Raw genomic sequence first — 55,479 nt, 5'->3', positions numbered from 1 at the left:
GTGCACATTGTATAATTACAGCCATAGGCAGCATATTGACATATGAAAGAACTACATTTTGCATGTAATTTGTGTAGAATTTCAATATATAAAATATCTCTGCCAATGTAACGCCAGGGTGCTGTAATAAAAAATATCAGTACTTTAAAATTACTACAGTCAATTAAACATTTTTTGCATCCCATGCCAATCTTAACAACATCACATATATTAAGTTTGCCAAGGAATTAAAATAAATTAATATTATTGAATTTACCTGAGTAATATGTATTAGCACATATATCTATATCTACATGTATATATATATGTGCCTGGAAAAAATAATGTTTTAGTTCAGGAATACAAAACTCACTTGTTAGCAGAAAGTTTTCCAAGACGACCAGGAAATCTATTTGCATTAAAGTAGAACAGCAAGAAAGAAAGAAGTTACAGATTACTACAGTCTAGGCAGCAAACACTCCTACATTTCAAGAAATATACCTCCAGAGGTGCCTTCTCACATATTACAGAATTTAGGTGACGTTTATTGACCTAAAATATTACTCATGAAATAATTTTCATGTCATGAAAACTGTTTTGAAATGAAATTAAAATGTTCGTTCATACAAAAGTGTGATCTAAAACTTAATTAATTGCTTCCATCTGACTACAGACTTCTCCCTCACCTAATCTCTCTGTTGCTAACTGGTTGTGTTTAAAACAAAATAGAAAAAGAAAACCAAAATACATTTGGATGTAGGTATAACCAATTATAAGCAATTATTATCAAGAACTTAGTTAAAACAGGAGATATTAATATTTTCTGTATGAAAAAAAGGAGATTCTGTAAATATGGATATAAGGTTGCTTATTTTTTATACAAAGAACACATATGTAAAAAATGTTCTTGTGTTTATTATTCCTAGGAATATTAGACGCCTAACTTTTATGAAGGTACCTAAATGTTAAAGCACAGCTACTAGACTACCAAATCAGCTTCAGTTATCTCACTTCCTCTTATACTAAAGAGATGCAGAAATCAGTTTCTAAGCTTTTCACTGCCTATTGTATGGTTTTGTTCTGCAGCCTTATGCGACTGCTATGTATATTGACTCTTTTTTGTTCCTTTAGGTTTCCAAAGAAACTAGGCTCAAAAACTGAGTTGATCTTACTAGGAGTGTCTTACCCAGTCCAAAGCACTTACAGTCCAATCATGTATGTTGAACTATTGATTTAAATATCCCAAATAAAATATTGTGTAGTACTACAGCATAGAACACTAATATTTCAATGCATATTGATTTTTTTCCTTTCCTGATGATGCTGATTAACTTATGCTTGAAAATCACTAAAATGTTCTTTATGTACTTGTGTATTTTTTCGTTACATAAATATTCATAAAACATTCAAAATAATTTTTACTATTAGAGAAATTGAGATAACAAGTGATTACTCACTTGTTTTTTAAACTATGACTCAGTGTTCAGTTCTAAAGAAATTCTCACAATACAGAAGAGTCATTTCAGGCAAAAACCTGTTATCTGAGAGATGGCTGATGTTTCTCAAGGTCTTTTAGTCTATCCTCAAAAACCAGAAAAAACTAATGTTTCTGAGTCATGAATACAAGCCAGAATGAGAGATGAGAGAAGACTATTTCTTTCCATCTCTTGGTCTTAAATTCAGGAAGTGTGTAAGTGGTACCAATACTAAGAAGAGGCTACAGAATGTTTGAGTGATTAGATGGGCTGCAAGTAACAGATGCTGAAGCAATAAAGGCAAAAAAAAAAAAAAAAAAAAAAAAAAAAAAAAAAAAAAAAAAAAAATGGAAAATCCTGTAATGAAAGGACAATGAAAGAACCAGTATTGATAGAAAACAATTTAGCCAAATACAAATTTCACTGCTTGACTGTGTCCTGACTTCTATCTTTATTAAAACTATTGATTGGTGGTATTGACAAACCACTATCTCTCCCATATAACCTGGTATATTCATTGTTCAGAGGCTTGGTAACAACAGTACTGAGAATGGAGCTCATAATAAAAAATGTTTGTACTCTATGAAAAAAACTTTTTTCACTTCTAAAATAATTGTTTCTCTCTATATAACCATAGTTAACCTGAACACCAGTATTCACAATAAATGTACATATGCAAGCACTGGATTCCAAATTGCTTTTTTCTAGCCTATAAGAAACATAGAGAAAATACAACATTAGCTACTATCTTAACTTTGTGAATACAGTTGGAGTTATAGAACTTGTTCTATTCAATATAGGAACAATTCTTTTTTATCAGGAGGACAGACTGTTCATTCTGCTCAGTGTTGGCTATAGAATTCTTCAGTATCACTAGCTCCCAGAAAATAATTGCTGTAGGCATCTGTAGGTATTAACTGTTATTTCAGTGGCCAATCAACTTCTATTAATTACTGTAGCCTTTAATTTGAATTAGGCTGTATATATTTTGCTAGATCTATGGCAACTTTGGTTTTAATAATTCTGAAATGCTATCTTCAAAGCACTATGCTAAAGATACGCTCAGCTTAAAGCTGAACAAATTGATTAAAATGAGGTAAAAAGAGCAAGAGCTAGAAATGCCCACAAGCAAGCATAAGTTACGTCTTAGAAAGCAAAATAGCAATCTGCAGCACAGTGACAATTTGTTAACAATACTCTATCTGTAAAGATTTTTCAAGCTTTTCCTTCTGCTGAACAAATTCTTCCAAAAGTACAGAAATAGGATTTATCTTCTCCTTTGCTCCTCAAGTCTCTTCATTATAGATTAGGACAAGAAAAAATCTGTTACCAAAAAAAACCCAAAAAACCAAAAAACATAAAACCCAAAACCAAACACAAAAAACCAAACCAACGAACAAAAAAATAAAGACCCAATAAAAAACCACCACCAACAACAAAAAACCACAAAATAAACAAACAAACAAACAAAAAACCTAAAAAACCCAAGAAAACCAAAACAAAACAGGTAGTCTTGAACTGTAGTCCATGCTAATTCTTTTCTAAGTGCTTGTACTTTGATTTAGCAGCGAGCAAGCTCTCATGTACTACGGATTTATACTGAAGGGCTCTATGTGAGTATCTTGTGAACACTGAAAGCAGAAACTTTCCTGGAGCTGAGGGTCTGCTACAAGCAACTTATCTGTTTAGTATGAAACTAAGCAAGCCTCCTGCAGCCCTGATTTTGCTGTGGTTCTTGTTCCCGCGCTTGGAAATAGATTTTGAAGTACGCAAGAAGAAAGTTTATTCTAATCACTCTTTTCCCTTTTCTAAACATACACACACCCTCCCACAGGAATTTGGAAAATCATGATTATAGAGTGTAATCCTAGTTTTCACATTTTATTTAGATGAATTTAAAGTAATTATGAACAATTGGATATGCTTTCTTACATTTAACAATATACAATCTGCAACCCAGCATGAGGTTCAAAGTAGCCAAATAGAACAAGTCAATGGCTGGCACTCATAAGCTTGAAAAAGAAAGGCTAAGTGGATTAGTATGCAGAGCATTAGGGCATAGAAGTAATTTTCAAAATTAACTCCCTACAAGGAGAGTTGTGGGATTTTTTTAATCAGAATTTAAATCAGAATTTTATTTTTTAAAAAAGGTATTTTTTTTAATGCAGAAAAGAACCAAAGAAGAAACTGAGGCAATTTTATGTAAGAGGAAGATAACTAAGACTCTTCATAAATCAGTGACAAAGTGAAAAGTGTAGTGTAAGTCTGCATGCATTTTCAGATGGAGAAGGGATGGATGCAATGTACTGGTTTTCCTCCCCACCATCTGAGTGATGACTCATTGCACTGTTTCTATGCCTGCTTTTGAGGGACATGGAACTCTGGCAAATAAATTTTGCAATTAAATTCAATAAATGACACAGGTATATTGTCTGCCTTCACACTTTTCTGTATATGTATTAACTTAAGTTTGCTCTCTTGCTGCAGAAAGGAATCTGAGATGCACCTGCCAAAGACCACCTTTACTGTCATTGAAAGAGAAAAATACATGCATGTGAGAGAGGGAAAAATAGACCCTGTTCCCCTGTTCCCTTTTGGCATGCTGCTTTATCTCTTCCTTAACATATCGATAAAGCTGAATTAAATCTTTCAGAATGCAAATTTCCAGCTTTATGTCAACAAATAAATTCTTTAAAAATCTGCAAACTTTATAGTAAAGCTCACACCATTAACCTGACTGCAACTCTTTGGTCTCTAATCTTAATATTTTCTGTAAAAGCATAGTTTCAAAAAGCCTTTTAACATATGCATGGAAACCACTAATTCTTTTTCACTCATGTTTTTTAAAAAAATAAAATACTTCTCAACCTTTATTATCCATAATTGAGTATGATTATCTATTTTTTCTCTTTCTTATATTTTATTTTCATTTTTAAAAGGAGGCTCTTTTGCTTTCTTTCAGTGTGATCTCCTGAGTAAATGAGGCTAAAGCTGACAAGATCTGTGTGTGTAGTTAAGACAGGTCTTATCTAAATTTGCAGTATATGGAAGTATCTGGACTAGTCATTAGGACTAGGGTCCCTAAACAGTCATTAAAGACTGAGGCATTTTAGGAGGCAGGTTGTCAGGCCTGTTCCAAAACAAACTCTTGGATGAGAGGAATTACACTGTAGCCTCTGCAAATATACCATTCCTGACAACTAAAAGAGTCTTGAGAGATTGCCTTTGCTGCAGACATCTGTACTATTAATTACATTTTGCCAGTATATTCCTCCCTGTCCCTGCATGAATTCCCTCACTCCTTTCACCCCAGTAAGTTATTGACAATTTTACCACTTCTAAATATATCTGACAGAATAGCAAAAATATCCAAGATTCCTGAAAATTTTATGCAAAACAAGCACTAGAAAAAGCATTCTACTAGTACCTACATGCAGGAAAGCTGCAGACATAGGACTCAGCTACAGACACATATTCTATTAAATATGAATCCAAAGAAAAGATCCAAAGCCACTGTACACAAACATCTTCATTGCATCTGATACTTATTTAACTAATAAAGGCTTTCCAATATTTTTATATTCATGAAAAAGAATTCACTGGTTGTGAGGCGATATAACAGGATGTTGACCACTAGAATGCAATGAAGCAATACCTAATAAAATGCATCTGTAGAAGGAGCAATTCATGATTTCAGGGAAAAAAAAATGTCCATTTGCTAGTTGAGAACCAGATCTCATATGATTTGTTCAAAGAAAAATACAAATTTAACAGCGTAGAAGGTTTGGGAAGTGAAAACCACAGTAATTCAAGCCCAGAAGTTAGAAACTATGTATGAAAATAATTTTATCTTATTAATGACAATAAATGCTGACATCATCATCAAGAAGATAGAAATAAAGTATTAACTCTGTCTTCTAGCAGGTTGTGTTTTGTTTTGTTTTGTTTTAGTTTTTTTTTTTTTTTTTTTGCTACTTGAGCTACACTGTATTAAAGATTATAAAACTAGATATGTTGCAATCACCTCCTTGCTACACCATTTTACTTCTGCTGCCCTCTGCTGCATGGAACAGTTTCCACGTGTCTTCATTTCATACTAAGCTGGCCAATGACTAGTTTTAGAGGTAGATGTAAGCTGGTGAATGACCAGTTTTACAGGTAGATGTTTAACTGCATATGCCACATTGCTTTTGTTTATTCCTCTAACTTGCAATGAAGTTTATTTGGCAGCAGATGAATGTGAATTTTACAGTGGGACTCAAAATTGCCGAAGTAAATAAATGATTGTCAAAGATGATATATGATACAATGAAAAAATATATTCTCAAATTTGTTTTGCAAAGTAGAGTGACTTACTTCAAGAGATATTTTGACTCAATTAAACATGCTGCAATATCCATGACATTAATGTTAATGTCTTTTTAAATGTCATCTCTCAATGAATGTTATAAATGTGGAGGCAGTAAGAACAGAAGATCAAACATGAACTCTCTATGAACAGTCTACAGTACAGTTTGTTCCAACGTTTCTCTTTCTTACTCCTTTTTTTTGAAATCCATCCATCCATCTGTACATCTCAGAAGAAAGTGCTGCTCTTCCATACCATACTCCCAACAACAATAAACCTATTATCTGCAAAGATGTAACCTGCACTGCAGGGTAGCTCAATTACAATGTGACAGAACATAGCTTTGAAAACAAATCCTCAAATAAGCACACGTCCAACTACTTATGCATTTGACTGATAAAAGGCATAGACAACTACATGATGCTTGTCATAGAATCTTAACAATATCTTAAAAAATGAAACACTTATTTTTACAACACAAACCCCCATCTTAGGCACATCAGGAATTTAGCCATATTCACAAATTATGAGGAATGTTTTTTGATTCCCGTGCATTTTCTGAAAACATCCATGATTTTTGTTGAAAACCCTGCAAAATTCCACGGCTTTTGTCCATTTAATTCTGTTTAATAATGCTCAGTATTTTAAATTACTTTTTGACTGGAAAAAGCAACAAGCTCCAAGGCAAACCATATGAAGAGAAGGACAGAAAGTGAAATTAAAGGAATAACCCAGGGCAGAAGACCATAAGGGCTAAGAAAAGCTCTACTGGCCTTAAGCATTGTTTTACCTTGCTCAGCATTATATCACAGCAACAGAAAATGCTTTTTAGACAGTGCATGCAAGCCTGACACTGTTTGGGGTCCATTCCCCTCACACCCAGCACATGCAGCCATTACAACCTGTTAGAGTGCACACCCATGATTATTGCCTTTAGTAAATGCTCATAAACATTTTCCACACATTTAGCTAACCCATTTTTGCACTGCCTTCATAAGATCCTGTGCTAAAGTATTTTTGAAATTCTTTACCTCGTGTGTAAAAAAGGATTTTCTTTCATCCCTTTAAACTCAAATTCCTCTTAACTTTTCCTTACTAAATTTTTAGCATACTGTAAAATTCAATCAATAACAGTTCTGTATCCATTTTATTCACAACCCTCCTGATTTTGTAATCATTACCAACATCTCTCATCAGCTTTTCCCAGTCCAGATTCAAGTATTTTCCTTCTAGTTTCTCTCTCATAAGAGTTGTTCTATCACTAAATAATTTTGCTTTCTTTTGTATCCATTCAAACCTCATGTCTTTCCCATTTCAAACAATACTCAAGACGTGTGTAGGACACTACACTCCTCATAGCTGTCATTGAATGTACTTACATTGGCTTTACAGAACTAGCAGAACCCATTTCTTTTCCTCTTGTATTTCTAAGCCAGTACAGGCAATTAATTTAGTTTATCACCTTAATATAATACAGCTCCTGGAATCATACTATTTTGTAGGTCATCTTAACATTGGTATCCGTGCATAAAGTCAGTAATCTGCAGCAGTCTTCACTGTTCTCCCACATGTCCTGCAAGGTGCCCTGCACTAAAAATCCAAGGAAAAATTTGTGCACAGGTGGGGAGGAGGTAGAGAAGTATACCTAAAGTTTATGGCTAGTGAAGATGAGGGCAGGAAAACACCTACCTTTCCAAGAGTCCTGTCTCACAGCATGTACATGGCAATCAGAAGTTACAGGAGATGGCTTTTGCTGCTGACACAGGAGTAAACTCTATGGATTCACCTGGTGATTAGTTAAGCATTTTACAGGAACTTACTCAAACTACAAATATACATTGTCTGGATTTACCAGATTTGCACATGAATGATGCATCCTGTATTCCTCAAAAATCTTGTTTCTAAGCATTTTCTTTGTGTCTTGGGGCACATTCTCTGAGAAACACTCTCGATGAGCCTGATGCACCTCAGGACACTTGGCCATCCTGGCTGTCAGGGCACTGCTGACTCACGTTTTACTTGCCATTGCTAAATTGCAAGCTAAATTGAATCCTTGGTGAACTTAAGAAAATATCATGTCCCCATATTGAAACTATTAAGTTAAACTGCTTACTTTGAAGCTGTTTGCAAAGATATAATTTTCCTTTTATGTTGCAATCTTTCAGATTTTAGCTAGTTCTGTATAGAGACAGAATACAGTCTGCTTTTTCTTCTTCTGGCTTTTTTAGCAATACAGGCTGTTTTCAACAGACAAGTCAATAGAAAACACCATTAGTCTAAAAGAAAAAGAAATTATACAGTCTAAGTAGTGTTTCATGTGAAACATGAATATATTTTCTTCATTTTTGAAGCGGCTGCTTTCAGGTGCTCTTAACATGCCAGCAGCATGCAATACTGGAATAATGTATTGACAGTGTTTATTTTTAGATAGTGACACAGCATATCATGCTGATAAAGGCTGGAGAAATGTTCCACAAATAAGGGAGTCACCACCTAAGGGAGTTTAGAGCTGTTACCCATTGCACCAAGCCCCCAACAAAGCTTCTTTGATTAAGATTAGTCTAATACTCTCCAAGATCTTTGGGCTTGTACCTAAACAGAAACTGCCTAAACTAGGAAACACTGGACATATGTACAGACTACAGTCCTATCTTGTCAATCCTGGCTGCTTCTGTTGGCTAGGGCTGCTAGGGGAACAGATCCACTACACTACTTCAACTATTACCATAGTTCAGCAAAGAGCTGCTGTGGAGGGACCCAGTATGAGGGAAGATTAGATAAATATACTAACTTCCTTTGGAGACTCAGGTATTATTTTCTGATTTGTCAGCATGACTTCACATGCTGTTTATGAGAGATGGGACAGTCGAACTGACAGGCACTGACACTGTTAGCTGCAGCAGCAGCGCTGCACTGAGAGCAGATGTGCCTTGTCAGAGAGATTTGCATAAGTGTGACAGTAAGGGCAGTACTACACACCAGAACAGTGGGCATGCTACCACTACGAGGTAACACTGCTTGAAGGTGGTAACTTTGAGTGTACAGCAAGCCAGCCTTAGTTCTGCCAGTCTACCTAAAACACAGTTTGCCTGTACAAAGGCATTCGCTGAGAACTTCCTTTACAGTACTGCTGTTCTCAATCATCTGTAAGAGAAAATACTGTTGGTTTGGCTGTTGACTGAGAAAATACATTTCTGTTTGGGATGCACTAGGGTCATCACTGATGAAATTTTTAATGTTCCACCCATTAAGAAAACAGCCATTTGTGCTTTTAGGTCTGATGTCTTCTTACAGTGGCTGCAACACAGACTGCCCTGTAAAAGCCACAATTCCAGCAGCTTGAACAGGAATCTGGCTTTATTCAACCACAGGAAACCGAAGAGAACACTTGTACACTCGGCCACATTCCATGAAGTTTTATTTAAATATTCCTATCAAGTAAGAGTTTTTACATTTCAATTTCTAGCCTCAGCTACAGCTCAAATTGGGAACTCATCCAGGATACTGTCCAAGGCTGAGAATCTTAAACTGATGCTTAAAGCACCTTCTTAAGTGGTTAGTTTAGTAAAGAATCCATTTAATTTGATAAGAATGGAGCTCTTAAATACTGTGTCGAAGAGGACCATACATGAAACATTAAGGATCAAAACAGCACAATAAAAAATATTATCAGGACAAAGAATTCATTCGTTTGATTACATATTATTGTACAAATATGGAAGACAGTTGCAACACTGTCACTAAAACCTACCAAGCTTTCATTCTTAATATGGTAATTGATCCAATGAATATTCATGAACTATAACTTGTAGTGATTCCACAGTTCATTTGTTGGCTAAGTGATTTGTAGCATTGCCATAAAAATCCAGACCAGTAGAAAATGTCAAAGAAAACTAACAGACTACAAATTTCCCTTCTTTCCAGATTGTCTCTCACTCCCCATGCAGCAGTAAAGTACTATACTGAAGATCCTGCTCAGATTTAAATTCATGACCTTTCGAACAGGGGAAGCAACAGGCCACAAGAGAAGTTTATTGTTTAGAGCTCTATGTTATTTGTATATATACCTTTTTCTGATTCATCACAGTTTAGAGAACAGGCTTTAATTTTTTTATTTAAAAAGACGGCACTTTCAATTGTCCATAACTAAAGTTATGTACTACAAACATAAACTAAAGATGAAACAGTAAAATTACTGGACATTCCAAGTACTGCACCTATAACTTTGCGTAATGATTGTCTAATCTTGGCAATAATTCTTGATTACTTTCTTAATAGTTCAACATAAAGTGCTGGATTAATGTTTAATATAGGAAAACAATCCCTTCTAATAAAAATTAAAATGTACAAGTAGATAATAAGTGATTTATACTGTATAATTTGAAAATATTTCTACGTCCAGAAGTTATTCATCGGTGAAATAAATCTTGGTAGTTTGTTACCACAGCCTTTAGCAACGTTTGTTTTAATAATAAATTGTGGGATATGCACACAAGATAGAATCACTGAAACCTTTGCTGAATGTATAAGACCATAATGGATTTCCCTGAAAAAATTTGCATTAAGTGCAATATATGCCATTCCAAAACCTATTTCAATACAGAAAATAACTCACTGGTTGAGACTGATATTTGCCATGAAAAATCCATCACAAAAGATGTCTCAAATTCCCTTGAGACACTTTCTCAAGGAAAGAAAGATAAAAGTACATCAGCTAGATGCTCACAAATTATTGGACTTGAATCCACCAATTCACCTCCTCTATGATATTTCTGTAAGGCTCCAGTTCTGCCAGTTACTGCATGATGAGCAACACAGAGCATTTCCTAGAGTGTGCAGAGCCTACACAGGAGCACAAATAAATCAAGTTTGCATTAGGCACAATAAACCCAGCTTACATTTTCAGCAGCAGTGAGTTTCAAACAAATTTCTCAGGAAGCAGCTGTACATGACTACAGGCTTGTTTACATATAGCACTTTCATGTCAGTTTTGAAACTGATATTTAAACTGGTTTCACTAAAGCTGAAAAAAAAAAAAGATGTTAAAGTATAATTTGTTGTAATATAAAGAAACTTCAAATTTTTTATTTTAAACTAACTAAAAGTCAACCTACATTTTAATGAATATGAGTATGTCCACAAGGCACACACCTCTGAATAATTGATAGGGTGGCTGAATGGATGGTGGGTGGAAGGCTGCTATCTTGAAAAGCCCTATCCTAGGTCTTTATAGGTTAAAGTAACTTGCATTCCAAGCATCCTAAGATTTGAAGGACAAAGTATTTCCAGCATGCTGCACAGACAAACACAGTACTGGAAGTTCATTACTTAGTCACAAAGCAAGATTAAAGGATATTTTTAATCTACGTGAGAAGGAGTAACAGGCCCATGAAGGAAATCTTGCAGGAAATAAAAGTGTATTTCTGAAACAAAGCGGATGTTTCAAGAACAAAGCAGAGACAGTTTAATGTGTTTCTGTTGCTGATGGTAGTGGAAAAATATGTAATCTCCATAAAATGATTGAAAGATATGATATAAGAATAGCTTGACTTGAATTGAGTCAGATCTAGAGTCTTACAATCTGGTCTCTGATTAAAGAAGGCAATTACCAAGCTGTTTTCTGACCTTGTAATCTATAAATCACTTGTGTTGTATAAATATGTATTTGCATACAAGCAAGCTGGCATAGCCCTACATACTGGCTAAGCATCTGAATCAATGGAAAAGTATAATAAGTGGAATCATGGAACCACAGAATGGTTTGGGCTTGAAGGGACCTTAAAGATCATCTAGTTCCAACTGCCCCATCATGAGTGCTAGATCAAGTGAAACACTCAAAATCTTCAGAATACCAAATATATGGATTTCTACTCATGTTCTGAACTCCTACTCTACTCATGTTCTGAACAAAGCACTAGTTTGGAAGTCCTCAAGACAGTTTCTTAGTAAACAGAGCTGGAAGTCATCCCAGAGGAAGTACATATGTGGTTTTCAGGGTTACAGAAAGTGTCTTTTTGCTAGTCAGTAAAATCCATCTCCATGAATGATTCCATACAAATAAACAGGTCATTTTTCAGCCTAGTTTTCAAATGCTGGAAAACCATTATATAAGCAAGCATGGAACTTGAATGAGAATTTTCTGTAGTAGAATACATTTGGCATTGTCTTATGAAAACACACATTTTCTTTTCCAAGACAGAGTAAAATATTGCTATTAACTGTCAGAATTCCTGACAAAGGAAAGTTAGCTGAGTATTTTAGACAGTAAAGAAACACTTTAAGGCATCACCCCAGTGGATACATTTGAGAGAGAGAAATACATTTCATAGTTAATGTTGCTAATTTTAGCTGTCACTGAACTTGTATTTTAATTTGACTTTTACAGCACAAAATTTAGTTTCCATTTTATTATATCATAGCTCAGCAGTGGAAAAATCTTCTTGCAGGCATCCATACTCAAGCTCTAGTTTTGGTGACAATGAATACATGTGAGTCATCAGTAAACACCATCACTACTTCTTTCTTCCAGGTGATTTAGGACTTTTGGAATAAGGTATGATCTATATTCTCCACATTTCTTGGAGCCTTCTAGTAGAGTTGTCAGGCCTGATCTTCCAGTACAAACCCCACATTTAGTCTTCTATAAGCTATTATAACTATCTCCTAATTCTTCCCTTATCACTGTTTCTATCAGTCCACCTTATAGAAAATTAGATTAGACATCTAAAGTACTCTGGAAACACTGAGCTTGCTTTAGAGACTGATTTGTGTAGTATTTGTGTCTTGCTATTCCCCTGGCATTGGTAATCTTTTCAAGAAGAGATTACACAATAGAGCAAACAGCAATTTCTAGTTCTTCCAGAAAAACTTTTAGGATACTTTTAAAATTTTTTTCTTAACATATGTAAAATTTGAGGAGAATGTAATTAATGTTACAGTGACTTTCATCCAGCATAACACTAACAGGGCCTTGTGTTCTTAGGATGGACTAGCCCTCTGTTGTGAGCTTTGCTCCAAAATGCAGAGATGGACATGCACATGACTACCCACCCATACAATAAATACAATTCATTGTGCAGATAACTGAATATTCTTGCTTCATTTGAAATCTCTCAATCTGTTGCAGTCAATAACATCCTAGTGAACAGTTTAAAGAGACAACAAAGCCAGAACTACTATTTGCAATTACACTGATGCCCTCTGATGTGTCAGACATATTGCTTCTAATTGCAACTCCATTTCACTTCCTCAGAAATCTGTAAAGAAATAAATGTACCTCATTAGTCTGAAAAAAACCCATAAAAAAAACACAATGGGCATTTACTGAAAAACAATAAATGGACATTTACAGAAAGACAAGTGATGCAGTCAGAAATATCTTCATCCTGACATTATGACAAAAAACACTGGAAATAAAAGTGACCATATTTATATCCCCAAGAGGGACAATTCTGGTGTGTAAACAATTTTCTGAAATTGAGCCAGGAGAATTCCTGTCAGTTCTGTATCTGTAATGATAATAAGCTAATGTTCTTTGCATTTCTGTAGACTTATCAATGTTAAGATTTAAAAGCAATTACCTGATCTTGATAATGCTTCTGTGAGACAAACACACATTATCCCTTTATTAGCAAGGGAGATGGAGGCACACAGTTTTTGATTTGCCATCTATAGAGCTGATTACCAGAACCACCAGTGAATCACTCACACATCCTCTCTCTTTGTTGCTAATATTGTTTAAACTGACCCTAATGCCGTGTATGATGACAAATGGCTACCTGGAAAACTGCAATGATGAACCTTGTGAGAAGGGAGGGGAAAAAAAGGTAGAAACAAAAGAGAAACTGAAGAAAATTATCATTATTTTACTAGTTCTGCTTCACTTACAGGCCAAACATAAGGAAAAAAATGTACATACAAACTCGAGCTAGAAAAATAGGCAATTTCAGCTGAAGAGAGACCAGGACATCATTGACCGTCTATAAAATTACTGATCTGAAGGCGCTCGCTCATTCCCAGCGCAGCCCATCCCCTCGGGCCAGGCCGTGCCGCCCTCCCGCGTCCGGCAGGGCTCATCCCGCGGGGCGGGGCGGGGCAGGGCCCAGCACGTCCGGGGCACCCCGAGCCGAGGGGATCGGCGCCTGCCGAGCAGAAATGTCCGGCCAAGGCTCGGGAGCTGCGCCCGGCCCCGGACAGCGGCAACAAGCGGCGGGCGCGGCGCGCCATGGCCCGGCCGCGCTGCGGCTCCATCGCTAGGTGGCGCCGGCGGCTGCTGAGGGGCGCCCCGGCCCGGCCCGGCCTCAGCGCTCTCCCTCCTCCCGTCTCTGCCCTGCCGTGCCCTCTTCTCCCCTCCTCCGCTCTGCCCCCTTCTACCCTGCCCTGCCCTCCTCCACCATGCTCTCCACTCTCCTCCGCCCCGCCCTGCCCTCCTCTACCCTGCCGCTCCCCTGCGCTCCCCTCCTGTACCGCCGTCCACCCCTGTCTCCCCGACAGCCCCGAGCCCTGCCCAGCCCCACGGCTCCCGCGCTCCCATGGGCAGGTTTCCTGTGCGTGTGGGGCGGCGGGGCCGCTGCTGGCGGTGCGGCCGGGGCGGCTGTGAGGTGATCCCCCGTCGGGGAACGCTTCATGAAAGGACAGCAGAGGCTTCCGCCTCCCCTCGGTTTTGGCCGCCTCGGACGGCAGCGTGGCCTCCCTGGCAGAGGGAGAGGATGGCCAAGCCACCGAGTGACCCCAAACTGGAATTGAAGAGAAATAACACAGTCCAGCCCCTGGCACCGAGTGGGGCTGTGAATATGTCCCAGCCTGGTGCCAGCCAGTGTCAGACTTGGAGGCACACACCAGAACCGCGTTCTTCCATCCTGCAGAAGACACGCTCTCCGATGGCCATTCCTCAGCCCAGTAACCGGAGTAATGAGACACATCTAGAAGTGCTCCGGGATGGGCAGGATCCTGCTTCAGTTGCTTTGCAGGAGGAAACAGTAAAAGCTTACTTGTCAGCTGGTCTTGGATGAAGCCCCGTCCTCAGTGCGTGGGTCACGGAATACTGGGATGCCAATGTCAGCTTGTCTGAATTTCAGTGTGGGAAAGAAAATTCTCCATTTTGCAGCTTCTATAGAAACACCTGGAACCTGACTCAGACAAAGTCCAGAATAATGTAAACCATTCAAGTTCTGTTTCTGTTAAAAAAGGGATCAAGTCATGAAGTTGAGCAATTTCCTCTGAATATATAGCAAAGTTATGAACAAGAAATTATGAAGTTATGAACAGCTGGGAATAGCAGAAACCCACTGGACAGAACTAATGTTCAGTTAAGAAAAAAAAGTCTTGTTTGGTTTTGCTTGAGTGTTAAATGAGCATAAAACTGTATCATATATCAAATTTCAAATACTTTCTCAACCATAAAAATTTGCAAAATATTCTTAAGTATTTAACAAAAGTGCTGAGCTTATTACATGAAGACCTTATATTTAAATATCTTTCTAAATGTATCTTCTAATTTTGGAGATAGAAAGTTTGGGAAATTGAGTGAGTTTTCTCTTAGAGAATCCTACAACTAAATGACAAATTAGGTAACTGCAGTAACAGTCCCCCTTTCCTTGATGTAAAAAGAGGTACTAAAAAGCTGTGGTGTAGTACTTTGATCTCTTTCTAACGTTTCGGGTTTGAACTTCATACTAAAACCACAACAGGGAAAGAGATTCAGGGGGAGAAAAGAGATGCTTGTTAAGAGGATGGTTCAAAGCTGCAGCAGGAAAAGTTCAGGCTGGACATTAGGAAGCATTTCTCTACCAAGAGGGTGGTCAAACACTGGGAAATATTTCATAGAGGTGGTCAATGCCCCAAGAATTGGCCGTGCTTAAGAGGTATTTGAACAATGTCCTTAACAACACGCTTTTGTCAGATCTGAATTGATCAGGCAATTGGATTAGATGGTCATTGTTGGTACCTTCCAACTGAAATAATCTAGTTTGCTCTGAAATAGAAAGGAAATAACCTAGATATTGGTGGCAATCATCACTGCCAGTAGCTGGAAGCAGTTGGCTGCTAAAAGTTATCTTGGATGTATTTTGGAGGGTGGAAAGTGAGTAACCGATGTTCCTTTAAAAATGTTTTAAAATAATTGTTGATGCAAAATTTATAGAATGGCAAGGTTTGGTAGAGTAAAGAATAAAGATACTAAATTGGGGAAAAGGAGAAGAATGTGACAATAAGTTAATTTCACAGAATGCTATAATGGGTCAGTCTGGAAGGGACCCCTCTGCCATGGGCAGGTACCTCTTCCACAAAACAGGTTGCTTCAAGCTGCATCCAGTCAAACCTTGAATACTTCTAGGGATGGAGTGGTCCACAACTTTCTGGGAAACCTGTTCCAATGTCTCAGCACACTCACAGTCAAAAGTTTCTTCCTAACATCTAATTTACACCTGCCCTTTTTAAATTTAAAGTCATTCTCCCTTGTCCTATCTCTACATGATCTTGTAAAAATTCTTCTCCAGCTCTCTTGTTGCCTCCTGTAGCTAAGGTGCTCTAAGTCTCCCTGGAGCCAGCCCTCTCTTCTCCAGGCTGAACAACCCCATCTCTCTCATAGCAGTGGTGTTCCAGCCCCCTCATCATCTTGGTGGCCTCCTCTGGACTTGGTTCAGCAGGTCTATGTCCTTCCTGTGCCAGTGACCCTAGAGCTGGGTGCAGCACTCCAGGTCAGGTCTCACCAGAGAGACCTCCCTCACTGCTTACACTTTTTTTGACACAGCCCAGGACATGTTTGGCTTTCTGGGTTGCCAGGGCAAGTAGCTGGCTCATGTCCAGCTTGTGATCCACCATCCTCAAGTCCTTCTCAGTAGGGCTGCTCTCAATCCATTCTCTACCCATCTGTGTATTTGTGGAAGCAATTTGAAAGTTATTTGTTAACACAGTTCAAGTACTGAGCCATTTCTGATCACTTTTTACCAGTGCAACATGGCATAATTTGAAACCATTAGGAACAAAATGCTGTGTAATTCAGGAATGTTTCCTACATTGCATGAGAACAGTGTTGGGTGGAGTGGCTGAGATATACAAGATATTAATGAGGAATGATATTTAAATGGTAGCTAAGATTTATCTATGACGTTATGTATCTATGACATAAGACTAATCTATGGTATTGTGAACAGAAATGGAGCTTACAGAAATTAAAAATAAATTCTGACCAGATTTAGCTGAACTAAAAATTGAACAATTCTTCATAAACAGCAGTTACCAGCTTCATTAGCATCAAGATCATGGATACAGAAGGAAATAGATGGGAGAAATATAAACAGAATGTTGCCAAAGTAAGTAAATGGTTTTATGAAAGTCAGTGCAGAGCAAAAGAGGGAACTATTAGCAGCAGCACTCTGTATGGGACTGAACAGTGCTTTTATGCTCAGTTTTTCTACGCTAACTCTATGTATCAGTGATGGAGAGAGACAGAAGTGGCAGAGCCCTCATTTCTGATGCTCAGCACAGCTTGACCTCCCAAGGGTTTACTGCTGTGAACACATCAGTAGCTGCTAAGGGAAACAGTTTGGTGCACATTAAACACAGAGATTGCATCAAGACTATGAGCAGACACATTTACTGATTTTTCATCTTTCCTGGCACAAGGTTGGGAAGTGTGGAGGTATCAAGGCAGATGCTTGCCTTGTAAATTTATTTGTAATTTTGTAGGATCTTCTGTCTGTGTTCTTAACATTTGCTCAAGAAATGCTGCTGGCTCCGTCTCCTTTCTGAATTAGTGTGATAAATAAAATCAACAGAATTTTTTTTGACAGATGCTTTGTTTCCAAAAGTAATGATTTACAAGCCAAGGGAAAAAATTATATGAGGAATGGTTTTGATAGCTGTTTTCTGAATAGCCTGGAGCTATTGATGGTAAATATAATCAACAAAAAGCTATTAGTGTTTTGTACAAAATTGCATAAGATATCAATTAAGAACTGGATTCTGCAGAACTCATTTACTGTGAGATAATTGTTTCAGGCTTTGTGTCAGAGGGAGTCTAGAGTTCTCATCAGTCTCTAGACCAGATCAGTAATTGCACCCTAGTGTATCCATCCTTCTGTGCCGACCACAGTGACGACCTTGGGTGAGTAGTTTAGCTTGATATGGCTGCATTTTAGATATCTACATTATGTGAGATGAATTCCATCACTTTCAGGCACCTTAGATAGCTGAGCTTATGTATTAAAGAAATTATGTTGTCATTGCAAGTGGTAATGATTAAAACCAAGGAAAATCAGGCACCATTTATTTATGAAGATGAGAGGAAAAATCCCACATCACACACATTAGTATGAAACACATCAGTGCTGAGGTGTCTTCTCCACTCAATCTAATTTAAACAGCAGCATTCACAATCGGCAATTTTTTTTCTTATTGCAATCACTGAGAGGACAGTGATTTTAAGTATACAGGACTTCTTGGAAAGAAAACATGTTTGAGAAACCTACTTGAGCAGAAACACTGGGATTTGGGATAAAGCATTGAAAGGCGTAAGGATCTTCTTTGTTTTTTGGAGTTTAACCAAGTGCAATCCAGCCCTCTTTTGTGTCTGAGCAATGTGTGAGGTGTATAGGCAGTATCTTATTCATATCCACTGAGTAATGAAAAATGCAGAGAAGTCAGTGCTCATATGCATTGCTCTCTTCCCCAGTGGCTGTTCAGTTGTTTGAGAGACTGTAGGCTGAATGATGTGTCCTTGCTCTGCAGGCTGCCAGGTGTGAGCAGGTCTGGTCAGAGCTATGGCTCTCAGTCCCTGTCTCCAGGTATGGGCACCGCTGCTCTGGCTCACTCTGTACTCACTTATTTTCACTGCTGTTCCCACCACAGTGCTTTCTGTATTTCTATAGGAAGCATTTTGAAGCAGGCTCTGGTGTCTCAGTATGTTGCAGGGTGATCAGCAACGTGCTTCGTGTCTAGCCTGTGATCCTGTCCAGTTCAGTCCAACTGTAGAGCACCTGGACATAAAAATATAAATATATCAAAATATTTTCACATGATAACCCACAGAGCTGGCATGCAGGGCAACCTGACTGTTGAGCTCTCCATGCTTCCTGCATGATGGTGATACCAGCCAGGCTTCTTCTCTGAAGGTCGCAGGCTGTGCTGAACTTGGTCACCAGAATACTTCTGTTATGGACTCCCAATTTTTATAGTTAGCTTACAAATACCTTCAAAAATATTCCTTTCTATTGTATGTTTCCTTTCTTTTATTTTGGAAAAAGTAACTTTAATTTATCAGATTCACTAAGCTGGACATAAATACAGTAGGATCCAGCAGCATATACTCTTTGCAGACATAGACCAGGAAAAATGCTTGCCTTACTAACTCATCCAAAGGGCAAGCAGAACTGTGTATTCCCATACATACCAGGAAACTATTTTATCTCTAGTCACCTCTGTGGGAAGCAGGTGTTGTTTTTCTCATTTTCACAGTTTTGTGCAAAGCTCTCCCAGCTATTTCCTATTTCCTCCTGAAAATGGCAATGACTTTCTTTATCACAAGGAATTGGGTATTACAGGACTTATAGTAACTTAAGGAACTGTTATTTGAAGGCTGTTATCTCTGGGCCTCACAAAGTGTTCAAATGACATAAATTGTAAAATATACTTTTGGTTTACTTAATTTTAAACTCTATTTTAAATAAGCTATGGATGGGAGTTTTGTGTTTGGTTATTTTTGGTGGTTTGGTTTGGTTTGGTTTGTTTTTAACCAGTCCTTGATTAAGACACCTTATGTCTGTATGACATTACTTGGTTAAGAAAGGGAAAGCCATACATTTTTCAGGTATCTTTCTATTTCTGTAATTGGTAAGAGTTCTTTACCAGCTTAGCCAAAGGTGTAGAATAATATGTGGAATAATGTGTGTCCATCCAGCAGAGGAGTGCTGGGGAAAAATTGAACTCTCAGGAGGAAATCTTACCAGACATGACCCATGTTTTAAATAGCCATTGTTAAAATATCCAAAATAAGTGTGCCTAGAGGAAGGGGGTACTTTCATTCTAAGTAACATTTTTAGTTAGAAGTCTTTTATTGCTTGATGGATATCTAGAAGAATGTAAATAATAGAAGTAATTCAAGTGTGTTCTCAAGCTGCTCAGGCGTGGACACATCCTGGTGCAGAAATCTATTCCACTTATTTCAGGTATTTTCTTCCCTTGCAGAGATTTTTAGTGTAGCCTCATCTTTTTGTCAGCCAGAGACCATAAGCATATGGAGTGAGTGAGAAAGGGCCAAGGAAGGAATCTTTTCCCCAATACATACATTTGGTAGAAGCTCCTCTTCTCCTCCATATGCTTCTTCAGTGAGGTCTGTTAGTGCCATGTGCCCTCTTGTGGCTTGGGGAAAGGTGTTTCCATTCCTCAGGATGAATGATGCATGTCTTAAAAGATGCAGAATGATAAACTGTCCCCTGAGGCGAACCTTGCTACTGTGTACAATGGAAGAAAAGCTGAGAAGGGTCTAGGCAGCACATTGTCAAACAAAATCACAACAAAAAAGAAATAATATATTTTCAAAAAGTATGTCAGTTATTTTATATCTCTGCACCAAGAATTACAATGTAAGACAGCCATTTATTGTACATGCTTGGATTTAACAAGAAGCAGTTCTGCATACTAGAAGAATCATTACTGAAATAAAACCCAATGGCAAGATCATCTTCTGTTCTATCTTTATTATTAATTTAAACTGCAGAAAAATAGAGGTATTTGCAGAATACTAGAATAGTGCAAGGCCATAAGAAATGGCATAATTCAAAAATTCATGCTGGAGGTAAAAATTAAATGAGCCTCTTCAAATTTTTCGCAATTTTCTATTTTTTTTTTCTATGAACAAAAAATACTTAGCACACAGATGCAGGTATCATAACAGGTTTTACATGAATGAAAAAATAGTATCATAAACCATGAAGCTGGAAGCCTGAAATGAGCAGTGTGTCATAGGTTGGACTCAATGATCTCAAAGGTCTTTTCCAGCCTAGTTGATTCTGTGATTCCCATCATAGTCTAGATACCACTGAAGTAACACACAGGGAAAAACAATTTAAAGTAATGAGTAATTGTTTCTCCTGTGTGTAAAAAGGGGGAATTTCTACACTAAGCTAAATGAAGTAATTTTCACATAGTAAATATCTGTCAAACTTTCCCCTTAACACCTCTGGAGCCAACTTTTCAGCCATTCCCATTTATATGAAAAACCCATATACACTCTCCAGACTAAACAACTCTGTAACACTTCGGAAGGAATTCTGAAATATGTATGTGTGTATTTATATAAATCCATGGACTGTGTATTTGAGAAGAAAGGAGACTATTGTCTGGGTAGAAAAACACAAAGCTGGGGTAAGATTTCACTGGTTTATAGCTTGGTTTTTGGTATTTGGATTACATGGGCATTTGGTCAGGCTACATCTCTGAATGTGTGTCTTTTTCTTGAATATCCACAGTTGCTTCTGATCCACTCATTCTGGTCGAAATATGTGGCAGGTTTTGTCTTTTCCTCCTCAAGCAGAAATAAATTATACTTCCAGCTCCAACTATAGAAAGGGCTAAAAGAACGAACAGCCACATGATGCCAGCAGAAAATACTTTCTCCGTTTTCTCTTCTGTAAGGATATACAGTGGAATTAACTTTGAGGTTAAAAGATTTCAGAATCTGGTAATAAATGAGACTTCTATAATGAGAAAGCAAAAAAATTCAATATGGATGTAGCTTTTCAGTTCAACATGTGCTTTGGATTGTTTTGGGGGTTTTTATACAAACACAAAAAAAAAATCTGATCAAAGCCCAATATTAAAATTAAAAGCATAAAAGTAAATCAGTATTTACTTCAGGATAACCTCTATGTCCTATATTGAGATCCAGAATAAAAATTTATGGACTTTTTTTTTTTTTTTAAACACTCTCAGAACAAATACTGAGAACTATGGAATTGTATTCCTGTTTTATTTTAGCATGCTCTTATTCTACTTAAAACGAAGAATGCTTACCTGTATTTTCTGTTAACATCTCTTTGTTTTCAGGAGCTTTTGAAAGAAAAAAAAAAGTTTATTCTGAATGCTTTAAAAAAAAAAAAAGTATTTCAAAGTTTCTAAGTACCAGTGTTTCTGACAATTCCCTATGAATTAATGTGTTGGTGATAATCACTCTCCCAGAAAGATGGAGCTAAACCTGTGTAAAACTCTAGTAGGATGATTGGCTTTCATCCTAAGAACATCTGACTTCCTCAGTCATGATACCCAAAGCAACATGTAGAGACAGGTTTCTGTTATTTCAAAAAGTGTTTTCATACACATTTATTTCTGAGAAACTCCCCATAGGATCCTTAGTCATTTTAAGGTGTTTCCTGACAGGAGGTCTTGAGTGTTAGTGATGCACTGTGAGAATTTTACTTGAGCTGAAAAGAGTTTTCTATTGTGGGCCATCTGTCAGAGATAACCATTCCATGTGGATGTGGTTCCTGTGGTAATTGCTCTTCCTGAACTTAGCAGGTAATACAGAGGTGAACAGAAATATGAAGTTTAACCAAACAAAATGTCCATGTTCTGGACTACTTTGATTTAATCTCAGTTGGTAATTAGATTTCTGCATTTTCTTACAGATGATAATTTTTCTATCAGGATAATACCTGTATTTTTTAAAATATGATTCTATCATACTGTAGATAAAGAGTGACACAAGAATTTTTGTATTGATATTCCTGTAATCCATCGGATCCGTGGTCAGTAAGGAAAGGAATCATCTTTTCCAGCATTTCTACAAGACAGTTTGCATTGCACTCATCAGAACAAGATTTTGTTTGAGAGTACATTCAGCTGAAATTAGACAAAGTGTGGCTTTTGAGTTTATCTTTTGCCTAAACTCAAGGGTCTGAAGTATTTCTGATGGCTGCACAGGGCTGATGGTAGCTCTGGAGGACACTGGGGGGATGCAGCCTTCTGAGAAGGCAGACAGAAGCCATGTGGGGCTTGTCAGTATTTAGCAGCCACATCCTGCCATTAGAGTCAATTGGTTTTGCACACAGACTTAGAGTATTTTACATTTCTGTGTTGTACGATGCAAATACATTATTAGAAATTATTAACCTTGACATATTAGAAATACCACTTACTTTTAATTTTTTTACAGATATATCCTTTTTTGAAAGAACAGACGTTGGTGTTCCAGAAGCCAGACAATGCACATAGCTCTCCACAGTCTTTAAACCTTTTATTTGATGGTTCTCCCACTTGCCAGTTGACAAAATCCATTGCAGATTTATCTGTCCATACCCACTGTCCTAATATTAAAAAATAACATATATGTATAAAATACGTGGGTTTAGACAGATAGAACGAGTTGTAATGGAGAAAACAAAAATTTATAGCATGAATAGCTAGTTAAATATTTCAATTATAATTTTAAGCACATTTAAGCATACTTTGAAATAAAGTTTTGTATCATTTATATATATGTATGTACTTTTAAGTGTACAAAGTTGATTTCTTTTTAACATAATGTGTAATTTCATTTGATAGGGTAACATATGATGAAAGATATTACCTCTGTCACCTTTCTTTAGCCCTACCCAAAAGTTCAGTGATTTTCCATGGAGTATCTTAATGGTTTCTGACAGAAAGTTTGTTTCACTATAGTCTCCTACTGATACCAAATCAGCACCTGAAAAAATAGTAAGAAACACATAACAATTCGCATTTTCTTAGAGCTCAAGTCAGTAAACAAAAATTATTCAAAAGGATATAAGAGACACCAACTCTTATGTATTATTCACTAGTCTTGTTGTAGGTATTATACCACTGTATGGTTTTTTTTTTAAGCATGACTGTGTGTTAAATCGATGCAAATCTGCATAAAGATGTAGATTTTCTGAAATTTTCTTGGTCTTTTAAGTCTTTGCTATTTTAGAGAAGAACAATTACTCTCCTGCAATACTTTTTGACAGGCCTGACCACATCCCAGATTGTGGTGCTAGTAAGCTGTAACAGGTACATGTGGTGGAGTCACCACCATGCCTGTGCTGTTACAGCTCTCATCAGAGGCTGGCCAGCAGTTTTGGCAGTGCCTGATGATAACAGGTTAGGCAGGATGTGTCAGCAGATGGAGGTTGCAGTCCAGAAGATGTTCAGAAGTTGATTTATAATTGCCATATACCCGGCATTGCAAATACACAAAGCTGTGTTGGGAACACAAGGAAATGATCACCTTCCGGGCCTGGCCAGTGGATAACTAGAAGGAAAAAGTGTAGGAATTTAGAACATGGAGCAGTGTCCAATTGTAACCTTTCATCCTGGTTGTTGGTGTAATGTTTACTTTTTGTAGCAATTATGTGATTTGTCTTTCTCCAAAACCACTCCAGTAATTCTGTTGTCTTACAGCTGTAGAGCAAAATGCCTTTACAAAGCTATTTTTTCTGTTTACTCAGTTATAGGTCAATGTTTTCAGATCTATGAGGAAGTGCCTTTAGAAATGTTATTCTTACAATGAAATATGTGTTGCATTACACCAGCTCTCAGAAATGTGGAGCAAAGTGTCTTTTCCCTTCCCTGGTGAAGGTACTGCAATTCTTTCCATGGGAGCAGCATGAAAAGAAGCGTTCCAGAGCAGGAACTGCATGACTGGATGTGTTTTACTGGTTCATGAAAGATAAACAGCTCCTTCATCTCATTTGTTTTCCAGCCACTGAGATCCACTGAATGAGCTGTGCCCTGGAACTAGCACACACAGCTACCCTATGACTTTGTGTGCCCCAGATTGCACTGCATGTGGAGTCCCTTTTCTTGGGGAAGGGAAAGGCGGTCCTGCAGCCTGTGCCTCAGTGGATCTGTAAAATTATTTATTTCCCTACCTAATTATTTTTTGCCATAAAACTAACAGTAATTTAATATTTTTGAGGTACTCATATTTCACCTGATATTTGAGATACGAGATGCTGCAGTCTCTGACAAAGGTTACGTTTATTGTGCAAAAGCATGCTCAGGAAAGCAACTGGAAAAAAAGCGTTAAATGTGAAGTTTTAAAGTATTTTGAGGTTTGATTAGCAATATTATCCATTATTTTATGTGTTTAATTACATCATCAATCTTTCTAAGACTAAACACTCACCTAGTCGGGCACATTCCTCATGAGCTTGAGACCAACTTCTTTTCCTGGTGGCCTCAAAGTAATAGCAGTGACTGGAGAAAGGTATCCAAGACTTGTGTCCTCTTGATTCAGGGCATTTTCCAGGAAGTTGTGGGGGTTTAGAAGGGGCCATTTCTGATAAGAGATCAGGTAGTTGGAGTCCAGCTATTTTATATAATTTGTCAGTTCCTATTATATAAGTATGACAAAACTAAATGACTGTCTCAGTTTGTAGTCTAAGAGGAAATGTAGCCTGTTCTAAGAAGAGCTTGAATACGATTTCTGTTTGAGACAATCTTTTCCTCCTATTTATCAATGTGATTTGACAGTATCAAAACCTTATAAAACCTTACAGTAGAAACTGTGATTGTGAATGAAAGTGTTGGTATAACTAAGCATTTATTAAACTGCATCCTGAATGCATTCCATAGGGACTGATATAGTAAGAAGATTTTGAATGGGTAGATAAAAGCAGATGGAATGTAAATTATATATTCTGCAAAAATACTTTTTCTTCCTGTAAGTCTTCTACAGTCTGTTTCTTTCCCTGATTAGCAATACTCAGCTCTCAAATGAGAATTCCAGAATCATAAAGTGGAAAGAGAAGTTATATATGAATTCTGAGGATTTTTGTGAAATTAAAACATCTTAGGATGTAATTTGGCATGTAATTTTAAATTTGCTAATGATTCAAAATCTTCCACAAAGCTGAAAAATTCAAGAATATAGCTACATTTTAAAATCATATTTATACTTATTTCCATATAAATTATACAAGTTTGTGCTTGAATGGGTTTCCAAGGGTTATTTACTTCATCTTTGTCCTCACAGATGACATGGAGCTGATATGTTGTTTTTAACAGATATTAGTCCTGACTGTTCTTAGCAAGCTGTAGCAACGGAGATTTGCTGATCTGTCCAGTGTATTTATTAAAGACTTCTGTACTGATAAAATTAGAAGGTTTTCCTTGCTGTATTTAAGTCTTTTACCCTTTCCAACTCATATCAGACATATGGAAAAATCAAATTCCATCCCTTAAGGCTAATTTTTTAAATATTTAGTATTGATAATATGGTTTCTCATGGTCTTTGATTTCTTAGTCTTTTGTCCGACTCCAATATTTTATTTAAATTATTGTTACCTGGTTATCTGAAAGCTCTAGTTGACCAAGAAGCTTTTCAAACTTTGGTACCCAAACTGGATACAGAATTTCATACACTGCCTATAAAAACAGATCTTATAGCAAGTGAATTACTTTTCCTAATAGAATGAATAGTTTTAAAAAGTGACTATTCAATCCTTTGTTTCTTAGGCTTTTGGTAATTACTATGAATCAATTAACTTTTGGAAAGAATTCATGTCAATATTTAGAGCTAGTTAGGTTATCACATCTTCCTGTATACTGGTGTCTTAACAAAGTATTTTTCCAGTGATTTATTGCACTATACAGCCTCTAGTCAAGACACATATATGGAGTTACTCACCATCTGATTTTTTACAGACAGAAAATAATTTTTCCTCGCAAGAAGCTGTCTTCCAGGTGCCATCAGTGTCTAGGTAGACACATGCTAATGTCTGTTTTGGTTCTTCACTGGCCCACTTGCTGTAAACTAAACTCCAGCCGTCAATCCATTGATATTTGCCATGGGTCTGGAAGTAAAATCTATATGATAATTTCATGTTTGCTTATGGTGACATAGCTACTATCCAAGATCCTCAAGAGGATTCTCATGTAACTAGTATAGAGTCATCTGCTTGCTAGTGCCCCTTCCTTCTTAGCTTGTATATGCTAACTGACTAAAATGCACAGTGCCTGTCATCCACAAATGTGAATGCCTCCAAAAAGTATCTAACATTCATTCAGAGTATTTTTCAAACTTTGGGAAATGGAAGAGAAAACAAAAAGGGGATATGAGAGAAGGCATAAGACTAGGAGCAGATCAGACATCATGTTGGTATGACCACCCAGACTCTGCATGGGGAATGGGAGTGTGTGTGGGAGTGTTCTTAAGCAGCTCTGATCACCGCTGCTTTTGTTGTAGTTATCGTGACTGTGATTCATGATCAAGAGTGTAGCATGTCAAAACACACCTACCATCCAAATGTTCACCCTCTCCTGTCATACAACTGATGTAGACATCTCACAAACAGAAAGGATTATTTTTCCATAATATTATAACTTGTAATGGGAGCAATTACACCAATTGCATTTTCAGATTAAAAAAATACAGCCATTGGTCAAAATGTTCCATATTATATAGCCTCCATATTCCTTTTACTAATATTTACCCCAGTTTCTGTTCACAGCTGCAGTTTGCTATTGCTACCATAAATAAGACCAGTCTAGTAAAATATGTGAGCATAAACATACACATAAAAATCATTCCTCTTCAAGTGTCAGGTGTGTGACCTCTGATACCTTTTCACTGATCACTGAGACACATAAACACATGGCAGGAGAGCAGGATGTATATTGTGCCTGGAATTACTTTTAGACTAAAATCAACACAAAATTTAGGAAATTTTACAATTTATATCTGAGATACCTTAAATTCTCCAAACAACACACTAAGCTGTTGTATACTGGTTTTATAGGAACATTTCTTTGTGCTAAAGGAAATCTTTCCTGTATGAGTCTTATCTGAAGATTTCCATTGCATTGATGTAACAGGCTGTTTTCAGCACTACAGAAATCCCAGTGGGCAACAAGATGAGACCATAAAGTAAAATCAGGTCCTGTGTCAGCTTGAGTGCTTGTACATATTTGTTCTTACCATGTTGCTGTTAAGACCAATCCACAGAGGCTCTCCATATTCCATTGCAAGTAGGAACAACAGTGCCTGGCTATGGGGGTCTAAAATGCTGGCAAGTTCTGAGCCATTGTTATTGCAATTTTGGTGTGCTTCCTCCCAGTTCATTTTGGAATGAGTGGCAGAATAGCTAATCCCATTAGAATGGTCAACAGCAAAGTCCAGCACTGTTGCTGGTGATTTAAAGAGTTTAGGATCTGTAGAAAAAAGGAAAAAAACAAAAACACCTCACGAGCAGTTAAATCTGGAGTCACATATTTGACTTGAGCAATTGAGTAACATCATTATTTACAAACCTAATATAAAAATACTAATGGAATGGAGCATCTCCTTCTTAACTATTTATAATTAAATATAACATCAGAGCAACAGTTCTATTTTCAATCTCTAACAATTTTGAATCAGTAAATGCAGAGAATTTCATATTGCAGAGGTAAATTTACCCCATCATCCAGAAATATCACACCTGCCCTTCCTTTTTTAAAGATACTCTTTGCAGCTTAATGACTATCAGGTTTACATGGGTAAGTGTTAAACTGACTAGTTTTGATACCCTATAGATCATTATGAACATACGTGATTAAAATGTTTGTGGGCTTCATCTGTTCAGTTACACTTTTAAAAATAAAATAATTTTCCTATATTCTGCTATGTTTTCTCAAAAATATTGCTAAGTAACATTGGGAGGCAGGATGGGCCTTTAGGTTTTACTGATCCTTTACCTAAAAACCAAAAGAAAATAGAACAAAACCAATACCAAACTGAAATAAAGTATGTTAAACAAGAAAATTCGTTTTAATCCTTGTGTTACCATTTTCAAGATTAACAATACAGAACTCACCACTGTCCTTCTGGCATATATACCCTCTGTAACTATAACACTCCTCATTATTCCATTTTCCTGTGTCATCAGCAGGACCTCTCTTCAGAGAAACACAATCAAACTGTTGGAAGTAAGGGAAAGAATGTACATACATATTAGAAGTTATAAATAAGAGTACTATGACTGAGTAGTTTCAGGTTTGGTTTTTTTTAGTTCTGATGGAGACTACTACAACTGAGTAGATTCAGGTTTGTTTTTTTTTTAGTTCTGATGTTTTAGAGTGTGTTACCACTCTAGAAATACCTTTCATTCATCCTTCTCTGTTCCTTCTGACCTCCCCTGTGGTGGCCAGCTCCCCTGTTGTACTCTCTTCAGCTCAGCCTGCTTGTTCATTTAGTTATTTTCCAGGAGAAATACTTGAAAAATATTATTATTTGCAAGAACTTTCTTCCACATTATCTATCCCAACTTATGAGGGACTATCAGTAAGGTTTTGAATAAGAATGAAATGGAGATCTTGCTTTGTATTTCACTTGCAATAACAGCTATAAATAGTGGTGATTCTTGACAAAATCACCTAGATTACAGTCCTTGGCAGAGCTCTCATCACTTCTAGCTCTTAGAATTTCTCTTTCAGCTATATGAGATCAGCTTAAATTTGAAATGTCCAATTTATTACAAGCTGCAATCTCCTCTGCTAAGCTGCCATGGGATAATTGTTGGGCCTTTGGGCCTTTGAAAAGGATCCTCTGAAGGAGAGAGCTGTTAATGTCTTGAAGGTGAAGGAAAATTTAGGATGCACCTTTACACTTTTTTTCCCTGCTTGGCATTTTCTAGCATTATTAGAGCTGCAGTGGAGCTATGGATGTGCAGTGTCATTTTATATCTTCCTACATTTTTTGACCAATGGCTACATGGGCAAGAACAACACGAATTGGCTCAGGTGTAGATTAAGCTGGTTGTCCAGATCCCTGGTTTCTCCAAAGGTATGGATACCAAAATGATGTGAGAATGGACAGTGAGTGGAATGGCATACTGTGAAGGGCAAGTTTGGAAAGCAAGATATAGAAATAAATAGAAGATAGGCAATGTGGGTGTGCAAATCAGTCTCTATTGGCATGATTATGTAGATTGCTATTTTATTTATAGCATCATGAAATTTAATTTCAGTGCTAGCAGTGGAGAGGGTTTGATGGGCTTAGAAAGTAGTTGACATTTGCTGGCCCTTAGTAATTCAATTACAGTTTTAAAAGGGGAAGAAGTTAAAATACTGAACCCTTTCCTCTAGCATCCTCTTCTCCTTCCTTAATAGACAAGAAAATAATTGTGTGTTAACTTCTAAAATTCTAATGTTGCATTTATATTCTCTGAAAAATTAACAAGTTACTATGAAAAATAAAGCTTTATTCAGTATATCCAATCTTTATTTAATCTGTCCATTGCTGCAATTTTGCCAAATACTTTGACAAAATTGCAGCAATGACATTTTATGCCCTGAGATAGCTAGAATTGTCAGACATTGAAAGGTTTTATGTCTAGTGCCTGTGTAAAGATAGATGGCCACCCAATGGAGAAGGCTGGGGCAATGTCTGTAGTGAAGTGAACTGCTTACTGGAAGTGGTTTTGCTCCTCAGATTTAAACTTGTTAGTTAACACTGAGCAATTATTTACCTGTTGCAGATATCGTCCACCTTCTGGATGCAGACTGTCATACAAAACATGTTCTACAAGTTGTGGGGAATCCTTAGCCCAGTTTGTATATGACACAGCACTTCCATCAGACCAAACAAAGTTGAGTTCACTGAGAATATCATTCAAGCCAATCCAAAGATCATTTGAAGCATCCTTCAAATGGTAAGTGAGAAAAGCTAGAGAAAAAAAGCCAGACAAAATTAATGTGTCATGTGATCAGTCAAAACATCAACTCATAAACAAATACTTAACTATTTCTTTCGTTAAAGTCTTGTAAAAGAGTTTTAATTATATTTGATCAGAAATTTACCTGAGTCAAATATTTCAAAGTTATGCCAAGCCCTTGCCCGTGAAAAGTCTCAAATTATGTGGGAACAATGAAGCAAGATTGGAAAGAGGAAAGAAACAAAAAAAGCCTGTCTGACCAACATGATATCTAATGAGTTCACTTATTTCATCTGTCAGGATAAGCCACTTGACTGATGGAAATATGTGGCTATGCACAGCTGCAAAGAGAAGCCAGAGAACACAGGTGAAAACATTCCTTTCTCTGACATTCTACTAAACTTAGTTGCAGAATTTAGACAGAGGAAAAGAAGCATATCCCATTCTATTTATGGCAAAAAACAGACCCTGCATTCTGGTTTTTTTCTCTGTGCCTAAAGCTACAAATGCTAGATTTGGATTTTTAATTTTATCCTAATTCATGCCTATAAATAATGTAAGACATTTCCATGAAACATGAGGAAGCAATCCTTGGCATCACTAGCATGCCCCAAACAGATTGTTCAGTTCTAAAAATATTTCGTTCCATGGCCATAAAACCAATGTTGAACATACAAATTATAAAAAGCATATATTTACATACTGACACTTGCCTTCTTTGCAGGAAATGTCCACTACATACAGAATAAAGGCTCTCTATTACCTAAGGGGTTGATGTACTATACCTTGAACTTGTTCATTAGGTATGCTTGCCAAGTTTCCTCCAAGGCTCATGCAAACTCTTCTTCCAGTACTCCAGAAATCATAGCCAGAGCCAAAAAATTTGTAGCACTAGGGCAAAAATAAGTATAGACTGTTAGAATGACAGCACAAAGAATTTAGGTATGAATTACACTAGTTTAAGTAAAAATCAGCCTAACTCAGATCCCCAAAATATTTTTTCAAAGTTAATTTGGATCTGGAGTCTAGCCAAAACCATTTACAAGTGTTAATTTTGCTCTCTGTCTTTCTGCAAGGGACTGAGAATGCCACAACAAAGCTCAAATAGCTATTTACAAATCATGGTAGGAGCCTGATGAGAATCTAATGTTTTAACTAACTTGGAGATTTCAAGAAGCCATACACCCCCACAAGTAAAAGACAAAGAAGTGCTGATTCTATAGGAAAGACCCAGCACAGGTGTGGAATTTTCTGAAAAAACCTTTTTGGCCTAGTGTCTATGGTCAGAGTACCCTTGTGTGTATTCAGCCTTCTTCATTGTACAGCTCTTTAATTAATGGAAGTATATAATTACTTAAAAAGTGTGTACCATCACATTGCCAACACATATTCACTAACAGGTTTGATAATTAAGTGTGCCTCATGTGCCTTCTCCATATTTGCTGCTCACCCTCTGCTCTGTTCCATGCCAGTAGCACAGTCAGAGAATTATCTTGCAAGGTTTGTGGGAAATAAGAACTTTGATGACTGTAACCTGGCATGGTGTCACCTGGTATGATATCCATGGGTGCCTTTGTAACAGTACTGTATATATTAGGAAATAGAACTCTCACTTATTACTCACACCAAGTTTGTCCCTTTTGGGAAGAGGCAAACATTACATTGAAGCCTGTTTGGAAAAAAAATTGCCTTATTTCTGATTTGTTCCATCTCAAATGACTTTGATTTTGTTCTATGCCTGGTGCTTTCAGATTAGTTCAATTCTTCAAGTTTTTGAAACATATACACAATGTAACAGTTTTCCAAGGTGACCACTTCTCAAGAAAACAATTAAAATTTGTAAATCCACCATTTTGCAGTAATTAGCCAATGGGCTCATTTTTTAATGCAACTGAAAAATGATGACTTAGAGACAAAAGGCCTCTTGTACATCTTGCAGTACCTTCCCAAGCAGTAATATCATTGTGCTACCATGAAAGTATCATACCTGATTTTTAAACAAAATCCAACCTGCAGGACATCCTCCAGGAGCTGAAGGTGCTGCTGAAGGGAGGGTTGCATTTATAAAACTTCTGTGCCTCTCACAGATATAGCCATTGGAAAAACCACAGTTGACATCATTCCACAAGCCTGAAATCAGTTGAAGTTTAGGTACTAAGACACTTAATAAGATTGAAATTTGTAGGAAAGTGAACTGGTTTCTCTGCTTTTAAGTTCAAGAAGCAATTTGCCTGAGAATGTGGGAAAACCTGCATTAGCTCAACTCTACCTCCCATTATCACTGTATCCAGGGGCACTTTGGTCCTGCTGTGACTGGGGGAGAAGTGGCCAAGTGAGATGCCCTCTCAGTGGAACCCTCCCAAACAGCTTTGTTGAACTGAAAGGCAGGAGTGCAGAATGTGAAACTCCATGTATTTTCTATGTTTCTATGTTCTTGCTAGCTATTTTCTTATTATTAAAAAAATCTCTCATTATTCAAAAATATATTATAAAAAATAATATTTTAAAATTCAAATATTCTCTAGTAAGAAAAAAAATTAAAATAACTGTTATTGATTTATAATTATTTTTTTAACATTGCTGCTGATTCAAATAGCATATTTTCTTTGTGCAGCTGAAACATCAGTGATCAAATTGCTGCTGCATTCCTAGTTAAAATCAGTATTCCACTTTTGTGGATGATATTGCCCCTGAAGATACCTCAGATATAATGATTCTTAATTATGCATATTTTTCAAAATGGATAGGACATTTTTAATACTAGAAGAGCAGTGTCCATAAAATTAGTTTAAAAACCAGAGTTGTGTAACTCACCATCTTTTTTATATAAAACCACGCAATTTTCTTGAGCTTGTGCAAAGTTGGGCTCACCCGGTGCCCAGGCTGCATAGTGCACTGGCCTTCCACTCATCCAACTGAAAAATAGAAGTGGGTGCTGAGACAAGTCCATGAAACAGCTGAGAAAAATCTTCCTTAACATATTGAAAATATTTTTTTTTAAATTACGGGTGCATATCAAGTCAAAGACAAAACTGCCTTTGTTCTTAACATATATTATCGACATATTCATGGCATTCAAAAATTCCACTTAGAACTGTGTTTGTACAATGCAGTTAACCAAGGGAGAGCACACATTTCAACATGCATTACCACTCTCTGAATCTGCATTTAACTCCTTTGCAGTAATTCCTCCAGAAGGAACTCCAGCCCTACAATACTCCCACAACTGCTCTTTATGGATCTTAATGTAGCATATTTACCTACCTGAACTGTTGATCAGCATTCTGGATTAATCCTATGAGATATGAGTTCAGTTTGCCATGTTTTAAGATCTAAACATAAAAATAGATTTTAAATTAGTGTTTTCTAATATTTATTAGTCATCTAATAAAAAAGAAAGTGTAAATTTTGTGCTGTGGAAGCAAAGGAATTAATACATATTTTTAAATGCTTGTGCACAGTCACCTGAAATACCAAACAACTTATAGTTTTGCTTTATTATTTTTATTGATACATTTCCATTTGTGCCTGAATTACTGGTATGTTCAAAGCTTTCAAAGTTCTGTTCTCAATTTTAAAAGAAAAAGTCAAAGAAGACTTGAGGAAAACAGTATAACTTTTTTTTATACTTTCCAAGTTTTAAGAAGCTATGTAATTCTTGTGTCTCAAGCTGAGTTCTTCTCCTGTCTTCTCCACAATAAAAGCAAACATCTAATAGTGTGATTCAGGTGTTTGTGTGCCTATGTTGGTATTAGCAAACCAAACAGGATTTTGGCACAGGTTTGAGGTACCATCCATGCTCTTAAGTTGTCAATATTCCCCTGCTGTGCTTCAGTCACGGTACAGGAAAACTAATCCATGAAGGATTGTTGGAATGATCACTCTACCTGGACCAGTCTAAGCTTTTCTTTGAAAAGCTGTTTTGGAGAGCAACATGACCATGAGATTGGACCATCAAAGCTGCCCTGGCAACTGCCTCACATCTCTGTGCATCTGTACTGTGTTCTAGTCTATGATATTCAGGTAAGAGGCAACCACCCTGCCAGAAGGAGAGTTTTCTGACACTACACCTGCTCTGCCTGTTCATTGCTCCTTAAGTATTTGCTCAGAACTCCATTCAGACTAGAACAGACAAGAAATACCCATCGTAGTAAATTGTAAATTATTTTACATGTTTTTTTCCTAAAGTGAAGATTCATTTAGTAGAATAAATCTTTTTTTCATAGAATATTTAAACCAAATCCTAATAAAATGTTAGTAGTAGCAATATTTGGTAAAAGTGGTAATACTATGCAACAAGCACATTCTTCTGTACTTCACAAGCAGAGGGTATGTACAAAGGATGAATGTAAGCCAGGTTGTGTATAACATAATAAAATTCCCCCTTACATATTTCCACAAAAATTTTCTTTCACTATTATTTCCAATAGTAGCAAGATTTCCATGGTTGTTTTTGCAGAATGTTCTGGCTTTCTCCATAGAGGTCTTTTCTGTGCTGAAAAAATACTGTGTGTCTCCTTTTACAATCCAGCCATCTTCTGTGACTTCATATGCTGCAACACAGAGGAGAAATCTCTGCATTATTCTCAGTCCTTACACAAGGCTGGTGATGTTAGATCACACCACTCTTCAGGTGAGTGAAAATAAACAAAAGCTTACTGGTAGAAGGACTCTGAGGTTCTGGTTTCAAGGGTGTCCCTGTAATGAAATGGGATAAAAAAGGATGATGTAAAATATTTCCCAAACATTGAGCCAGTACAAGTGTTCAATCAGTGGAAATAATTTAATGTCTATTAACTTTTTACATTTTACATATTCAATGCAAAATATATTTATATAGTATATTTGGTGCAAAGTTAAAAATGGAAGTTCAGGGAATAAAAGATGCATTACAGGCATACATCTCTGTCTTGGTATATTTTAGGTAAGTGCATCTTGAACATCTTTAATATTTCCTAAATTGAATGGCTGAAGTTAGTCTGAATAAATACTTGTTTCTGAAAGAACATTAAATAGAAAAAATATTCCAATGTTGATAAACTTTGAACAATTCTTTATGGACATTGTCTTGTATTTGAATAAGAAATTCAAATACTACACAAGGTTATTTATATTTATATTTATATTTATTTATATTTATATTTATATTTATATTTATATTTATATTTATATTTATATTTATATTTATATTTATATTTATATTATTTATATTTAACATTTTATTAATATTAATTTGTTTGCAAAACTTTTTTTCTGTGTAGCTGCCTTGATAAGAATTACGTTACCACTTTTTGAAAAATAATTTCAACAAAAAATTTCCACATCACATGAAATGTGATATTGGAGCAACGTTTCTCTAGACATGCAAGGCCAAGAGCTGTAAAAATGTAAAACAAATGTCACCTTTGTAACATGAAGGCCAGCTGAATGGGGCTTTGAGCAATCTGGTCAAAGGTTGGGGGTTGAAACTAGATGATCTTAAAGGTCCACTCCAACTCCAGCCATTCTGTGGTTCTGTTTTTTTCCCCATAGGAATTTGCTGCAATGTTTGTGTTGTGTTATTGTTAATGTATTTGTAACTACATTTTATTAAGTGTGTGAACATATGCTTGGGTTAGAAAAAGAAATATGTCAGCTTTTAAAAATGATCTATTTTATGACTGGTTACACGCTTAAAAAGGAAATAGTTATAAGATTTAAAAGAAAAAACCCCAATATGTCTGCTTTGGAAGTATGAAGTATTCTGTCTATTTCAGCATCTTTCTGCATGCCATTATGCATTGCTGACTAATGATGGCAGTATCTTCAGGCTGTAATTTCTGCCTTTCATATGCCACTACTAATTAACAGTAAACAGCTACTGTTGACATTTTTGCTAATGATTTTTAGCTGTGGTGATTATGCAGGTGAGAACTCACAAAGGAACCTACCAGGAAAAATATCTTCACATCTGATAAAGATCTATGACTATTACTTTATGAGAAGCTGAGACTCTGTGCCTTGGTTAGAAAATTGTTTTGAATAATTCAAGAGCACAGAAATTATGTTTTTAAGAAAAGTTGCAATTGAAACTAGAATGCAAAGAGTCCAGGGAGCCACCAAAGGAACATTGCTGCTACTGTGGGAAGTAAACTATGCACCCAATACATAGCTATAATTGATTCCTCTCAAATTTCACTGAATATTTTTCCCAAACAGTAGCTGAAAAAAAAAAAAGAGAAGCAGAGAAGATTTTTCTACTTGTATAAGAGGAAGATGTGAACCTGTCTTAAAGTATTAAGTATTTTGAAGCTTTCATTACCATCTTTTTGTTACAGCAGGCCTGTTGTCACAGGCTTGTCTTTATGTGTCATCTTACAAAAAGACTGATTCTCTGATGTTGGTAGTGTTGTTTAATTCAGAGTAGGTGACTACCATGTTTTTGTGTACCAACATCTGAACAGAGGTGTGAAGTTTAACTTCACAAATGATATGGAAATTTAAAATAATATTTTAATTTTTTTCTTTCTTTTTTTCCAAATTATAGTCCTGTCTTCTTCCCTCAGTTAGAACTTCTGTTTTGACAAAAATCAGCTTTTGTGCAGAGCAGTGAATATTTCAAGGTAAGCTCTTGAGATTGCTTTCATCTTATTTCTATTTTTACACAATTACATAAAGAAGTCTAATTTTAGTAAAGCTTATCATGGAATATACTTTTTATAGTGAAAAAAAATAAAATTGTATTCCAATATTCCAAATATGTCTCGACCTACTTTTCTGTGTACAACATTCCTGTGAAACCAACAAAACTTTCTACCAATATGTAAGTTGTAGAGTTTCCTGTTATGATAGAATGGAGCAGTTTGAGTTTCTTCCTAAGGTGAGTTTAGAGTAAAAAGAAAACTACCTTTTTTTATCTCACAAATCCAGTTATGACTGTATTCACAGTGCTCCTTAATCCATGATGGGGAAGGGTTTTCACTGATGGCTCCACAATCTTGAAACGCAGTATCGTAAAGATCGTTTCTTGCTTTATAATTCACCTATAGAGAAAACCCACCTGTGGTTTTTATTTTATCTACAGGGGATAAAACTGTACTCTCTAAGGAATGAGAAGTAGAGCAAAGTTTCCAACCACTCCTTTTCTTCCTCCTCTGGCTGTGAAGCCAATGTGAGCTATTAAAGTAATTACAAACACTTGGAAAGAGGAAAGAAAGGCTCTGAGTTTACACAGCATCTAACAGACCATAGCACTCCCACAAAAACTGGAATCAAAATGAGATTATAAATAAAAACAGCAAAGAGGAGCATAGCAATTTATCCCCAGCGACTAACAAAAATCAGGAGAGACGTTTCTCATATATTTGTGACTTGGATAATAATTTCTGTGGCTGAAAGTAGTTCTTTGTCTTATTACTTTGATGATGGTATAAACTCAGGGGCTTTTGGCCACTTTTGTTTTCTTCCAATCCAGTATGAAGAATAATGATTCAGAGTTACCCAGCTGCAAAACAGACATTTTTGGAAATTCTTATACAGCTTTCATACACACCAATCGTGGGAACTTCAACAGAAGAAGGGTCAGAATAGAAGGAAACTGGAATGTTGAAACACTCACCGGAGACCCATCACTCCAGGAGAGCCCACCATCAGGATCCAAACACTGCAAACCTATCCAGAAAGGCTGGAATGATGGGGATTTCCTTCTACAGTGAGAAAAAAAAAACATATAGTGGAAGAGGATATAAGTTGTTAACTCTGTTCAATTTTAAAAGTTATAATAACTCAACTCTGACACTTACTGAACACTTCAAATGCAGAAATTTTAAAAATGAAAAGTACTGTTGGTTAGCAGACTCACATTGGCTAGTATATAAAGTTCACACTTTAAAATTTCCTACTTTGCAAATGGAGGCATTGAAAACAGAGCACTTTGTTTTTCTACATTGATGTGATTTTAGTGTTTTTTTCTCAGAAAGAGAATGTTCAGGGCTACTGGAAGGCAAAATTTGGTTTCAAAATGATTCACTAAAAAAAAATTAGAATAGGGTCTGTGGAGAAGCATTTAACAAATTTTGTTGTTGAGTTTGTTTTTATCTGAATTTAAATTGCTTGCTGGTTATGACACATTTTAGGAACTCCAAAAATTTATTTGAAAACATTACTCATATGAAACATTTTGTCAGTTGTTTTTCTTATTGTTATGTTGAAAACCAGATAGATTTTTAAATTATTATCTCAGGAGCAAAACAAGAGTATGATTATTTATTACTGCATCATGTGTTGTTTCACCAAAATATCAATTATTAGATTGTTTGCTGACTTACTTTATTAAGTTTTCTATCACTGTTTGCTCTTCTTCATTTCTAATGGCAGCCAGGTCTCCTCCTATTTCTCTGCAGAAATCTAGGGCTTCGAACCAGGTTTTCTTTTGGTTTTCTTCTCTCACAAAACCCTGTGGATGCAGGTAGAACACTGTGTTTTCAGTGTGCTAAGCATAAACCTGCTGGCCACCTTGCATAAGAAAAATAAGTAAGCCTTGCTCTACAATTATCCATTATAATATGGATTCAAGAGTAATTGGATAACCTTACTTACCACTGATGGAGTGAAAAGTGCAGTGATATTTGAATAGTTGTGTAAAATCTTGCTACATTAATGGTGCCATTCTGTGACATCCAGTTTACCTATCTGTTTGGTGCTCTCCTGTTTCCCAGGTATGATTATGGCAGAAAACAATACTTACTCTGAAGCAGGAATTAGTGCTGTTGCTTGTATCCCAGCCCAAGGGACATTTGGAATCAGAAACAGTTTCTGAAGCAACAGGAACAGTGACTTCTTCAGCTAATTTTTTGCAGAGAAATTTTGCCTTTACTTCACAGTTCTGAACATCCCATAGTCCAGCTGCATTTCCAGTCCTAAGGGCAACACAACCAGCTTCCTTCCCTTTGTGAGATAAAAAAGAAAGTTGAAATGTATTTTAAGGAAGCTCTTTTGACATTTTTATGGCTCGTGTAATTAATTTGCAAAAGACTATTTTAAATATTATGTGTAGTGTCCACTCAGAGGAGGAGCTGTGTGAAAAGAGGAAACCAGCAAGTCCTTCATCATTCCCCTTCCCTCTGAGTGCATAAACAACTCCTTGCCTGCCTCTTTCCTCTGCCACTTGTGGCAAGGCTTTGGCAGCCCATGGCCAAGGCTGGAAGGGATTTCATCCTTTCTGCTCAGTTTGATTTTGCTCTTGGAAGCAATGAGAAGTCAGAAAATAAATATTTTCATGGCGATAAAAAATCATAGAATAATTTAGGTTGGAAAAGATCTGTAAGATTGTATAGTCCAACCATTAACACAGCACTGCCAGGCCACCACTTATCTTCACATCTTGTAAATACCTCGAGGGATGGTGACTCACTTCTCTGGGCAGCCCATTCCAAGGCCTGAGCATCCCTTTCCTGGTATCCAATCTTAAGCTCTCCTGATTCACCCTGAGGCCATTTCCTTTTCTTCTAATACTTTTTACTTGGAAGAAGAGACTAATCTCCACCTCATTACCACCTCCTTTCAGGCAGTTGTAGAGAGTGATAAAGTTTCCTCTTTTCCTTCAGGCTAAACAACCCCAGCTCCCTCAGCCACTCCTCATTAGACTCCTGTTCCAGACCCTTCCCCAGCTTCATTGACCTTCTCTGGACACACTGCAGCATCTCCACATTTCTCTTGTAGTGAGGGACCCAAAACTGTACCCAGGATTCAATTTGCAGCCTCACTGGTGCCAAGTACAGGTGTCAAAGACACTTCACTTTCAAAGACAGAATAATTCATATGTGTTGTCATGGATTTACCAAATTTGGAAAACATTTTAGAATTAGGGAACACAGAGGCTTCCTTAGTAGCATAGATTTAGTCCAACAGTAACATCCCTTAGAGAATCTAGAAATGAAACAACACACTTCTGGAATAATATTATATAGGGAGTAATATAAAGGCTGGTCATTATTGGAGGCCACCAGGGGGCAGATATGGAAAATGCCCACAAAATTCTCACCCCACCACAGGGTGAATACAGATTTGTAAGTTTAGCAAATTAGCATAATGGACAAAAATCACCAATTAGAGACATAAGAGGTGAGGTAATTTCCCCCAGTTCAACCATCTATAGATCACAGAATCATAGAATCACTGGCTTGGAAGAGACCTACAAGATCATAGAGTCCAACCCATGCCCTAACACCTCAAATAAATCGTGACATAGAGTGCCACATCCAGTCTTTTTTAAAACACATCCAGGGATGGTGACTCCACCACCTCCCCAAGCAGACCATTCCAGTGCTTTATCATCCTTTCCACAAAAACATTTTCCTACTATCCAACCTATATTTCCCTTGGTGCAGCTCAAGACTGTGCTCTCATTCTGTCAGTGCTGCCTGGAGAAAGAGACCAACCCCACCTGACCACAGCCACCTTTCAGGAGGTTGCAGAGAGTGATGAGATCACCCCTGAGTCTCCTTTTCTCCAGGCTGAGCACCCCCAGCTCCCTCAGCCATTCCCCACAGGGTTTGTGTTCCAGCCCCTCACCAGCCTTGTTCCCTCCTCTGGACACACTCGAGTGTCTCAAGGTCCTTCCTAAACTGAGGGGCCAGAACTGGACACAGCACTCAAGGTGTGACCCCTGCTCCTGCTGGCCACACTGTTCCTGACACAGGCCAGGGGCCATTGGCCTTCCTGGCCACCAGGGACACTGCTGCTCATGGTCAGTGGCTGCTGACCAGCACCCCCTGGTCCCCTTCTGCCTGGGCACTGTCCAGCCACTCTGTCCCCAGTCTATAGCACTGCAGGGGGTTATTGTGGCCAAAATGCAGGACTTGGCACTTGGACTTGTTAAACTTCATCCCACTGGACTCTGCCCATCCATCCAAATGGTCCAGGTCTCTCTGCAGAGCCCTCCTACCTTCCAATAGATCCACACATGCTCTCAGCTTAGTGTCATCTGCAAATTTACTGATGAAAGACTCAATACCCTCATCCATGTCATCAATGAAAATATTGAACAGGACTGGCCCCAGCACAGACCCCAAGGGACACCACTGGTGACTGATCCCAGCTGGATGCAGCTCCATTCACCACTCTCTGTGCCCACCCATCCAGCCAGTTCCTAACCCAGCACAGACTGTTCCTGTCCAGGCTGCAGCTTTTCCAGGGAATGCTGTGGGAGACAGTGCCAAAGGCCTTGCTGAAGTCCAGGTACAACATCCACAGCCTTTCCTGCATCCCCCAGGTGGGTCACTTGGTCATAAAAGGAGATCAGGTCAAACACGACCTACCCTCCTGAACCCACACTGGCTGGGTCTGATGCCCTGGCCCTGTGTGATGGCATCAGTATAAACTGTTCCATATCCTTACCAGGTACTGGGTCAGGCTGACTGGCCTATAGTTACCAGGATCCTCCTTCCCACCCTTTTTATGAATGGATGTCACATTGGCCAGCTTCCAGGCATCTGGAACCTCCCCAGTGTCCCAGGACTGTTGGTAAATGATGGAGAGCAGCTTCACAAGCTCATCTGCCAGCTCACTCATCACCCTGGGGTGGATCCCATATGGACCCATAGATTTATGAACATCCTCCCCCTCATAAACTTTGTTTATGAAAATATGTCTTGAAGTGCTTTTGGCCTTGGTTCCCAGAAGGAACCTAGATAGGATATGGGCCATGTACCCCCTGGGTTTGGACCTCTGGAATATGTTTTGTCCTTCTGGCTAGGGTAAAGGTAGGAAAAGTACTGGGACTAGCTACTAATACCATAATAAGCTACAAATATATGTGTAAAGGATACAGAGGATATAAAAAAAGAAAGAGGCAAAAATCATTCATCATCAGTGGAGTACCAGGCATAGCTGCATTCCAGTTTGTGTACAGAACACCTTCATCAGTCACCCACTTGAAAATCCCTTGCTCTTCCATGTCTGAGAGGCCAATCCAAAAATACTTCTCAGAGCTCAGACCAATGAGGCTGGTCAGGTAGGCTTGCTCATATCTGAAATGACAGGAGTCAAATGGGATTAAGCCTAGCTTTCCTTCCAGCTTCCACTCCTCAGCACCCAAACTTCACACAGCTAGAATTAATAGATTCTCCATTAAATTTCTAATAATTGGGTCCCAGCTGCAATAGGGAGTGAAGTTGTGCTGTACTGAAAAACTGTTCCTTGCAGAGCAGAAGGTGCTGTTGTCTGTTCTTTCAAAGTAAAGTACTAGAAAACATTGATGTGTATTTTTAGTAAGAAAAGCCATACTGAGTTTATTAACTTTTTTTCTTCAGAAAAAGGATATTCCTAAGTTCTTTTGGTTTTTGTTTTGGTTTTTTTTCCCAAAAATTCTCAACTAGCTTTTAAAGTTCCAGTATTATTGCATCAGATATACAATTTTCATACCTGTCTCTTATGCTTGTTAAATAACCACTGCTCCTTTCACAGGTTTTCTTTGCTTCTAAAAATGTTACAGAGGTATGTCCAACCAGGTAGCAATAAAAACCATATCTTTCCCAACCCTGTGAAGAACACATGAAATAAACTTGCAATTAAAACCAACATATGTTCTAGTACTTGAATTTCAATGAATACACATAAACTAACATATTTTTAATATAGCTTGACATCATTATGTATAAATTTGAATTCCAATATACTAATGGAAATTCAGCTTAGCAAAAATTCTGTGCAGAAAGAAGAGATGTAATGCCTGTAAGTCTCACTTTTTTGACAATAAGGGATAAATTTTTACTGGTAAAAAAATCAAAAGTGCACAGAAGGGAGAGTGCATTCAGAATCAGGTGAATAAAAATTAATCTTTGCTCAGAACCAAAAAGAGTAGACATCATTATAGTAGAAATGCTGATTCAAGTTTCCTATGTTTTTGAGGCTAAAGGAACAGCAAATAGACTAATTAATTGATTTAATGCATCAGGTCACCTAAAAGGTCTGACTGAAGAGGTAGCACAGAAACCACTGAAGAGCAAAATCCTCAAAATTACAGCTGAATTCTGAGTCACTTTTCCCTTTTATGCCATCTCTAGTTTTGCTTGCTGCACCCAAGGAAGGCAAATAAATTCAGTGTTCAGTATTTGGCTGCTGCTTAACTCCATTGAGCACAAGGAGTCTCAGTTCTGTCCCTGTATAGGCTTGTGGGAATGGTTCCTAAATATAGAATAGTAGTAAACAGGAAAGTAAAAAGAAGGAAAAGAAGGAAAAAAATGCTGGTAGGGTACAATAACTTGTTCAAAACAAATTCACTTATAAAAAGGATTTTATTGTATTGTTTTGATTTGACTTCAGCACAGAGATTTGTCATCATCTTGCATCATGCCACATAGTCCAGAAATTGTTACCAGTCCCTACTACATGTTCAGTGGCCACACATGGTTGCAGAACAATATAAAAAATATACAGACAACCACAGAATTGGCTTTAGCCCGTTTCACAGAAAGTTCTGAGAGGTAATAGGCCTGACTTATTATTATTCTTTATATGGGAATGTAGTGAAAATTATCACTCTGAATTTGTTGTCGAATAATACTTGTTGGGGAAGAAAAATAAAGATAGTTTCAATGTTAAGAGGAGCATGTGAAATTTTGCTAGCCAGATCCTTGGTTGTGCTTTCTTCTTACCTTCAGGCAGGCAGGATCAGTTCTTGCTGTTCCAGAAGCTCCTTGCAGTGGGTCTCTTCTGCAGATGTAGCCTAACCTCCTGTCACAGGCACTGTCTGCCCAGTATCCATCCTAGTTGCAGTTTGGGAAGAGGTGAAAAACAGCAAGGCAGAACCTTTTTCCTTTAGAAACATTATCATTCTTTTCAAAATACTGTTTCAATGTGAATATCTGTATTTTGTAGTGGATTCCAAGTATTTGAGCTTGGAGGTGAGGTTGTGTTGAGCTGAGTGGCACAGCCAGACTGTTAAGGTTTGCTTGGCATGTAATGTACACTCATAATCAGATATGAACACTTACTAGTTATATGGAATTTTATTTTAAATTAACCATATGTCTGAGTGAATAAAGGTAACATTCTTTGATTCTATGCAACTTAGCAACCATGCTAAGTTGCATTAAAAATCTCCCTAGAAATACAACCAAAACTCAAATAGTGCAGTGCTACACTGTATGATTCATGTGGAATGATTCACCTTTCCTGCCATAAGGACACAATCTTCTCGGGCAGTGACTTCATGGGTTGGTTCTCCAGGCAACCACTTGGTATATGTTACAGGAGTTCCATCACTCCACTCAAAGTACATTTGAATTTTGAGGTCATTCAGGCCAATCCACAGCTCATCTTCAGCTCCTAAAGACAGAAATTCATCTGTGTTGTTACCCAAGTTAAAACAGTCCACAAGAGCAAGATTTTATGGAGATGAGGTGAAATAGCAATGTTGCAGTGCAAATTCATCTGTATTAGAAGACAGAGGAGTTTATTTTAAAATGCAGTTCTCATTCTTCTTTCAAGAAGTTAAAAATGAGATACCAGCAGGAAATCAGATTGTCAGCTTTATCAGTGAAGTACATTACTGTATCTACAGCTACAAGGTGTCTGATGCAGATAATCCACTCAAATGCTGCAGTGACTACAGCTTTATTTCCTTCAAGTGATTTCATGCAGTGAAAAACAAATGAAAATCAAAATGAAAAGAATTACAATGAAAATTAAAAGACCATAATGACTCCTTTTGTGGGTTTTGGGCTTTCAAGTTTTTCTAGCCTATATATCTGCAGCCTTCCCTATAAATATTCATTAGAAACAAGTGAGAATTGTTTCATTTTAATCCTGAAAGATTTCTAATAGTACAGTTCTCTATTTGTACCTAACACTGCCCTGTAGAAATACTCACTGTAGCCAAGCTGAGACAGTATAAAGCCATGCTCCTCAGGGTTGTGGACACTGGCCAGGTTGCCACTGCTCTCACTGCAGGAAATCAGGGCTGCTCTCCATTCTTTGGGGTCTCTATGGACCATGAAACAGTGACCTCCATAGGGCAACCATCCTTCTGGGCATTTAACAGGCTCTACATCCCCTCAAAATCAATAGATATTTCAAGTTTTTAAATGGTGCAAACTGAAGTCTAGAATAACTGCAATTACATTTAAAATCAGCTAATTAGTGAATTACAATGAACTGGAAGTGGTAACAAATGAGCAGTACTTCATTCCTCACACATTTTTTTAGTCTGTATGTTGTTGCTTGTGGCACTTTTAGAGAAAGCATGATGCATTTAAACAAAAGAGGAAAAGAATGGAGCCAGCTGTTAGAGGACTTCACTAGTATGCAGTATTCACTGGCCAGAGGAATATTTTGGAATTTCTTATGCAGCACTTCCACACAGTATACCCCACCTAATTACATTTTTTGTGTTTCATAAAGGAAAGGCATTATTGCTGCAGCACAAGTAATTCTCTGCACACATGGCTTTCCATGCCACTCTCATTAAATAAATCAGGGAGAAGTGTAGTAGAAAAGCTGTCCAAAGGAAGTTGGTCCTTTTTGCCATCTTTCTAGGCTGCTGGCAACCCCATCAAGAATTTGCTCTGAGCCTACTGATGCCACTTTTCCAAGCCTTCTGTGACAAACCTCAGTGTTTCCATTAGAATGCACTGAAGGGATGGTGAAGCATCTCTAACTTTATTTTCATGCCTATGCAGACCATGATACTTTCATGAAACTGTATGGCTTAACCCAGTGCCTCTGGAATTGTGACTAAGAACATAAAGTAAAAAATGTGTGATGACTGGGCTCCAGGAACATTCTCAGTATTTAAATATATTTTGCTAAAGAAAGAACAATATGTTTTGTTCTGTACCAGTCATCATAGCAGAAAAGCAAATTTCAATGCTTGCTTTTCCTTTTGTTTTAAATAGCCATGAAATTTAACTTTAGTGACACAAATGATGCCTTTAGCAAAAGGTTTTTTATTTGCTTGACATACCTGATGGAAGAATTGAAGGATCCTTTGTGGATTTTTCCTTTTTACAGATATATCCAAGTTTCAGCTCACATGGCTGGTTTTCCCACTTAGCATCTCTTCTGGGGTTTAGTACTGCACAGAGTTTTTCAGACTCGGGCTCAGGGCTTCCTTCATGGGATAAAAAGCAAATTATTCTTATGTAGCACAGGATTTATGTCAGCAGCTAAAAGAGCAATTTACTGATAGCCTTTTCATGTGTCAATTATGGGCTCGTGATTTCACTCCTACCAGAGACAGAGATTTTTCTACCAGGGATCGAGGAAATGTAATTTAGAAGTACCCATCAAAATTTTTCTTTTGCTGCTTGTTGCATAATTCACATTTCTGCCACAGTTGATTGCAGAATAGAGGTCCTTTCTGCACGTCCCTTTGGAATTTGAATGCAGATTTGTTCCTTGCTGCAAGCAGAACCTCCTGACATTCCCTCACCATTGCTGTCTCTTCTCTGCCTCTCCCACCAACACTCCCAGAGTTTCTCCACAGGACCACTGTCCATGGGGAATGGTCAGTGTTTTCTCCTCAGAGAGGCCCACTGTGATACATTACTTTTTTCCCCTCTCCCCACAAAAGATCAACTTAATTCTGCAGTGAACTGGAAGTGTGTAGCTTAGCTCATGGTCACAGCCATTGTGTGGGGATGCAGGAGCTGAGATACAGGATGCTGAGAGCCAACCTCTCAGCCCTGCAAAGCTTGGGGACAGAAGGTATAAAATCTTCCACCAGACTCAATAACTTTGTGCTTTCCCTTCATCTTCTGTGTGCCAGATAAAAGCAGGTGGCACCTCTGAGACTTGGGAAGGCCAAAAGTTGGACTATGCTTGCCTTTATTCAGAATTTGCTGCAACTGACTGTTGCCATGGCAATAATTGACTTTCAAATATAAACTGGCAATGCCATGAACTCTTGAATGAGAGAAGAAGAGTAAAAAAGCATAAGAAGTGAAGAGGCAGCCTTTGCAAGAGCAATTCTCACTGGCAGCCAAGTCCTTGCAGGATGCAGGGTCTGATAACCCTGTGGAAAGAGGATTTCACTGACTTGAAGGCATTCCCAGTATGATACAGCTCAACTTGTGCTTCTTAATTTATCTGTCTCTGATAGGAGATGAGGTGACTTAGGTCTTCTGCTTGAAACTCCATGAGTTGTATCTAGTGAAGAAAAGCATAATTCTCCAATTATAATTGCAAAAATTGTTTAAGAGGATTATTACCTGGTGCCCAGTTAAGGTATCTGAAGGGAAAGCCACCACTCCACTGCCAGCCACTGTTGAGATTCAGACTGTTAAGCCCAATCCAGAGAGAGGATCTCTTGCTGTCAATCAAATCTAGGTAACAAAAGAATTTAATTCTAATAGGATTTGCTAGTAAAACTTCTGAATTTCCAAAGTTTAGAAGAAGATAGTTAAAGTCTGCCTAGTGATTGGAAGTTCAATACAGGATTCATGTTTACTTGTAGTAAATTCAGAGGGGTTTCTTTCTGTAGATAAAGGGTAGAGAATTGAAAAAGTTTATTTTACATATTATTTTATCTGAACTTAATGCTATTCTACAGTTATATATAGACAATAAGCTTTGAAAATTGAAAGACTGAATATTCTTAATCTTATTATAAGTTTAATTGCTTGTGGTGCAATTGATATAGGACCTTCATTCTACAGCATGCATAAATCTATGAAGTCTGTATAAATTTCTATCATATTTCAAAATAACTATTTCATTAGATATACATGAAGAATACTGATTTATCAAAACAAAATCTAATATAAAAATATAAAACATGTCATAGCATGTAATTGTCTCCTGTATAATGGCTGTCTCCTAAAATGTTTCTTCTTTTAAGTCCCCTTTAGGGGATCTTTCTGGTGTTTTCTGAGCTTGAGCTAACTTTTGCTTAATTAGCTGGAAATCCTTGGATTTTCTTGATAAAATTATAATAATAAAAATAATTCCAAATGGATATTCCTCAACTTTCTAAAATTCCACATATAAAAAGCCTAACTTACTGTAATTTTGTTATTTCTGATTAGTACAGATACCAATTTCTTACATCAGCTATTCACTGTAATGTGATTAAAGCATTGAAACATTTGTAATCAGTCAAACAAACATTCAAAAGTCTTTACTGAATCTTGTTTATTCCCTCACCTCTTAGATACATTTGTTCATGTATCTCTGTGACACTTAATAATTCTGCATTCTGTTGCTGACAGCTCTTCCTTGCTTGGTGCCATGTGAGAGCTGACTGGTGGTTTATCTGGTAGCAGGTTCCTGTCAAAGGATCTGTACTCCAAAATCTGTCAATGTCTGTGTGAGAGAAAGGAGATTTAGTACCTGAGTTTGTAATAAACATTTTCACAAAGTGTTATGGCAAAATTTAACTGCAAACTTCTTTGTGAAATAACATTTTGGAGCAATTAAGGCTCAGACCACAAGTTATCTTGATCTTTGTTAAGAAAATAAGGTGTGGCATTGACATTATCAGTAATGAGCATTTCATCCTCTATTTGCACTTTCCCCTTCCAATTTTATAATCTCCAGGAGAAAAAAAAAATACTGTAAAGAAGCCAATGAATCAAAATTGTATCTTAGTCATTGTCTACCCTGAGAACCTGTTCAGAAGCTCATAGGCTATGCCCAAGTTTATTCTTGGCTTGAACACCACTGAAATACAGACATTTGCAGTAATGAAACCTTTCTTGTGAAATGATGCCATCACTAACCACATTTATGGCTTGGGGAAGAGCAGCTGGAAAGCTGTCCAGTGGAAATGGGCTTGGGGGTGCTGGCTGATAACCAGCCTAACACGAGCCAGCAAATGCCCAGTGAGCCCAGCAGCAGCAGGGCAGGGATTGTCCCTTGTTCTCTGCATTGGTGACACCTCAAATACTCATCTCACTCTTGAGCCTGACTGCAGGAAAGACCTTGAGGTGCTGCAGCACATCTTGAGGAGGGCAAGAGTTGGTGAAGGGCCCTGTCAGGAGCAGCTGAGGGAATTGAGGTTGTACTTGTGGTCTGCATGTGTTTTAGATTACTGGAATGTTGAAATTGTCCTCTGAATGCTGACTGTTAGCAAAACTGGTCCCTGGGCAAGCATTAAAATAAGCTGTGATTACAACTTGCCCTAAATTTCTCTTTTGTTGAGAAAAAAAATCATTAAATTTCTTGAATAGTTTGTTAGAGGAAAAATTTTCAATTTCTTCTTGTGTTTCTTCATTGCTGATTCAGAGATTTTTAACATTCTTTTTAAACTGTAGGCTCAAGTATTAGTGATAATGTCCCAACAATTTTATAATGCCAAATACTTCATATTTTCTAGTTTATATAATGAGGATGTCATGGGATTTTTGAAGTTACTGCTTGCAATATTGCACCAGAGAATAATTTTCACCAAATCAGTCAGAATTATGGTGGTTGGTGCTGGTTGAAAGTGAGTTGAACTTGGTTTACCAGTGCAAGGCTCCTATGAAAATGACAAATTGTGATTCTGATTCTGTGGTATTGCACTGAAAACTTAGGGTTGAGGCACAGTTTTAATATTTTCATGAAATGTATTTTGGTGTTCTCGATCCTGCACTCCCATGACCATACTTTTACCTGGTAAAATGGCATTATTTTGTAATCTATTCTACAACATTAAAAGGGAAATGTTGATGACCCTACCATTTCAGTAAAACCCTTGAGCCAATCTTTTAATTTTATACCTTTCAAAAAACAAACTGCATCCTCCCATGAGCTGTAGACCAATCTTGTTTTACAGAACTGGGCTTAGCTGGGGTAGAAGAGGCTGGACTACTGCTGACACAAATATCAGTGAGTATTAGACTGTGAACAGCATCTCAATTTTCAGGTGATTCTATGCTGAAGAGTGTCATATTGAAGACACTCTGTTATTTTCCTGAGTCTTAACTACTGATGGACACACCCAGACAACTTTCAGCCTGACTGCAGGCTATTAGCAAGCAGATTTGTTACTTCTATCAGGAATGCTGTTGCATGGAGACATTTTTTAATAAAATTTAGGTCACTGCAAGGTTTTTCCCGTCTGCATTATTAACAGCATCTCAGTATTGATACATTTACACAGCAGTGCTGTGTTATAGGGTCTGTGTGGGACTTACTGGCAGCTGGACAGAGCCCATACAAGTGGTCCTGGTCGAAGTTGGGGGTTGTTGCACACCAGAGCAATCCATCTGACCTGCCAGCAGCTGTGCACTCAGCCTGCCATCTTCCACTCAGCAGGAAGGGGAAGGCACACGGAGCTCCATTGGAATTCCCTAACAGTGTAAACAGGTCTGAGGGGGCAGAAGAGAAGTTTCAATATAGCCATGTGGATATTTGTCTGTACTCTCCATAAGACTGGAGCAAGCTCTACAAGTATTACACCAGTGTAGCTGGGGAACTGCTGTCACCAGCAATGACTTTCATGGAAGTTCTTGGTGGGTCTCACAGTTTGTGCTTTGCTTCTGGGCACATCAGCAGCTGTACCAGCTAGAAATTGAGCAGTTTCATGCTGTAGACAGCTGTGAAAGAGCTGCAGTCATTTTTATTTCATATATTTAAATATGATTTTCTAAAAATAGTGCTATCTTTTTATCATGTGGCTTAACTTCCACTTCATGTGGCTTAATGTTGTGGGATTTTTTGGCACCTGAAGTCTCACACAGCAACTGAAGTTATTATGCATGGAATGATTTCCTCGCATTTAATATTGATGTATTAAACGTAGAGATTTTTTCCCCTTTCATCCAATAAAACTAACACAATCTCAGTAGTAATAGTATGCAGTTAAATAAGGTGCTTTGATTACAAAGTCACAGAATCACAGGATGGTTCAGGTTGGAAGGGATGACAGTGGTCACCTGGTCCAAGCTCCTGCTCAAGCAGGGCCATCCCAGAGCACATGGCACAGGATTATGTGCAGACAGTTCTTGGATATCTCCAGAGGCAAACTCCACAACATCTCTGGACAATCTGTTCCAGTGCTTGGTAAAAGAAGTTATTCCTCTTATTCAAGTGGAATTAAACTTCCTGTGCTTCAGTTTTTGCCCATTGTGTTATTGCTGGGCACCACTGAGAGGAGTGATTAACACTAACAATTAAAATAACCTTCATCTACATTTGCTTTAAAAGTAGAGAACAAAAACTATGCACATTTTTTTTCACATACTGCATTCTGTCTGAACCTAAGCAGCTGTTTTTCTTCAGGATGGAGGGATACAGGCCTGAATATGTGAATTAATCATTCTCTAGTCCACCATTACCTCAGGGGGAACAGCTGGTATTAGGCTAAGTGGGGGAGAAATCAAAAGGCCCTATCTGATGGCAAACAAGTAGATTCAATAAACCACCTAAAATAACCTTTAAACTTTACCTTCATGGCTTTGAGAACACAAATTATCCATGGTTCCAAAAATCTTCCATTTATCCATTGCCTCTGATCCTGCTTTCAGCGCAACGTTTTCCTTTTTTTTGCCAGCACTGAGAAATAAATCTTCCCCTTGGATTGCCAAGGCTGCATTTCTGCATTCCCATTTCTGGAATTCACTTTTCTTGTTGCATGGGTACAGAGAAATTTTAGCCTGGTTTCTCTTGTAGGGCACTCCCAAGCATTGTGCAAAGGCCACGCTCATTAACTGATGATCAGAGACCCACCTGAATTTTTGTAAGTCACTGTTTTTCTTGCAAGAGGCTGTTGTGACTGCCTCAGAACTCTGAGCAATTAAGCAGAACTTAGTATCCTCATTGAATATTAAGAATATTTCCTTGTCTGTAAAATAAAACATTTGGAATAAGTGATTAGGGTGAGCAAATGGTAAGGGGAGCTTGTGAGGAGAAATAAGTGCTGTTTATTCTATGCTGATCTGACTCATGTCAGGAGACTGTAAATTTTTACAAGGATCAAATGGTATTTTCAAGACACATTTCAGTCTGGGGAGGAAAAGTTAGTACACCTCAGTGAATATACAGGAACACAATACAGAGGAGTAAGTAACATAAACTACATTAAGACAGCTTCAAAAATGTGATCAGAATAATGGAATTTTATCTTCTTCTGAAATGCATATTTCATTCAAGATTTCCAAAAGAAAATTTACTGAAAATGTGGAAGTTGGCATCATTTTCATGCATTATAGTTTTAGCTCCTGTGGCATACATCTCCATGGGGTTACATTTGTGCTTAATACATTTAACGAGTGAGTCTTCTTTGAGTCTTGCTCCTTCTGGAATTTACATGTTCTGTTATGGTTTAGGGATTTTTTTGGAATTAAAAACCATGTAATGGTGACTTGTTACCTTGCCTTGATCTGGCATCCTCTCCTTAGCACATCTATCATAAGAAGCCAACATAATTCACACAATAAATCACAAACACTGTCACAAGAACAAAGGCTGAAGATCATATAGATCCTATAGGTGTGGGCATGCATGCCTGTGCATTGTGAGTGCCACACAAGATAGTTAACACTCCCAAAGGGTTGGAGGCAGCCTGGTGTAGTAATCCACTGAGATAAATTAACTGGGAAGGGCTGCCCAGAACTGCAGCTGTGCTGTGACACTCAGAGCAGGTCCCCCTGGGCTGTGTGCTCTGAAAAATGTCAGGTAGCATGCACCCTCACTGGCTTTGGGTCATGAGGGGCTGAAATTTGGACTGCAAGGAATATTCTAGGACCTATAGAACAGGAGGGCAAGGTTTTACTGCTCTGTGCCTCAAACTGATACCTGGAAATAGAGATGCAGCATCACTGCCATATCCAAGAGAATAACTCACAGGAGGCAGTGAGATACTCCTTCACACACTAAATTTTTAGGACAATTGTAGGATATTAGGGCAAGCCAATGCTGGGTAGTGAATAGAGGAGGAAGTATCTGGGATATTCTGGGAGGGTATGACAGAAAGAATAGCTCTTGAGCTCTTCCAGAAAGTTCCTGTATTACTTTGACCAGCTCAGTAATATATAGGAGTTTCACTTCTGCAAATCTAATTTTGAAGCTGAGATTTAGTTTCTTCTTTCCTTGTCTATTTAGGAAAAAAAGTTTTAAATATTATTAAGTCTTATATTTCTTACTTCTCAGTAGATAAGTGCTTAGTGTAGTCCCTTAAGTATCAGCTATTGTCCCTCAAAGAACTGTTTGGTCTAATAATAGGAGTTCTTTCTGAAAGCTGTGAGGTTTCTGCTTTTGGGTTGGGTTGCCAGCTCATGCAGCAGGTGGGAGACCCCCTTTTTGCACAGGGTAGTACTGCCACATGGAGCAGTGTCTGCTTTTGGAAGCTGTGAAATGTACCCCACTCCACAAACCTAATGAACTGAAGGATAAAGAAAAGACATCTTTGAACATTATCATCATACTTAAAAATGGATCTGTCTTTGGCCATCTTCAGAGCCTTAAGTACCCCTCTCACCTTTACTTTTACTGCTGTGGTAGCTATTCCACAGCTGTTCTTGACTCTCATATATTTCTAATATTTTTTTTCACTGGCTTCTTTTCAGCCACATCTACTACATCTTACATCAATCCACAAGTTCCACCTCATCCCACACAATCTCATGCTAAGGCTAGAAGATACACATGCAACACTCTATTTAATTCCTTTATCCTTTTCCTTTATTAGTGAATTAGTCACATATATAGGCAAAGGCTATGGAGCACACTGTGAAGTCCATCTACTTTAAAGTAGCAAACATAACCAATAAATAAGTTGTACCCAAAAGTCAGTATTTATTCACATATGTGACTCAGTCCTGGCTTCTGATTCCCAGCTTTACTCCATTTTGGATATTCCCCTCTCTTTAAATCAACATCTCTATATCTGTCTTGTGGGAACTTCTGTGGACCACTCCCATTAGGACAAATATGAAATGCAGAGTAGTAAAATTATGTGAAAATCTTAAAGATCCTGAGAAACCAGCAAGACAACAAAGCTGCCCACTTTCACATCCACTGCTGCAGGGGATAGGAAAAAACAGACTCACCGAGTGTCTGAAAAGCAGTATGAGCAAATGAGAGGAAAATGAAAACTGTAGAAAAGGTCAAGTTTTTCATTCTGTCTTCTTGTTCACAAAGAGATGAGATGAAATTAATTGCTGCAGTAGAGGTCCTTAAAGAATCAGTTGTTGCTGGCTCCTTCTCAGTTTTGGAGATTTTTAGTTGAAAAACTCTGGGCTCTAAATAAGGAAATATCCTGTCACATGTGGTATTTTGAAATCTATAAATAATTTCAAAATTCAAACTTTGCATCTGAAAGTGAAGTTTCCATCCATTCAAATGCAAGTGGCAAAGTTTGAACAGTTCAAGGTCATTGCACTGATTTATTTTTAACTTTCTTGGTTCTGTGCTGGAAGTGTAACATTCTGACCCTCAAAGACAAAGCAGCAGGGAGTGCACTTGAAATTGATGTACCTTAAATGTCATACATATATACCTGAGAAACTCAGAGAAAAATATATGCAAATTTCTTAGCCAGAAAGGTTTTCACTGCTGCAAAAGATATACTGATTTAATTTACTGCAGGGAGCAATTTTGAGTATTTCAGCATGAAAAATTAACCCCCACAGTATAATTTAATTTCGCTCAGTGGTTTGACAAACTGGGTACTATGCATACACCTTCCTTTAATCCATCCAGTATATCAGCTAGTAGAACTAGTGTGCTGCAATTTCATGTGAATTTATTGTAGAAGAACCAATACAAATTAGCCAAATCTTTCCAAATTTTTCTATGATTTTGGTAAAAAAAAATGCCTTTCAAAATTATTTCATCCATAAAGTAAAAATTAACTTTAGTACTTTACACCAAGCATAAATGAGACAAGGATAGAGGAATAGTTTCAAATTTTATGAGTGAGTTTCAGTCATTTATTAAGTGGAAATTAACTACAGCTATGATGCACAATCCCTTAGTAATTTTGAAAAAAAGGGAGGAAGAAACTCAGCTGAAATTGCCCTTCAAATTTTCTCTCATTTTTCTTGGCTTTCTTATGAAGACAAATCTCACAGTATTTTCTCCAAGAGCAAAGGATCACTTAATAAAATAGAAGATACTCATTCACACAATAGAGTTATTTGAG

The 55,479-nt window shown here is 37.5% G+C and overlaps 1 protein-coding gene across 3 annotated transcripts; it reads right to left on the bottom strand.

Moving 5' to 3' along the window:
* Positions 1-20,316: 20,316 nt before the first annotated feature.
* Positions 20,317-54,829, bottom strand: LOC130249626 (macrophage mannose receptor 1-like). Of its 3 annotated transcripts, none has more exons than XM_056484577.1 (30): positions 54,386-54,829; positions 51,784-52,179; positions 50,531-50,704; positions 48,558-48,716; positions 47,624-47,737; positions 46,378-46,524; positions 45,286-45,468; positions 44,584-44,741; positions 44,069-44,179; positions 42,837-42,952; positions 42,294-42,442; positions 39,160-39,359; positions 38,741-38,868; positions 38,032-38,119; positions 37,321-37,456; positions 35,094-35,132; positions 34,824-34,987; positions 33,699-33,766; positions 33,249-33,349; positions 32,422-32,564; positions 31,220-31,325; positions 30,249-30,445; positions 28,596-28,698; positions 27,719-27,951; positions 26,429-26,594; positions 24,926-25,078; positions 23,366-23,482; positions 22,935-23,102; positions 21,814-21,849; positions 20,317-21,428 (listed from the first exon to the last, which is right to left on the bottom strand). In XM_056484577.1, exons 1-30 carry the CDS (start codon positions 54,648-54,650, stop codon positions 21,229-21,231), a joined length of 4,518 nt encoding a protein of 1,505 aa, XP_056340552.1. In that variant the 5' UTR covers positions 54,651-54,829; the 3' UTR covers positions 20,317-21,228. The 3 variants fall into 3 exon arrangements, with proteins under 3 accessions (XP_056340552.1, XP_056340553.1, XP_056340554.1); XM_056484578.1 differs by having other exon boundaries at positions 45,286-45,459; XM_056484579.1 differs by lacking the exon at positions 50,531-50,704 and having other exon boundaries at positions 54,386-54,828.
* Between the last annotated feature and the right edge of the window lie 650 nt (positions 54,830-55,479).

This window comes from Oenanthe melanoleuca, chromosome 2 (assembly GCF_029582105.1).
Source record: "Oenanthe melanoleuca isolate GR-GAL-2019-014 chromosome 2, OMel1.0, whole genome shotgun sequence".
Lineage (NCBI taxonomy): Eukaryota > Metazoa > Chordata > Aves > Passeriformes > Muscicapidae > Oenanthe > Oenanthe melanoleuca.
The sequence above is the reverse complement of the archived record's forward strand: the minus strand, read 5'-3'. Positions and strand labels throughout refer to the sequence as shown.

Excerpts from the sequence above, each read along its gene's own strand:
- LOC130249626 (XM_056484577.1), bottom strand. The coding sequence starts at position 54,650 with ATGCAAAGTTTGAATTTTGAAATTATTTATAGATTTCAAAATACCACA. Across the intron at positions 46,525-47,623 it reads ATACCTTAACTGGGCACCAG|GAAGCCCTGAGCCCGAGTCT; the intron begins GTAATAATCCTC and ends TATCCCATGAAG. Across the intron at positions 35,133-37,320 it reads GATTTGTGAGATAAAAAAAG|GGACACCCTTGAAACCAGAA; the intron begins GTAGTTTTCTTT and ends ATTTCATTACAG.